A 72,089-nucleotide genomic window follows, 5' to 3' on the forward strand; every position below is an offset into this window, starting at 1 on the left:
ATACGTGTTGCTATTAGAGTCTTGGGTCTGAATTCCACAGGGTAGCAGGCGGAAACTCAGGCCAAGTCTCTGCGTTGCAGTCTGGAGGAGAAGTCCTTCCTCTATGGGAAACCTAAGTCTGCTCTTAAGGCCTTCAACTGATTGGATGAGGCCCACCCACATTAAGGAGGGTAATCTGCTTTACTCAAAGTCCACTGATTTAAATGTTAATCACATCTAAAAAATACCTCCTCAGTAACATCTAGACTCTTTGCTCAAACAACTGGGCCCATAGCCTAGCCAAATTGACACACAAAATTAACCATTGTCAGGCTAAAGAATCAGTCACCATCTCAATCATCTTGGTTGCCACTTGTCACTGTGGCAGAGGGAAAGAGAACATGATGAATCACACTGGCTTTTAACATTCTCTGCCAGAACTGATACATATCACTTTCACTCCCATTTCAGTGCCCATTGCAAGTCACACGGCCATGCCTACTTTTAATGGGGTTGGAGAAGCACAAGCTCACCATTGCCCAGAACAGAACCAAAATATTTATGACTAGCCTTAATGAATACCACAGCCTCATAATCTCATCTTCTTGATTTTCAAAAGAATTCCATTGCCCTTAGTCCTTTTCTTCCTCACTGTACTGGATGAGGCTTCATGCTTTCATGGTATCCAAAAATGCCCTTGGAGGAAGACTGGACAGGCAGTGCCATTAATATAAGCACCTATCATCAAAAAGTCTACAAATAATAAGTGCTGGAGAGCATGTGGAGAAAAGGGAACCCTCCTACACTGTTGGTGGGAATGTAAATTGGTACACCCACTATGGAAAACAGTGCGGAGGTTCCTTAAAAAACTAAAAAATAGAACTACCATATGATCCAGCAATCCCACTCCTGGGCATATATCCAGAAAAGGAAAAAAGTACTAATTTGAAAAGATACATGCACCCCAATGTTCATAGCAGGACTATTTGCAATAGCCAAGACATGGAAGCAACCTAAATGTCCATCAACAGAGGAATGGATAAAGAAGATGTGGTACATATATTCAATGGAATATTACTCAGCCATAAAAAAGACTGAACTAATGCCATTTGCAGCAACATGGATGGACCTAGAGACTGTCATACTGAGTGAAGTAAGCCAGAGAGAAAAAGACAAATATTATATGATATCACTTATATGTGGAATCTAAAAATTAGTACAAATGAACTCATTTACAAAACAGAAGCAGACTCACAGACACAGAAAACAAACTTATGGTTATCAAAGAGGAAAGGGAGGAGGAGGGATAAATTGGGAGTATGGGATTAACAGATGCACACCACTATATGTAAAATAGATAAACAACAGGGATTTACTATATCACACAGGGAACTATATTCAATACCTTGTAATAAACTATAATGGAAAAGAACAGAAAAAAAGAATATAAATATATACATATATATGTATTACTGAATCACTTTGCTGTACACCTGAAACCAACACAATACTGTAAATCAACTATACTTCAACTTTAAAAAAAAAAAGTGAAAAGGTAATCTATAGACAAACATGGAAAAAAATATATATATAAGCACCTCTCATTAGACCTCTTATCACAGGGCTCTCAGCGCCTGAAAGTCTGTTCAGAAAAGGTTGCATGAGGTTTTGAATTGTCCACCATGAGAAGCAGCAATACTTCCTACTCTGCATATCATTCCGGAGTCCTCCAGTGCACTGAGAATTCCATGAGACAGAGGGTCATATTTCTTGACAGAAACAGACAGAAATGGGGCAGATGGAAGAGGCATCTAAGTTATGATTTCTGAAAGGATTTTCAGACATCTTTATCCTGGACTTGGGCCAGATTTCCCTCCTGTGTTGCTCTAGAGGAATTTTCACAGACAATTTATACGAAACAAGGATCTGTCTCTTGGTGCAGTCAGCTCAGAAGTAGCCTCTTTCCCAGCTTCTGCTTCCAAAAAGTAGACTGGTCGATTTATTTCCTCCTGCTGAGGCCGCCAAACCTAATTAGCATCCTTGGTCTCAAGTAATCTATGCTTCTTTTTAAAAAGAAAAAGAAAAAACGTGGGCTTGTTACAAAAGGTATGTAAATGTTGGGCAAATCGGTTTTTTTTCACTTGACCCCCTTATTGGCCTGATAACCCGCGAAGAAGGGTAGACAGAGCTGGTCTGGTGCCCCTGTGGTAACATGGCAATAAAGTCTCTACTTCAGAGGGTGTAGTGAGGGTTGAACGAGCTAATGCTTGTGAAGAGCTTAGAACAGTGCCAGCCACAACTGTCCTCAGCAGACGGCGATGTTCTTCTGGGCAGTTCTACTGCTTTGCTGCAGGTGACCGCGTGCTCAGGGCTGAGCCCCCAGCGGCAGATAATCCAGGGTTTGACTCCTAACTCAGCTACGCCGTGGTCATGGGACCCCAGGCATGTTACTTAACCACTCTCTAGAAAACTCTTCAGTTTCCTCCTTTCCAAAAGAGAAATAAGCAGACACCACATAAGATTATTGTGAGGATGAAAAATTGCTATAAACAAAGCACTTAGCAGAGTAACTGGTCCAACCTATGTGCATAATATGTGCTTTAACCACAACTAATAAGGAAATCAGGAACCCACCCGGAACGTGGTCCCTCTGTTCAGTTCTTTTCAAAACAGTACTAGCCTTTTAGGGGCAATGACTTTCAAACTCTGCCCAAGGAGCCAGGGCTCCCCCAAAGGGGGAAGGGGAAAGTCAGACCATATGGCTTCACTCCTCCAGTAACCAGAAAAGTCCTCCTTTTATCTGTTCCAGAAACTGAGACGCTGCACACAATTTCATTACTGAAAGGGTGCTACTGTGGAAGGATATTTGAAAATCTGTTCTGTGTCACTACTCACCCTCTCATGCTTGGGTCAGATCATTGGAAATGACATAACCAGAAATAACCTTGATTGTTCTTGATTCTTTTATTTATTCATTTATTTATTCATTTGTTTCATTCCTTCATTTGTGCTTTTTTTTTTTTGACCAGGTCCCTGGCCAGGCCCCAGCGTTAAAATCATGAACAAACCGCACAGTCCCTGGGGAGATGCAGGTCACTTTCCAACAGGAGAGACAGACAAGGAAACAGGCCATGATGCCCAGAGTTGGAGCATCATAGGGGAGGCAGGTACATGGCGCTTAAGGAAGAACGTCCAAAGTCTTTGGGCTCAAGACAGACTTCCGGGGGAAGAATGTGTAAATCTGAAGGCTAAAGATGGATGGGAGAAGGAGAGGGGGCAATTTTTCTAGGTAGAAGCCCAGAAGGGAGAAAGAACATGGTAAATGAAAGTTGTCCAGCAACTGTGAAGGTGAACAGGTAGAACAAAGGAGAAACAAAGTATCCCCCCCAAAACAAGCATCAAGGACCCAGGTAAAGCCTTTGCCATCAGGATGGACACTGCACTTACAGCAGATGAGGCTGTAAATTCACTGAATGACTCCAGCCAAGGACCTGGCATCCCAATAGTTTCCCTCGGGGGCAGTTTCCTGAAAGGTTCTCAGTCTCTTTAGCCAAAGGACACTCTTACTGTTTGGATTTAAAGGCACACCCTGGGAACAGGCGAGGACTGGCACCCTGGGAGAACACTGCCTGAGAAAACATGACAGCAGCTGACACAGCTTTCCCCCGCCTCTCACAGACCTTCTCCCACTCGCTCCCCAGAGAATGCAGTCACTGAGCCATTTCGAGGAGGCCTTTGCAAGACTTTGAAAGTCAAGCTCTTCCCCAGGGCACAGGCTGGGGTTGGGAAAGGTGAAATTCTCTGGTTGAATCCAAGCTTCTCCAAGCAGATGAGACAGTGTGAATGTTCTCAGACTGTCAATGAGGCTGTGACTAATTCTCACTTTGTACACCCAGAGTCCAAGCCAAGAGTCAAAAGGTTCACTTTTTCCTGCATCCCAGGGAAAAGCAAATGCAGGCATCCCCTTGGGCCGGAGCCTGGGATTGAAGTCAAGGTGAAGTGTTGTTATCCTAAGAGTGTTGAGGTAATAATTACAATAATAGTAATAACACTTACCAAGCACATACTCTGTGCCAGGCCCTGTTATAAGCACTTTGCATAAATTACCACATCTCAGAAACTCTTTGGAGCCAATAATACTACTACCCCAATTTTACAAAAACAGAAAGATGTCCAAAATGGTTAAGTGTAGCTGGATATAGGAGGTGGAAAACTTCAAAGAGTTTGCAAAAGCTGTAAAACAAAATAAATAATATCCATACATAGTATATTAGCATTTTTACCATAATTGACTGCACAGATCTCAGAATGCTCATCACACAGGGACCTACCCAGAGATGTCTATAGCATATCAGGGCAAACTGACTCAAATGAGCAATGATAAAAGCCTTAGGAGAGTTCAAGAAATACGCTGTGGTTTTCAGAGAGAATGTGTTCAGCTTGAGGGAATTAGGGAAGGTTTTAGGGAAGAGATGACCCCTGACAACTTGGAAGATTGGCAGGACATCGTTCCAGGTTAAGAGAACGGGGAGAGGAAAAGCAAAGGGGGAGGAAGGGTGGAATGTGTCTGAGGAAGAGCGGCTGGAGGAGTGTTCCAGGGGATCCCAAGGCAGACCCTCAGGGTCACAGTAGACTCTGAAGCTCCCCTTCCCACTTCATCTCTAGAGTAACTCAGTTTTTATTTGTTTTACATACTGGGCTTCCATATGCAATTTCATTTGAAGAAACGATTTCAGTTCATTTAAATTTTTCAAACCATAGCACCAAAGGGATATAGAAAGCATAGAGAAGGAAGGGGAGATGGAGCAGGAATGGTGGGTTGGAGGAAGAGCATGGAAAGTTTCCATCGTGAACATCAAATCCACCCCTGTCCATTCTACACCCCCAGCAGACATCACTAGTCGAATTCTTTCCCACTGTTCCCAGAGACTCAGAATCCCTCCATAGCCAGCACCCCAGAAATCAGAAGTGGTATATCATAGAGTTAACCAAAGGAATATGAGCTTTTTTTCTACAGAAAACAGGAGAACCATAGATTTTTGAACCACTGCCCCTAGTTCATTCACTTCTAAACAAGGATATTGTGATGGGGCCATGAATCAGAGGCCAGGCCCCACTTGTAGGCAGACCTCACTTCAAAGAAACATGCATAGATGACTTCCTAGCTTCCCTGATCCTCCTTCCTACAAGGTCCAGATCCCAACAATAAGTTAATCAGCGGAATAAGAAGTGAGAGAGGACTTTCATAGTGTCCAGAAGACCAGCTTGGGAGTGATTCTTTCCATTAGCACACAGCTAATGAAATATTCCTCAGCTTATTACATTGGTACCCAGAAATCTGGGCATCTAGGAGTGGAGTAGAGTAAAAGATGGCAGGTGATGGGGTGAGACTATGGAGGGGAAAAGCAGAATGATGCAAGCAGTAAGAAAGGAGAAGGGATTGCATTAGATATAAACTTTACCTACTCCTTTTGGTGGGAAGAGCAGGATCTAGAGATATAACTTTGCTCTGCTATGTATAGCTGTGTGAACTTGGGCGATTCACTTCACCTCTCTGTCTCCACTGATACCATGGAGGTAATCATTTCATCAAGCATCCCCCCTTCATAGGATTTATAGGGGATGTTTGTCAAGAGCATTCAGATTTTCCTTTGGGTACAGCCTTGAAGGGCCTGCCCATCAAGATGCCTCAATATTTCCCTGGTCAACGAGTGCCCATGAGTTCCAGGCTGGGCCAACCAGACACCCTAACCCTGGAATGAGTATCCTAAGCAGAATAACACAAAATGAAAACACTCAGAGATAAGGCCACGCCAAGAAACTTCCCTTTAGTTTCTGCTTCCTGGTCCCCAGAGCATCTCTGGGACCTATCATGGCATGACCCACCTGCATCTTTCCAAAATAGTTCTCACCATGTTCAGGTGAGCCAAAGTCACCAGGAACTCTGGCTGATACAGAAAATGTCAAATGAGGAGACGATGTGTGAAAAAGTGCCTAGAGAATGTAAAGGATGTATACAATGTCAGGTGGCACTTTCTAGAACATTCCACAGTGTCTACTACCTAATGGTCTCATCAAATGGTCGTTGAACAAGACTGATGAGTGTGCCTTCTGTTCTTGGACATGACTTTCCAGAGGTTCTTGTGGGCTTTCGTGTTCCCCTGGACAGTTACTCACCATTTCCCCTTCACATCATCTTGCAGGTCACAGGGCACTGAGTCACCAGAACATGTTATCACACAATGGTCAAAGCCCTCTCTCTCTTTTCTCTCTCTGCTTTACTTCTTTTATTCCAGACACTTCCTTGGCAGACTCATGTAAAATTAAAAGCCATGGGGAAAAAAAATACTTTCACCCTCAGTTCACCCCAAAAATCTGTGCGATAATGTAAAAAGTGATGTCCAGAGGCCTCCAGGGCTAACCAGCTGTGTGATAAGCCAAGTCATCTGCCCCTCTGGACCATGGTTTTCTCATCTGTCAAATGTGAGTTTTAAATGAGAAAATCTCTAAGGACTCCTCTAGGGCTGACTTTAATGCTCATTAGTCGTATGGGCCCCATCTTTAGTAGGAAGAGTTCTTGAACCCCTTCTCTGCTTGTGCCAGTATATCTATGCCAGTATTTCTAAGAGTTCTTTAAACCCCAAAATACTAAATATGTTTCATTAAGAACATCTATATTATTCTTCCCCAAGGAAAAGATCAGATCTTAAAAGAGATAACACCTCTACAGCAAAAACTGAATCCAATGATTTAATCAGAGGTCACAGAAAAGAAAGAATTTTGTATCAGATTTTATGGCAGAAAACATATAACTGAGAATTTTTGCCAAATGCTTGCCTAATGCTAGCAAGCTGTGCAAAAAGAGAAAAAGTGTTCCACAGCATAGTGTTAAAAAATAATAATAAGGGCTTCCCTGGTGGTGCAGTGGTTGAGAATCTGCCTGGCAATGCAGGGGACACGGGTTCGAGCCCTGGTCTGGGAAGATCCCACATGCCGCGGAGCAACTAGGCCCGTGAGCCCCAATTACTGAGCCTGCGTGTCTGGAGCCTGTGCTCCGCAACAAGAGAGGCCGCGATAATGAGAGGCCCGCGCACCGCGATGAAGAGTGGCCCCCGCTTGCCACAACTAGGGAAAGCCCTCGCACAGAAACGAAGACCCAACACAGCCATAAATAAATAAATAAATAAATAAATAAATAAAATAAACCCAAAGTTTAAAAAATAATAATAATAATAATAATAAAACAAAACTGCCCAACGTTTTATAAATATATCCATCCCTGTAAGATAAGTTGCCAAAATAGATCATTCTATCTGTCTCAACAAGTCAGGTGGCCCTAGTAAGAACCATGTCTCCAGTTCTTGTTGCTGTAGAAAAGGAAGCATCAAACTTTAACTGGTCTCTCACTGAAATATCAAAGTGGGTAAGGCCCCCCGATTTTAGAGAGGCAGAGCAGGGAGCTGGAGAAGACGAAGCATCTTTGATTGACCAGATCTGGATTTCAGGGCTTCCCCTGTGAAACCAAAGCAGCCTTATCACCAGCCTGGCAGCCCTTCAAAATCCATCTTCTCTGCTCCTAAGACAAATCCGTATGTCCTCACCAGCAGAAGCGGCAGGGTTCCCAGGAGCTGAGCAGTCCTCACAAGGGTAGAATTTGCTCCAGAAGCCCTGACTATAAAAGCTGCCATCAGGCAAGGAGAAAGCAGAACCAGAGCCGTGCAGGGCCACTTGCTGGAGCTCTGCCGTTGGCGGAGCAGTGCCCACACCTCTGGAGGGCTGTGGGTGGGATCCCATTACCTTTGGAGGCAGGAGAGGCTTTTTGCTTTGCATTTGGGTCCCTCTAGCGGAGCAGAATGAGTACACCAGCTCTGTCTCCAGAAGGAGGCGTGTGGGGAGATGAAACTACCTGACCAAGTTAAAACTGGCTGCCAAAAACTTGCAGCTGCCTTTCCCACCACCTGCCTGGGGTAGACCACCTCTGCAACCAATCAACATGGAATTTGCACCTCCTGTTCACCCAGCAACGGAGGGTGGGGAAAGTGCGGCAGGAATCAGTCATCATCTCTTTCTCTCAAGGGGTTCATAGTTCATGGGGAGGGGGTGTGGGAAAAGGTTAATAAACATGCAATAATCAGCAAACACTATCTGTCACAGCTAATAACTATCAGACGTGTACAGGAGGTCACGTTGTAATGCCACAGTTCAGAGGGAGATCCTTGAAATCAGACTGCCCGGGATCCTACGCTGATTCCCCTGCTAACTAGCTCAGTGACCTTGGGCTTGTTCATTCAACAAATACATACCGCATACCTAATACATACATATACCAAGCCCTGATCTAAGCACTAGGGATACAGCAAAATAGATCCCCTCCCTGACCAAAAAGAACACTTCCCTGTGGACCTCATATTCTTCATTTACGTAAAAAGGGATGTTCAAGCACCAATCCCACAGTACTGTGAGGTTAAATAAAATAACCTTAGCACTTAGGCCTGGCATGTAATAAAAGCTCAATAATGCTACTTTTGTTATAATTCTAATGACAGACCCTGGAGTCTTTACTTTGCTTCAGGATCTTTCCAGAGTTGTAAGTCAATGGGGCAGCCATCCGGAGCTGGAGTCAAAGCAGCTCAATTTCTAAGTAGCCAGGAACCCCAAATATCTAAGGACCTCCGTTTCCTTATAAGTAAAATGGGTGGTCAGAGGAGATACTTTCAGCTCTCTGAGCATCTCCTCTTCTCCAGGAGTGCTCATCTAATAGGGCAAGTTCTCAGACTTGTACTGGCCCACGTTTAGTGGTTGAGAAGGTCCGTGTGTGTAAATAGATTGTGCATGTATGTCTGTCTGTCCAGCCCACTTATTCCCAAAGTCCTCTCTGTCTGTACTGCTTATGAGTCCCAGTCATGTAGTTCCTCTCGTCACAGAAGCGTGCTGGTCGTGGTTCCTACCCCATAAGCAGGGACATAATGGAGTAAGATCCCAAGTATGGATTTGAACTTGTTCCGAGGTAGGAAGCCCCACATGGCCTGAGCCTAAAAAGTGAGCTCTAACAGAGTTTTGCTGGAGAAGACTACTGGAAAATAGGAGGCACTGTCCCAGCTAATAATTAAGGTCATAACATTTGTATATTTGTCATCTTCAAATCTCATGGGGAAGAGAAGAAACTGAATTGGAGGCGAGATCTGGCATTTCTGAGTCCTCTACTCAAATGTCATTATACATATTTACCCCATCTCTAACCCTAACTAGGGCATTGGTCTCTCTCTATCTTTGTTTTCATGCTATTTTCTTTTTTTGATTGAAGTATAGTTGATTTACAATGTTGTGTTAGTTTCAGGTGTACAGCAAAGTGATTCAGTTATATATATATATCTATTCTTTTTCAGACTCTTTTCCCTTATAGGTTATTACAAAATATTGAGTATAGTTTCCTGTGCTATAGAATAGGGCCTTGTTGGTTATTTTATATATAGTAGTGTGTATATGTTAATTCTCTCTGATATTCTGAGTCCCTTTGAGACTTTATCCTCTAAGACCCAATGTTAAGAGACAGAGGTTAGGACTGTGGAGAGAGAAAGCAGAAGAAAAGGGTGGAGAGTGTGACTGCTTTTCAGGATATTAATTAAATATTGGAGACTGCCATAAATGTGGATAGTTTTCTGAATATGCTTAGTAAAAAACAAAACATGAGTCAAAGAGTAACATGTGACCGCTGTTGAAATCAGAAATCTAAATTCAAGACCCAATAATGCTTTTGTGATTAGATAATAGAGTTACTCATCAAAGTGTCCACTTCTCCTTCCAGGTACACAGGGAGAAAGCCCTTGCCTCCTCCTTTGAAACCAGGTAAGGCTAAGTGACTTCCTTGGCCAATGAAATGTGAGTGGAAGAGATGAGATTCACTACCTGGCAGAAGCATTTAAGAACCAGTGCATGATTCTGTATGTGCTCTCCCCTCTTCTGCAGCAACTATAGAAGCAGATATGTTTGAAAAATCCTGGAATTCTGAGCTATCACATGAAGGACAGCTTCTGCAGTGGGTTTCCCAGACCCATGGTGGACTTTATAAGTAGGAAATAAGTTTTTATTTTATTAAACCACAGAGATGTTTAGGGTTATTTGTTACTAAGCATAACCTAACCTATTCAGACTGATACAGCCTCTTCCTAACTGTATGATTTCAAGTAAGTTGCTTAACTTCTCTAAAGCACAGTCTCCTTGTTTGTAAATGAGGGGTAACAACATTTCTCAGCACTCTTGTGAGGACTGTTAAATGTATCTTCTAGGACTTACTAACTATAAAGCATTACACAAATTAAATACTTCAATTTGATGAATTTTAACTGAGCACTTCACAACAGGACAAGCACTGTTGTCCAGACACCATTTTAGACACTAGACAAACAGATAAATAAGTGAGGTCTCTACCCTACAGGAGTTCACAGTCTTTGTGCAAATCTCTTGTTCTCTGAGTATCAAAGGTGAAAAGATATAGTCTTGGGAAGTTCACAATCTCAGAGTAAAAACAGTCAGACAAGAGGAATCCCTCTCTCTCACCAAAGAATCAAAGGAATAGAAATAATCATTCTGCTTTTTTATTCAAACCTACAAAAGAATGCATAAATGGCCTAACAGCTGTCTACAAAATATGCAACAGGTCCATTTCAATTACTCCTTGAAATCTATTCACAACTTTCACCTTGATCTCATTGCTCCTTTTTCTCAATATGGATCTCTAACTTGGACCTCTCTGGCAGGCTCCTGGCAAGCAGTCCTCACTGCCAGTTTGACACTTCCACCTGGATGTTAGCGAGCACATCTAGTTCAGCTAACCTAACACCAAACTCAGCATTTTCCCCTGAAATGCTAGCTCCTCTTCATCCTCTGTTCCCATGCATCCAGTCTCTGAGATTAGAAACCTCATTGCCATATTTAATGTCTTGCTTGCCCCATCCCAAGTTCAAATAAGTTTCCAAGTCCTAAAAACATCACTTCCAAAATCTTTTGCTGTCAGCATCTTCCTTCCTATGCCTACCACCAGTCACATTCCTATACTGTTACAGAAGTCAAAGAGTCGCACTTTAATCCACATTACACTCTTCTCTAAGTAGAGTTCTGACCTTCTGTTCTAAAACTTTAATAACTTTCATTTCATAACACATTAATTCAAGTTACTCATACAACCTCAAATCCTTCCACAATATATTCCTGAAAATGTTTCAACACATATTTATCAAGCGCCTTGTATTCCAGACCCACCCACTGTCCAAACCCTGAGGATACAGAACAAGTCCAGTTCCTACCCTGAAAGAGCCCGTGGTGTCCATGGAAACATGCCTCTCAGACCTCCCTTGAAAGAACCTACTGCAGAAAGCATAGTTGGCAGCCACCAGCTGCCACCTCCACGAACGCCATGAAACCCATAGGGGTTCCCAGACAGTGACTGAACATGGCTGGGGTACTAGATTTTGAGAGAGCAATAAATAGCTCTGTTTTTTCTACATTTGAATTCAAATTGGAAAATAGGAGTTCCAGTTGGGACTTCAAAATACTCCCTCTCTTACTAAAAAGATGAGAAAATGAGGATTTTTGCAAAAGCCAGATGGACCTGCCGACTGGACTCTGCTCCTTTGGGATCTCCTGAGGACACTGGTGGACAGTTTAGATTTTGCTTTTAGCAGTCTCTGAAATGGTTTAGAACAAAATATAGGTGGACTAAGTGAACTTACCCATTCTGACACAGGCAGCTGTCTTGAATGAAGCAAGCCTTCCCCTAGAAGAACCAAGAGGAACACTGCTCCCTGAGAGCAGCTCATTCCCAAGAGGGAGAAAGATGAATATGAGCCAGACACACCCAGTTTGTTCTTCCCACAGCTCCCAATCAGATAAGTCACTCTCCCTCCTCTGGAGTAGAGAGAGGGTAGAAATCAAGTTGAGTTTCTTTAACACAGAAGAAAACATCAGAAGTGAGGAAGAAATGTTCTTCTGTACCATTCTTTAGCTTCTTGCTCTCAACTCAGTAACCTTCATTGTTAAGTCCACGGTCAACCGCAGTGTGGCCATGGCCCTCATAGGAGGAGATCACCAGAATATGATGCTGAACCTCCAGCATCAATTGCCACTCATACAACCACTAATAAATGGGTGGTTAAAACACTGCTTTCAGAAGGCTCTGAAATGCATCAGAACAGAACCAAAATTCAATCAATGCCAGGATGACTCCAGACCCAAGGCTAAAAATTCACTCCCTGTCCCACTTCCCAAATCATAGTATGTGCAGTCACACTGCCCAATACATCATATCCAAGATTCAATAATGAGATTAAATGACAACATTATAATGCTCCAATAATGAACTGCATACAGACATCATATAATAGAATGATTACAACCTAGAGATGTCCCATTATCAAATTCTTAGAATAAAATACACATTCAAATATTAAATCCTCCTAGACAAGAAAAAGAAATGAAAGGCATCCAAATTGGAAAGGAAGAAGTAAAACTGTCACTGTTTGCAGGTGACATGATACTAAAGACTCTACAAAAAAAAAAAAAAAAAAAACTATTATAACTAATAAATGAATTCAGTAAAGTTGCAGGACACAAAATTAATATACAGAAATACGTTGCATTTATATATACTAACAACAATCTATCAGAAAGAGAATTTAAGAAAACAACCCTATTTACAATTGCATCAAAAGGAATTAAATACTTAGGAATAAATTTAACCAAGGAGGTGAAAGACTTGTACTTGGAAACTACAACATATTGACAAAAGAAATTGAAGACAACACAAATAAACGGAAAGACATATTGAGCTCATATGTTTAGAAGAATTAATATTGTTAAAATGTCCATACTACCCAAAGCAATGCACAGATTCAATGCAATCCCTATCAAAATACCAATGGCATTTTTCACAGAACTAGAACAAATAATTCTAAAATTTGTATGGAACCACAAAAGACCCCAAATAGCCAAAGTAATCTTGAGAAAAAAAAAAACAAAGCTGAAGGTATCATGCGCCCTGATTTCAAATTATACTACAAAGCTATAGTAATCAAAACAGCATGGTACTGGCACAAAAACAGACACATAGATCAGTGGAACAGAGTAGAGAGCCCAGAAATAAACCCACAATTATGTGGTTGATTAATCTACAATAAATGATGCAAGAATATACAATGGAGGGCTTCCCTGGTGCTGCAGTGGTTACGAATCTGCCTGCCAATGCAGGGGACATGGGTTTGAGCCCTGGTCCGGGAAGATCCCACATGCCGCAGAGCAACTAAGCCAGTGCACCATGACTACTGAGCCTGCGCTCTAAAGCCCGCAAGCCACAACTACTGAAGCCCACGTGCCTAGAGCCCATGTTCCGCAACAAGAGAAGCCACCACAATGAGAAGCCTGTGCACCGCAACGAAGAGTAGCCCCGCTCACCACAACTAGAGAAAGCCTGAGCACAGCAACGAAGACCCAACGCCGCCAAAACTAATAAATAAATAAAATAAATAATTTTTTTTTAAAAAAGAATATACAGTGGAGAAAAGACAGCCTCTTCAATGAATGATGTTGGCAAAACTAGACAGCTACATGTAAAAGAATGAAACTGAACCACTTTCTTACACCATATACAAATACACTCAAAACAGATTAAAGACTTAAAGTAATACCTGAAACCATAAAACTCCTAGAAGAAAACATAGGCAGTAAACTCTGACATTAGTCTTAGTAATATTTTTTTTGGATCTGTCATCTCAGGCAAGGGCAACAAAAGCAAAAATCAAATGTGTTAATATCAAACTAAAAACCTTTTGCATAGTGAAGGAAACCATCAACAAAACAAAAAGGCAACCTACTGAATGGGAGAAGAAATTTGCTAGTGATGTATCTGATAAGGGGTTAATATCCGAGATATATAAAGAACTCATTCAACTCAATATCAAAAAAACAAACAACCTTATTAAAAAAATGGGCAGAAGACATGAATAAACATTTTTCCAGAAAAGATATACAGATGGCCAACAGACATATGAAAAGATGCTCAACATCACTAATCATCAGGGAAATGCAAATCAAAACCAAAGGGATATCACCTCACACTTGTCAGAATAGCAATCATCAAAAAGATAACAAATAAGTGTTAGTGAGAATTTGGAGAAAAGAGAACCCTAATGCACTGTTGATGGGAATGTAAATTGGTGCATCCACTATGGAAAACAATATGGAGCCTCCCAAAAAAATTAAAAGTAGAACTACCATGCAATCTAGCAATTTCACTTCTGGGTATTTACCTGAAGTAAACAAAAACACTGATTTGAAAAGATATACACACCCCAATGTTCACCGCAGCATTATTTACAATAGCCAAGATATGGAAGCAACCTAAGTGCCCATCCACAGATGAATGGATAAAGATGTGGTATATATATACATACATACACATACACACAATAGAATATTAATCAGTCATAAAAAAGAATGAAATCTTGCCATTTCCAACAACATGGATGGACCTGGAGGGTAATGTGATAAATGGAATAAGTCAGACAGAGAAAAACAAATGCCATATGATTCCATGATTATACGTGGAATCTAAAAAACAAAACAAATGAACAAACAAAATAAAACAGAAACACACTCAATAGATACAGAGAACAAACTGGTGGTTGCCAGAGGGATGTGGGGTGGGGATGAGTGAAATAGGTGAAGGGGATTAAGAGGTATAAATTTGCAGTTATGAAATAAATAAGTCACGGGGATGTAATAAACAGCATAAGGAATATAGTCAATAATACTGTAATAACTTTGTATAGTGACAAATGTTTACTAGACTTACCATGCTGATTATTTCATAATGTATTTAAATGTTGAATTCCTATGTTGTACACCTGAAACTAACATAATATTGTACATAAACTATACTTCAATTTAGGAAAAATTAAATCCTCCTGAAAGTTAAAATTTAAACATATTCAAATCTAAAGGAATTAATATCGAAAAACAAATTATTTTGTCCTTAGGTGTTAAAGCCTGGTCTCTTTGCTGCCCACTATACTTGTCACATATATTTCCAGCACCTGACACAGTGTCTGTCACCACAAAGACATTCAATAACATTTTGTTTCATAAATTTATGAAATATTAGGGATTCACCACTAAAGAACCAACCTAGCTAACATCCACAGTAAGGTAAGAACAATCAACTGAGGAGTAACCAAATGGCATTTCTGTTTATTCTTCTCTCATTAAATTTAATTATTTTAGGAACTGCTTCTTTGATTATAATTACTAGCAAATGAAGCCAGGCTGCTTAGCATAGCTTCTGGCATAATATTAGTTATGCAGTGTGATTTGGATTGGATTCTAATTTCACAAAACTTATATTCGGTAGAAGCAATGAGCATGATCAAAAACTTTAGCCATCTAGAAAGCTAAAGCTATTTGCTTTTCATTTCTACGGCACTGGGGGCAGGGGAGGGAAACTGACTCTTTTTATATCAATAACCAAGACAATAAAGTCAGACGTTGCTTCCTGTGCCTGGTCCTCTCCTTGGGCCACCCCTTCAGCTCCTGCTCTTTCTGTCTCCCTTGCCCTCTGGGCAGCTTGCTCCTTACGGGCTTCATCCCTCTGCCCTGGCACCTGCCAGAGAAGGAGCAGATGCTCATCTTGGCTAAGCCCACTTGGCCACAGCAGGCATCCTGGTCCCCCTCCACTCCCTGCAGGCTGGGCATGCCCAGGCATTATGTCAGGGAACCCCAGGAGCTAAAGCAAACCCTTCCCTAGTCAGTCATATACAGCCAGCTCTCCAAAGAGTCAGTCATGACATTCTGGAGCCTTCTGGTCTTCTCCACCCAGGAATCCCCACTCACAGGCCAGGCTGCCCTCTCCAGTGCCCTTAGATCCCTGACTCTACACTTGCTCCTCCCTTATCACTATGGGTAAACCCCACCACCTCTTCAACCTAGAGTCAAGACATCTGTCCCCACATCTCTCTAGCTGGGCTGCTTCCTTGAACAGGGCAGTGTAAATTGAGAGCAACAGCAAGTGGGAAGCATATCATCTCAGCAATGGGCATGAGCTCCCTCTGTCTCAGGATCTCCACCCTCTCACCTTGCTCCATCCCCCTCTCTTCCCAAACCACATCCTTCCCTACTTTCTGTAGCAAGCCCCTACCATCCTTTGCCCAATGTTCGCATCTTCTCCTCTATTCCTGGTACTATCTCTGCTTCACCAAATGGCCAAGGTTGACCTGATAACCCCTCCCCTATAATCCCATAATAGTTTGCACTTATGTCTTGAACAGGTTCCTAGAAACAGACATTGAAATGGAAATTCTCATGCAGGAAGTTTGTCATGGGATGCTCTCAGGATCAACACCTGAAGGAATGAAGGAAGCAGGACTGGGCAGAGGCAGAAGCTGAGCTGTTACATAGTCACATAAAAGCTTCAGCCCAACCCTACAGGGGCTCTAGAGCTGAACTGGCCATTCAGAGTTATCCCACCTTGAAACATGGGGGCCAGGTCTCTATACCTTGCATTGCCCAGTTAAGGGCTGCCCCTGGGGATGGTACAAGGGCAGTTAAGGGCTGCTTTCTTCCGCTGAAGGCAATTCCTGGAGAGAGGCTCATCTGAGAGCCACCAGCAGCCAACACTTAGAGGAGGAAGGAAAGAGTCCCAGGGTCCTGGAGGGAGATCGCGGTAACACACCATTGTATCCACTGCGCACTTGCCACATTCTAATGCAGTGTCTTCATTCCTTCTTTCATTCAACAAATATTTATCAAGTGCGCAGGGCCCTGGAGATGCATCAGTGGGCAGCTGTCACTAGACCACGAGTCCATCAAGGGCAGGAACCATCTCTTTCTCTATCTCTAACAGGGCCTGCGCCTGATACATAATAATCATGCAACAAACAATGGCTGAACAAATGACCAATGGTGAGATTGAAAAGGGCCCAGGAAATAACACTTCTTTCCCCATTTAGGTTTAAAATCATTTGAAAGATAGACAAGATTAGACAGAAGCAGGCCAAAATATCACCTTTATTACTAACAGCAGGTGCTCCTGGAGATGTGGATTCCAATTGTGGGAACAAATAAGAAATAGATAGTAAGAAACCCCACAGTTAGGCAGACCTTTCCACCCAGTCCTAGGCAGTATTAGAAAACCACAGGTCTGTCCCCAAGCAGAGAGAAGGTCCATCTTCACTGAGATTCTAAGAAGTGGAAAGTCTGAGCTGAGAACAATACCCAGCCTATTCTCCCCCAACTTATGATCAGAGATCAGCAGCCCTCCTCTGCAAAGGGAAGGAATAGGGAAGGGCCAGAGTATTAGCCTAGTGGTGCCACCTCCATGGGTCAGGCTGCACCAGGATTAGGGAAGACTTTACCCCGAATAAATGTGTACTGATCAGACCAAATACTGAGAACTCTCTAGTCCCTCATTCTAGTTATCATGAAAACAAGTTTCATCCATGACCTTCCCAATAGCCTGAACCAATAAACTCCCTTGCTGATAAGCAAATGCTAGCAGGGTTCACCTGCAACCACAAGTTCTTCTCTAGTATAAGGATAAGAATTTAAAGAGAAAAAATAAATATAGAAATTCACAGTGTAATTAGTTTAGGCTTAAATCCACTGGTAGTAAATGTGGAGTCAATGATTGACCTGACAGGTGCAGTTCCTATGGCAATAACTCTCCTCTAACTTCCTGTACTGGCACTGGGAACCATTTCCTTGCAACCCATATGAATCTCTGGCATGAAACCAGCAGCCAAATGCCAGGGAAAGGCACCTTAGTGGTAATGATAGTATAATACTCTGAACAGGATTACAAGATTGGGAATTGGCAGCGCTCAAATCTGAATTAAGCAGAATGAACTCGGTCTGTGTGGCAGGAAAAACAAAATCAGATTTCTCCCCAGCACTATACTGGCATCCAAAGGTGTATAACTCAATCCCAGAAGAATGAGAAAATTAAGTTTGCACAGGGACTGGGGCGGAGTGCGAAAGTAACATGGTTTCTAAGCAAGGTTCTGAGCCTGAGGAGAATCCCAATTTACAAACTCTTGACAATGACTTCTCTGCTTACAGTTAAGGTTGGCAAAAGTTAAAGCTGGCTTGGTTCAATGTTTGCAGAAAGCAGGTAGTATCACGATTATTTGCTTCAATGGCGAGCTAGAGCTTTCTTGCCCCAGAGATTTGGGAACATTTGCATTCCTGTGCTTTGAATTTCAGCTAGGAGAGGAACTCTTTGGATCTAAACAGCTCCCTTGGTTCAAATTAAAGCAAAGCCAGGACTATGAGACCTACTAGTTCAAAAGCTCCCAGTGGCAGACAGCTTTCTAGAGAATTATAGACAGAGGGAAAAGCTACATCTTTGTACCTTTGGGCAGTGGGCTGAGAGAATGAATATGAGACGCATATTAATAAAGTACAAATTGAGATGAGTCACACATTTCTGTCCTTGCAGTAAAGACCATACTGCTGTCTTCCCTCAGCACATTTGTCCCCCTCTGGAACCTGGTTCTGATCCTAACTCTGTCTTGAATTAACTCCAAGACCTTTGAGAAAATTACTCATTCTCCTCTCTGGGCTTCTCATTTCCATCATTTGTAGAATCATCTGACAATAATAGCTCCAGTCGCTTTCAATTCTAAAATATTACGCCTATGATACGAGAGTGTCTACCGCCGAGCACAACTACTTATTAAATGAGGTCATGAACAGGTGAGGGAAAGAAAGGATGAATCAACAAATACTTTAATAAATGGAAGCTCAGTAACTTCAGAGGAATATCTCTACCCATATAGCCATTCTCAATCAAATTTCTGAAAGAGAATTAAGGTTTAGTGCCATAAGGCATCCACTGTATGTAATAAATTAATTTATCTCTATTCATCTATAATGGTACTAGTTATCTACAGACTTTGGGAGAATTGAAAAAATAGTCATTCAAATCACTACATTCTACAGTCCAGTAGAGAAAGGTTGTATGATTATCGAATAGCCAACAAACTTGTCAAGGAACCAGAGTTTGCCAAAATGCCTAATACTCCCCATTACCAAATCCTACACATGCTGTGAGACCTGGAAAGTGGTCCACCTACCAGCCCTGCAGCATGGTCCATAGAGAAGAACGTGGGCTCAGCACACAGAAATTCCGGGGTTCCAATTCTTGTTCCTCCACCCACAAGTTGTACAACCCCAAGCAAATTACTTTGTGTCTTTGAATTTTGATATTCCCCAATGTCTTAGTTTGGATTCCTCAAAACAGAGACCCTACGACAAGGATTTTGGTGCAACTAATTCACTTGGGAGCTGATCCAAGGAAGCACGGCATAGCATGGGTTTCTCAACTTCAGCACTATTGGCATTTGGGCCACATCGTTCTTTGTTGTGCGGGAAAGTCTTGAGCACTGTAGAATTTTTAGCAGCATCCCTAGCCTCTACCCAACAGATGCCAGTAGCAAACCCCCTGCCTCGAGTTACGATAACCAAAAATGTCTCCAAACCCTGCCAAATGTCCCCTGGGAGACAAAATCACCCCTAGTTAAGAAGCACTGGTATAGTGGCTACTGTGGCATATGGCCAGATCCCCCTTCAGGACTCATTACCCCAGCAGCTGGGGATGTTGGATACTAATTGCTCACAGAGACACCCCCCCTCTAGAAATTGCCCTTTGTCGAAGAGACCTGCCTCACCCCAAGTTAGGCTTCCTCCCCAGGGGACCACATCCAATGACTAGTCAATGCATAGGCAGAAAGACCTGGCTCACTTTTCCCAAGGCAGGATGACCACAAAAGGCGGTGCCAGTTCCAGAGCTTGCTGTGGGATCAGCAAGTCCTCTACTGCAACCGCGTCATGGTTTACCTTCTCCCTACACCCGGTGCTGCTTCCCTCACTTCTTTACAGGTGTTGTTCCCAAGTGCACACCCCAGTAAAACTTCTGCATGCGAGTCTCCATCTCAGAGTCTGCTTCTGGGGAAACTGAACTAAGACTTATTGTCAGGAGGTGTCTTAGGAGGCTTATTTTAAAGTAGAATTTTGGGAACTGTGTTCCCCACTAGCTAGCTGGCAATAAGTACCCCATCATGGTGGTAGGTGGAGTATGAGAGCCTTAGCATGTTGGACTTGCAATTGTTAAAACTGTCACTTGTTCTGAACTGGATGAGATACTTCTAAACGGCAATGCATTGGCTGGTGAACACACAGAGTGTTTGAGAGGCACGGGGCAAGAGAAGTAGTAATCATAAGCACAACGGACTCAATGGCTGCTGCTGGGAGCTATAAATGTATTAGAGAAAGACAACGAAAGGCTGAGATGATTCATCAGCATTGAGAGGTAAGGAGTAAAACTCAGAGGGCCTCCTTGGCCGCAAGTAGAATCTCACCTCCTGCAGCCCAAAGGCAGAAAAAATTGAGCAACAGGGCCAGAACTTAATTATAAGGTAGCAAAGCCCCAGAGAAGGTTGGAATCCCAACTGCAGCAAGTCTGCTCTGTCTAGGATACAGCTCTGACTGGGAAGGAATGGGACCCTGATTATCACGTGGGTAGTGACAGCTGACTCGATGCATTTACAAACCTTGTGCCATCAGATCCTCTTGAACCCTCTAAGCCTGAAGAAGTAGCCCATTCCTCCTTGTCACAGGTTAATGCTCCCAGCTCTTGCTGAAGACAGCTTGAATGCATGGGCTACAATCTTGCAAGACAACATATGCCGTCCCGGGGATCTCACTCCACCTCCTCTCCTGGCCACCAGAACAATAACTGGCATCAAGTCACAACATAATCAGCCCAGGGAAGTGCTGGACCTGCTACAAGAGGCCTACGTGCCAAAGGAGATGCAGGGCCTAGCCAAAACGCACCAACAGGAGCCAGGAAGGTATGTATAGAACTGAAATACTGGGTATTCTGTCCAAGGAGGACAGAATATAAAGTCAAATAAGGAAGAGTTTATTGATACAAGAAAATGATTTAACACCCTGGCAAGAACCATAGGAGATGGTGTGAAGATACACCTTGGATGGCTCTTGAAAGCTTGGGGAAAGTTTTGGCTCATACTAAGTGAGGTAGAAATGCCAGAGCTGCCACAGCAGACAGTGGAGGAAAGAACCAAAGGCTTAGAGAAGCAGGAGTGTTGGAGTGGTTATGCTACCTGAGGTGGGCACACCCTAAGGTGATCCCCATAAGTCACATCCCTGTATAATCTCCTCCCCTTGAGCCAGACAGAACCTGTGACTTGCTTGCTTCTAGCCAATAGTGGATGGCGAAGGTAATGAGATAGTCACACCCGTGATTCCACCTTGTGATATAATACTCTGTCTTAGCATCTTGGAGTGAGAGATTCTTCTGCTGGCTTGAAGAAATAAGCTGCCATGTTGTGAGAGGCCCTTGCAGCAAGGAACTACAGGCCACTTTCAGGAACTGAGAGCAGCCCCCAGCTGACTGCCAGCGAGGAAATCAGGACCTCGGTTCCACAACACAAAGAACTGCATTCTGCTAACAACCGCATGAACTTAGAAGAGGACCCTGAGCCCCAGATAGGAATGCAGCCTGGTCACCACCTTGACTGCAGCCTTGGGAGACCCTGAACAAGGACCCAGTTAAGCCGCGTCTAGATTCCTGACCCACAGAAGCTATGAGATAATAAATGTAGGTGGTTTTAAGCTGCTCAGTTTGTGGTATTGTTACAGGAAATAGATATCGAACACACTACCTAGGGCTGGAAAACCCACCAGCCAATGATGCCCCATAGGAGGCCCCAGAAGATACCTCATTTACTGAAACAATAAGAAGTGTGTCTGTGGAAGGACAAAAACTCTAATTTGAAAAGATACATGTACCCCAATGTTCATAGTAGCACAATTTATTACAATACCCAAGACATGGAAGCAACTAAGTGTCCATCAATAGATGAATGGATAAAGAAGATGTGATATATACATATAATTATGTATATATTACAATATATGCATAATGGAATATTACTCAGCCATAAAAAAGAACAAAATAATGCCATTTGCAGCAACATGGATGGACCTAGAGCTTATCATACTAAGTGAAGTAAGTCAGACAAAGACATATATTTTATGACATCACTTATATGTGGAATCTAAAAAATAATACAACGACTTTATTTACAAAATGGAAACAGACTCACAGACATAGAAAACAAACTTATGGTTACCAAAGGGGAAAGGAGGGAAGGAATAAACTATTATAAGATATTGAATATAGTTCCCTGTGCTATGCAGTAAATCCTTGTTGCTTATCTATTTTACGTATAGTAGTATGTATCTGTTAATCCCATACTCCTAATTCATCCTCCCCACCCAGTTGGTTCTAGAGGTACTTGCAGTAGGAAAAGATGCTATATGAGGTTTATGACAAGCTCAAATAGAAGAATTACAACATGGACTCCTTGTAGTTCTGTAGCAATTTCATGCCATTCATAGCAGAGAACTACATGCCATTCAGAAAAATAATTCATCACGTGCTAATAGAGATGGAGCATATAACCATAGACATCAAATGATGCTGCAGTCAGAGATTCCTATCATGCACTGGGTTCTATCAGACCCACCAAGTCCTAAGGTAAGGCGACCCAGCAACAATCCATTGCAAGGTGGAGGAGATACATCCATAATCGGCCACTATCAAGGTCAAAGAGCACAAAGAAGTTGTACGAGCAGTTGGCCCAAACCCCTACCATCCACCGTTGTTGCGCTGATACCTCTCCCTCAACTCATACCTGTGGTTCCGGTGGAGGCAGGCTATCTTATGACCAGTGATGGAACAGAAAGAAAGACCAAGCTTGTTCTCACATGGGTTGGCTCAGCATGTGCATCCAAGCCAAGATGGACCCAGCTGAATTACAGCCCCATTTAAATGTGGCCCTGGAAGACAGTGGCGAGGGAGAGTCCTCCTGGTGGTCAGAGCTTCAGGTGGTGGTCATCCACTTGTGTGGGTAAAGAGCCCAAGCAATCATATGAGCAGTGGCAAAAGCCTTGCCTAATAGATCAGGGGCCTGGGAAGAAAAAGATTGGAAGGCTGGGGAAAAGAAGGTCAGGAAGAGGCACGTGGATGAACCTATGGGAACGGCATGGAGTGTAAATTTCTTTATATCACATGTCAGTGCCCACCATGGAAGAGGCATGACAGAGCCAAGTAGACAGAATGATGTGGCCAGCTGACCTCTGTAATCAGCCACCCCAGTGCTAGCAGGATGGGGGTTCGAACACAGTGGTCATGGTGGCAGGGCTGGGGAATGCGCGTGGACTCAGCAGTTTGGACTCCCATTCACTGAGGCTTATCTAGGTATGGCTAGTAACGGACTTGCCAGCAGAAGGGACCAATGCTGAGCTCCCCGTGTGACACCACCCCTTCAGGCTCCCAACCAGCCACTTGCGGGCAAGTTGATTCCACCATATCCCTTCCACCGTGGAAGGGGCAGAGATTCACACTGAATGAAATCAACACACATTCCAGGTGCAGGTTTGCCATTACAGCTCTCAGGGTCGTGGCCAACACCAGCATCCAAGGGCTGTCAGAGTCTTAGATTCACTGAAATGAATCCTACAGTACATGGCTTCAGTTCGAGGGACTCGACTTTAAAGCAACAGAGGTGCAGGAATGGGCAGACGGCTGTTGGACCCACCAGGTGTAATTCATATCACACAATCCAGAAACAGCCAGCCTCATAGAGCAACGCGAAGGTGCTTTTTAGAGATAATATCCTGCAATGACGGAGTGCTGTCCTTCAGGATGTGATACACACCCTAAATCAATGACCATTTTATGGTGCTCTGTACCCAACAAATAGAATACACGGGTTCAGGAACCAAAGGATGGAAGTGGGAACAGTCCCATTTACAATCATTCCCAGTGACACACTTGCTGTGAACTTAGATGTAAGTCGGACTTAGAGGAGCAAAGGGTGAACTTCAGTGGATCCTGGGGTGCAGTGTTCAGAAACCCTGTTCAAAACCAAGGTACTCACTCCCCAGCTTCCAGAGAGCTGACTGCTCATAGCTCCAATAACATCCCTCTCTGGGACTTGCCTTCAGCCTACGGGAGTTGCCTAGCCCAAGGTTAAACCCTCTCCAAAGGGGCAGCCCACACTGAAGGACTGTTCATACTTGGGTCCAAAAGCCCAGTTCCCTTGCCTCTGAAAAGCCTTCTCAGCTCCAGAGCTCCCTACAGATTGACTGAATGCTCCTTTGCAACTCCATCAAAGTTGCACTTTTCCCTCAGCCCGGCCCTGCTTTCTCACTTTCTTACAGGTGTTGGAATACATGTATTCTCCAATAAGCCTCCTGCTTACAAATCTCTACCTCAGATTCTGTTTCCAGGGAACGCACGTGGATTCTGTTTCTAGGACACGTGGTGAAGAGGTGGGAGAGAGAAATAGGAAAGGGAAGAATGCCAATGAAGGGTGCATTAATGAGAGAGCAACAGCTGTGGGCAACGGGGCCCAGATCCTCCTGGGTATCCTCTGAAAGCCTCCGTCGACTACACCTCAGAAGAGCCCCAATCAGGGATTTTTTAAAAAAAACAAAAAATGGTGCCTCTCCACCAACTCCCTTCCCTCTTTGTTTCAAGGTTGCTCCTGGGAATTAATTCTCTGACAATTCTGACCTGCCTCCTCACCTCCAACAAATAGTGCCAGCATGCTTCTTCAGCCAGACAACACCCCCAGTCAAAGAAACAAAGATGCCGGAGTTAAGATGCCCTTGCCATGGACAGAAACTGTCCACTAAAGCTTCTGCTGGTCACCTGAGTGGGTGACAGCGTATGGGTGGGGCAGAGACATAATTTGCTAAACTATCAGGTGGTGACAGTACACACTTCAGGGTTATCGGGAAGATTAAATAAGATTTCACATGTCAACAGTTTTAGCACACGGCCTGAAGGAGAGCAAGGATTCCACAAATGGTCACCTCCTACCTCTATACAGTTGATCCTTGAACAACACAGGTTGAATTGCACAGGTCCGCTTATACACAGATTTTTTTTCCAGTACATACATACAGTACTACACGATCCGTGGTTGGCTGAGTCCACAGATGTGGAACACGCAGATATAGGAGGGCCAACTAAGGGACTTGAGAATTATCATATTTTGGTATCTGCTGGTTGGTCCTGGAAGCAAGCCCCCCAGATACTGAGGGACAACCATGTATGTATGTATGTACGTATGTTCATTCCTGCTCCCTTGCTGTTTTTTTTTTCTTCATGTAGGTAAATATGAAGGAAAGGAAAGATTTTTAAATGAAATAGCAATAGGGTATCACAGCCCTTGAAAGGTAAACTTTACGAGCATATACACACAAAATGTTACTGAGGCAGCCTCCTCACAAATATTGAAGAGGCAGTTAACAAGTGGTATCTGCAAGGCAGTCTTTCCTTCTAACTTAGCCAACATAAATAGCACTTGCCCTTGCAACTGAGCAATCAGCTCTTTGCAAGTCTGTATCATAGCAACATCCAGCCCAACTTTCAAGAGTATTGAAGCACCCTTTTGGTGGCTACAGTTGTCCTAGCAGCAAGATGGAACAGAAAGAAAATTCCCCTCTGAGTGATCAGTGTATTGGAACTCAGGGGCCTGAATCTCCCGCACACTTGATGCATGACCCTGACCAATCTCTTGATTCCTCTGAGCCCTGATGCTCTTGCTTATAAACCAAGCACTTGGACTCTATTCATTCGTTCGTTCATTTAACGAATATGTGCTGAGCCCCTGCTCGGCGCCAGACTCAGAGACACCGTGCAGGCGAGCGGAAGGGGCTTAGCCGATCTCCGAGGTCCTTTTCAAATCTCACTGGGGACTTGGAACGGCACATCTGTAGAGATGTGGAAGCATGTCCCCAAATCAGCATTTCCCACATGCCATCCGGGTGCCATCTCATAGCTGAACCCTCCATCCCGTTGCTCATGGCCCTCTAGAACACAGTTGTGTGCGGCCCTCCCCTTGCCCACCAAGAAGAGGTCACTGCGTAAGTGAGTGCGAAGGAAGGCGCCTTGGCCCCGGCTGGCTGAGTCAGCAGGACTGCCCCTGGCTCCCCGTCGGGGCTCCTCAACCCCTTCGCTGATCCCGAGAGCCACGCCCCCTCGGCTTTGCGGGCTGCGACGCTGATGAGCATTTTGCACACTCCGGCGGACTGAACTTTGGGATCTCACTCGTCCCCTCAGCAAAATATCAGGTGGAAGTGGAGCAGACTTGAATGCAAAGGACAATTACATAATTCGCCTAAGTCCCAGCACAGAAATGCCACATGCCTCCGCTACTTCACGTCTTCCCTTTCGTCCTTTTCCCCAGCGAGCCCAGGAAAGTAATCCCACAGCCTAGCAACTAAGCCCACACGTAACCTTTTGGCAACTGAGGATGCTTTCTTCAGGTGCTGGGAGACTGCAAACGTGGCTCCAAAACAAAATTCCTTCTGCTTCTCATTACCATGTTAAGGGGGTTGAGATGGTCAGATATATAGCTATAGCGGTAGATAGATATGCACACTATTATGTCACTATATACTGTATACGCATTATTATATCATTATGTATATAAATTTCATATATAATTTAACATATTCTATATAAATAATATATAAATAATTAATTTCTATAATAACTTAATAATATAATAATTAAATAATATGTAAGAATATATAATACTATATTATTATGAATAATTAAGTAATAATAAATAATTAAGTGTTAATGATAATTAAATATTCATAATAAATAATAAATAGTGGTAATATATGATTAAACAAATAATTAACTATATTTTATATAAATACTAAATACTATGTAAATATATAATTAAGTTGTGCCCCCCCCAAGATGGCCATCGTTTTATTTTCTACACCTGATCTAAACTGATTCACGAGCTTCCTCCCACAGGGGAGCAGGAACTCACCAACTGAAGGATTCTCAGTCCCTTCCGGTGGAAAGCAGCGTCTTTCAAGCTGAGTCACTGGGAGGGAAATGCTCAGCCCGCCAGGCTTTCCTCCCTGCCAGGCGCGGAGCACAGCCCCCATCTCATGGGGACTGCGGAGGAGCAGGCGAGTCGTCCCTGGAAGGCAGCTGAGCTGGTCTGAAGCCCGAGAGCCCAGCACAGATGTCTCCTCGGGTGCAGGGAATCCCTTCCCATCCTTTGAGGCGTGAAGCCGCCACCACCTCCTGAAGTCTGGTCACAGCCCTCTGCCTCCCGCTGGAAAGTCTCCAGATAATTGGTCCCGAAGCCAGGCCTCTGCTGGCCCAGCAGTTATTTATTTGGGGTTCCACATCTCCACCACTGTGTTCGTTTCCTAGGGCTGCCGTAGCAAATTACCACAAACTGGGTGGCCTAAACCGACAGAAATTTATCCTCTCACAGTTCTGGAAGCCAGAAGTCCAAAGTCAAGGTGTCAGCAGAAGCCCACTCCTCCCAAAGCTCTAGGCTCGCAGGGGAGATTCCTTCCCTGCCTCTTCCAGCTTCAGGCAGCTCTGGTCTCCCTGGGCCTGTGATGGCACCACTCCTTTCTCTGCCTCCGTCTTCACATGGCCTTCTTCTCCCTGAACTGTGTCTCAAGCTTCCCCTTCCTCTCCCTTGTAAGGACGCCAATCATTGGACACAGGGCTCACACTCAATCCTCTATGACCTAATCTCTAGATCCTTAGCTCGACTGTGTCTGCAAAGACCCTATTTCTAAATAACGTTCTGTTCACAAATGCAGGAGTTAAGACTTGGACATACCTTTGGGGGCCACAGTTCAACCCCTTATACTTTCCGAGGGCTACCTGGGAACTAGTGACTCCCTTACTCCCCTCGCCCACATTCACAGGCTGCAGAGAACTCGTATCTATTGAGACACCTTCCTCAGCTGTTTCCCACTAACCGCCAGGGGCCATGATAAGGCTGGACTTCTCTGTAAGGTTTGTGGTCCTGCAGGGCACATCCTGGGATGCCTGAGAGTTATTTCTGCTATTGAGGTGCCTAAAAACTTATCTGGAGTCCCTAGCAAATGTTCCAACTGCCTGATTCTCTGCCGCTTTTCTTCCCTACCTTAGGGCCATCTCACCCACCCCTCCCCCCAACCCCGGAGGAACTTAGTGCAAAGTGAAATGAACTAACTGAGAAAACCTGCGTCTGAACTCCAAGTCTGACATTTATTAACTACATGGCCTTAGGCAACCGTTGCTTCCATTCTGAACTCTTCCACACCACACTCCAACAATGAGAGTGACCCCCAAACCTTCAATCCCTTTTCCACCAGAGGAAAAATATGCCGCTACACAATATTCACCTTGATGCAGCTCCCAGGTGCCCTGACACTGCCACCTAAGGGAGAGACAGGCCATCCCCCAGTCATAAGCTACCTAATCACGTCCACCTGCCTGCTTCTCATCCTGACTCTGTGAGCCAAGGACCAAGCACCTGTCCCATGGCCCCAGCTAAACACTGGACCATATTCTTACCTGATTATCTGTCCTCTTCCACGAGACATTCAGGATCAGTTCCATCATCTCAGTATCTTCTCACACCTGTCAGAATGACTATCATTAAAAAGAACACAAATAGCAAATGTTGGCTAGGCTGTGGAGAAAGGGGAACCCTCATACAGTGTTGGTGGAAATGTAAGTTGGTGCAGCCACTATGCAAGATAGTATGGAAGTTTCTCAAAAAACTAAAAATAGAACTACCATATGACCCAGCAATTCCACTCCTGAGAATATATCCAAAAATAAAATAAAATAAAAACACTAATTCATAACAATACATGCACCCCAATATTCATAGCAGCACTATTGGCAATAGCCAAAACATGGAAACAACCTAAGTGTCCATCAACAGATGAATGGATAAAGAAGATGTGATACACACACACACACACACACACACACACACACACACATACACACACACACACACAATGGAGTACTATTCAGCCATAAAAAAGAATGAAATTTTGCAATTTGCAGCAACATGGATGGAGGACATTATGCTAAGAAAGACAGAGAAAAACAAATACAGTAGAATATCACTCATATGTGGAATCTAAAAAATATAACGAACTAGTGAAAATAACAACAAAAAAAGAAGCAAACTCACAAATAGAGAACAAACTTGTGGTTACCAGTGGGGAGGGAGGGGGAACATAGGGGTGGGGGAGAGGGAGGTACAAACTATTGGGTGTAAGATAGGCTACAAAGATGTATTGTACAACATGGGGAATATAGCCAAAATTTTGTAATAACTGCAAGTGGAGTGTAACCTTTTAAAATTGTATAAAAAATAAATTTTTTAAAAGGCAAAAAGACTTTAATATGGCAAAAAAAATAATCTAAGTCATCTCAGACACCATGGGAAGTCCGAGCATCATGTGACACTTCTATTCACACTGCCTGTACATCTCCTAATCAAAACCATCTCCCACCCTTTCTCTCCCCCTCGAAACCTTTCCACAGAGCCCTCTGGAACTCAGGCTTTCCCCACCAAACTCCCCTTCATCCTCAACCTCTTCTCTGTACATTCCTGTCACCTTCTTCTACTAACTAAAATGTAGCCTGTTCTTGGGGACACTGAGTCTTCCACAGCCCTCCTAAACAGAGACAATTTTTTTTCTCATAATCCTTAAGCCTCAGGATGTGAGGGTGGAGCAGGTATCCTCTTGGCTCCCCATTGTTTCTTCCAAGCAATTTCTCCTTCTTGCTCCATTAAAAACTAAATAATAACAAAAACAAAAAACAGAAAAGAATAATCCGGGCCTATTCTTTATTAGTTATTAAATATTTGAAATACTGCCCTAGACTGGGAGAACACAATTATAAGAGGCAAGAATCACAACCACCTTTAGAAAATATTTGGAAGTGTTTCACATTTATAGAAAGCACCTCCCAGCCTTGCTTTCCTGGCCTTACCAACCTGGCTCACTTTGGATGTATCAGTTCCTGAGGCCAAGGCACAGAAGTGACACCTGGTCTACCCACACCTCCATGCAAATCTCACACACAACCAGAAACAGTTGTCAGCAGGCATGCCCCACAGGCCAAACAAAAATGCACACAGTAACAGGCGCACATTTCCTTTTCCTTTCCATGTCTCACCTCTTTTTCACTTTATTTCATCGTTTTTGCTGTCGGGTTTATTACTTTGGAATGCCCCTTGGAGGATTATTCGGGAGTAAAATTACCACATTTAACTCAATGCATTGCTCTCAGAAGCAGGTTTTATTTCCTGTACTTGAACCTGGACAGTAAACAAGATGCTTCTCTTTCTCCCAGCCCTCCATTCCTGCCTCCCCTTGTGTCTCCGTGGTTAAGAGGGCTAACATATTTATAACATTCCCCATCATTTATGAAGACTTGGCCTAGAGCTTGCCTCGAGAGAAACAGAGAGATTTCTACACACACTTTATTCCACACATTCACAGAGGAAAAGACAGTGAACTAGTTATGCTCAGGTGGTTTTCTTCAAGTTTTTAGGGGGTTGTTCTCCCAGGCTGGGTGATTCAAAGAATAAGGTACAAGTTCTTTGATTCCATAACATTTTCAACAACTCCATTCTGTACAAGAGAACTTTCCCTGCAGTGTAGCAAACCAAGGGAAGCACTGGACTTTGAATCACAAGGATACATGTGCTCCTCTCCACCCATTCCAATAAGATTTTCACCCCCAGGTCACCAATGGCTTGTCAAGGTCACCAGTGCCTGCATCTGGCCAAATCCAAAAATGGATTTTAGTTCTCATCTTACTCAGTATCTCAGCAGCAAGTGACACAGTCAAGCCTTCTCTTCATGAAACACTTTTTCCCTTGGTTTCTGGGCCACACATTTTGTTTCCCTTCTACCAATCTGTCTCTTCCCTCTCTCCTTTGCTGGGTTCTCTTCTTCCTGACCTTTGCGTGTTGGGATACCCCACAACTCAATCCCAGCCTTTTTGTCTCCTCTATGTGATCTCATCCAGTCCCAAGGCTTCAAAGGCAGCCTATATACTGATGACTCCCAAATTTTATTTTCAGACCCAACATGTTTCTTATTAGGAATCTCAAACCCAACATGTCCAAAATGGCATTCCTAATTTCTCCCCTTAAACCTATCCCTCTTTCAGTCTTCTCCAAGTCAGCAAATGGTACCACCATTCCCCAAGGTGTTCAGATGAAAACCCTGGCATCTTTCTTAACTCTTCATTCATTCCTACTTAGTTTCCTACATTTACTCATCAGCAAATCCTCCCACCTCTATTCCAAATCTGACCTCTTTTTACCGCCTTGACTGCTACCACTCTAGCTAACTTCATTTTTGCCTTGATTATTGCAAGAGCCTCCTGTGGTATATTGCACCATGGTTTCCGAGTATTCACTGCTCCTCTTGGTGGAGGATTATACTTCCCCACCCCCACTGATGCCAGGGTTAGTCACATGACTTCATTCAGTCAAGGAACTGTGAAGGAAGTGACGCCTGTCGCTTTCAGGCAGAAGAGTTCAGAATCTGCATGTGAGTCTCCATGATCCTTTTGGTTTCTGCTATGAGACCAATAATGTTCCAGATACAGCCACTCCATCCACCCATATTCTAGAGTGGAGACGATGTGGAGGAGAGCTGCCAAACATGAAGCATTGTTACTGTGGCATCACTCGGCCCATCCTGCCTAATACACTTACCAACTTGACTCCCTACTTCCATGTCACTGCCCTCCCCCACCACTTAGCCAGTAAACTCTCCACATAGTAGACAGAGGGACATTTTGAAAGGGTAAATCAGATCACGTCATATCCCCACTCAAAATCCTCCAAAGGCTTCCCACTTAACTGAGACTAAAATCTAGCCTCCTCATTGTGTTCTATAAGCCCCTTCTGTTGAGTCCCTGCCCATCACTCTGACAGCATCTCTTGCCCATCTTCCTCTTGCTCACTTCTGTCTCTCCACACTGGCTGTGATGGTTGATTTTACGTGTCAACTTGACTGTTTCACAGGATGCCCAGATATTTGGCTAAATGTTAATTCTGGGTGTATCTCTGAAGGTGTTTTCAGATTAGCATTTAAAACAGTTGACTGGGTAAAGTAGATTTTCCTTCCCAATGTGCGTGTGCCTCATCCAATTGATTCAAGACTGAATGGAACAAAGAAAAGGTGGGAGAAGGGAGAATTGTCCTTCTCTCCCCGACTGATTGAACTGGGACGTGGATCACCTGCTCTCGGACTGGGATTTACACCATTTGCTCTCTTGAGTCTCAGGCCTTTGGACTCAGACTGAATTACACATAGGCTTTCCTGGGTCTCCAGCTTACAGACAGCAGACTGTGGGACATCTCAGCCTCCAAAATCAAAATACTGGTTCTATTTCTCTGGAGAACCTTGACTAATACATTTTCATTGTTGCTATTACTTGAATATGCCAAAAATCTATCCACTCCAAGAAAAGTCACAGACATGCTGACAGCAGAATTTCCTTGAAGAATCAAACCAACCAAACCACCTTACACCTTACAAATCACCTTAGTGAAGTCCACAGCTAACAAATTCCACCCTCACACACAGACCTTCTAGTTAGCTTTTAAGTGTCCCATTTTAAAATGTGAGCATTGGGCTTCCCTGGTGGCGCAGTGGTTGAGAATCTGCCTGCTAATGCAGGGGACACGGGTTCGAGCCCTGATCTGGGAGGATCCCACATGCCGTGGAGCAACTGGGCCCGTGAACCACAACTGCTGAGCCTGCGCGTCTGGAGCCTGTGCTCCGCAACAAGAGAGGCCGCGATAATGAGAGGCCCGCGCACCGCGATGAAGAGTGGCCCCCACTTGCCGCAGCTAGGGAAAGCCCTAGCACAGAAACGAAAGACCCAACATAGCAATCAATCAATCAAAACAATCAATAAAATAAATCTTTAAAAAAAAAAAAAAAATGTGAGCATTAGCCAATGATCACCAGACCTCCAAGGAAATTCTTTAACTTTAAAAATAGAGGCCAAAATATTAAGGGGAAAAAAAAACTTGTAGAAGACTATACAGGAAGATTAAAAACTTAAAAGGAAACTATTGCTAACATTCTCAGAGAAGTAGGTAAAGTTATTGTATTTATTAAATAAAAATAATATTCTATCAAAAAGAAAACAATTATAGACCAAAAGAGAGTTCTTAGAAATTCAAACTAAATGTTGGCCAAAATGAGAATTTTCATAGAAAGGTTAGAAGATAAAGTTAGGGAAATCTCCTAGAAAGCAGAGTAAAAAGTCGAAGAGATGGAGGATAGGATAGAAAAGAAACTTTAAAAGTCAGTCTAGAAGTCCATCATCTGAATACATAAAGTTTCAGAAAAAGAGAACATGGAAAATGGAAGAGAGGAAAACACCAGAAGTAATTTAAGAAATTCCCCAATACTGAAGGGCATGAGTTTCTAGACTGAAAAGGCATGTTAAATACCCAGTGCAATAGATAAAAACAAGCCCATACTAAAATTTATCATCATAAATTTTCAAAATAATGGGGACAAAAAAAATCTTAAGTTTCCAAAAAAGTGAAAAAGGTTACTCAAAAAATCAGGATAATCTCAATAACCACACTAGAAGCAAAAAGATACTGGAGCAATGACTTCAGAGTTCTGTAGAAAAATCATTTCCAGCCTAGAATCCCCTACCCATCAAAGTTATCAATTAAATGTCGGGGTGGAATACAAACATTTCAGACATGATAGGTCTCAAAACATTTACCTCTCATAACACCCTTTCTCAAGAAGCTGTTAGAGAGGTTGTTCATCCTAAATTAGGAAGGAAACCAAGAGAGAAGACACAGGTCTGGGAAATATGAGCATCAGTCCAAGAAAGAGGCAAGAGAATCTCAGGGATGAAGATGAAGGGAGATCCAAGAAGGACAGCTGTGCACTCAGCCTAGAAAGAAAATAGTCCAGATTGGAACAGCTCAGAAGGGCACAGGAGAGAAAGCCAAAAAGATGGCCCTGTTGCAATATCCGATGTGAGTGAATATATTGAAGGGAGATTTAAACAACTGAGGGGAGAGTTTGGGATGAATTCGTGATATAAAGCAAAACAAAGGCAGAAAAAACAACATAAATATTAACTCCAGGAAAACCTAAAGGTCATACAAGAAAATTAAAATAATCGTATTTCAACTGTGAAGAGTCTGTAAAGAGACAGGATAATATACACACTAAATATGGAATATTAACCTAAGCAAAATTATGAAATAACAATAGTGAGATAATGGGAGATTAGGGGGCTCAGGAATTTTGCATGATGGAACGAGATAGGGGGTGACAGAGAGCTAAAATAGTGAGAGGCTAATAAATAATGCCTAAACCTAGAAGAAGAAAAGAAAAGATCACTATAAGCATATTAAAGAGATAAGGAGGTAATCAAATAATCAGCTAAAAGGGTTGGACATGTTGATTCTAGAAAGCAGGAAAATAATGCAGCAAGGCGGGGGCTGCTTTTTTTAATGTGCCTTGTGAAATTATTTGACCCCTCTTATGGACTGAATGTTTGTGTCTCTCCAAAATGGGTATGTTGAACTTTAATCTTCAAGGTCATGGTACTTGGAGGTGGGGCCTTTGAAAAGTAATTTGGTTTAGATCAGGTCATGAGGGTGAACCCCCAATTTCCTTTAAAAAGGAAGAAGAAAGACTAGACCTCTCTCTCTCTCTCTCTCTCTCTCTCTCTCTCTCTCTCTCTCTCGCTCTCTCTCGCTCTCTCTCCCCCTCTTCACCATGGGAGAACACAGCAAGAAGCCAAGCCAGAAAGGAGCCATCATCAGGAAGCTTTCAAATCTGCCGGCGCCTTGATCTTGGACTTCCTGGCCTCCAGAACTATGAGAAATAAAATGTCTGTTGTTAAGCCACCCAGCCTGTAGTATTTTGTTACGGCAGCCCAAACAGATTAAGACGGCACCTAAAATTATGTGTATAAAACTTTGATGGAAATGAAAAGCAAATTTAGAAATGATCATGCATCAACAATAAATTCAAAGGATGATTTTAATTTGGCTTCCCTCATTGTGTGCACACAGAGACACATAGCACCATTTGGGCAATACATTTTGCAAAACATCTAAATGCATGAAAATATTTCAAGGAAGCGTTAATCATGGCCTGGGCCAATCTGTCTTTTGTAAATAGTTCTAAGGGAAGTATACTAATTAGAGCTAGGATAGGCAAATGATACAGCAAGCCATCAATCAACAGCCTTTGCTGCTCATCTATTGAATATATAGCAACAGATAGTCAACCTTCTGTGGGATAAACAACCAAAAGTGTAAGATATAGTTTCTGGCACTAAAGGTCTTAAGAAAGACATGGGGCAGAAATTTCTGTAACGTTAAACAACCAATTTATAAATAATATTTCATCAAAAAGTAAAAAGATGTCACAAGATAACACAGGACTTTTACTAAATAAATACCACAAACTGCAGAAGTGTTATTGTTTAGAAGAAAGAAAAATCATGATGCAGAGAAGGGATCTCAGAGGAAAGAGTTGAGAATTAGGTCTTGAAAGATGGGTTGCACTCGAATGGATGGGGAAACGAAGGAATTCAAAATGTGGATCCAGGAAAGCAGGATGTGGTCTTGGCATCATGAAGAAATTTCCGAGTCTGGAGCCAAGGCATTTGAATGAGAGTCTGCTAACGAAAGTACAGAGGCAAAGTTTTAGCCTCTGGCTGGAGGAAAACCACTTATTCAGAAAAAAATAATTCCGTCACCCACAGTGAGGCCAAGAATCCAATCAGGTGTTCTGCTAAGATGTGTATCCATCTTTTTATGTGATTTAAAAAAAAACCCAGGAATGGTTTCTGATCAATGTTACAGACCCAAATTCCATGTTAACAGCAATTACCTCTTAGCAAAATCATTAATTAAGGTACTGCCTTGATTTTATTGTGAATAATAAAAATATGTTTGCAGACTTCTGTACTTTGATAAAAGCATCTGGGTGTGATTTATTGGCGGAGACTTTTCTCCAAGGAAATATACATATGTAAGCCTTACATTTTGATAAAGTTCAAACACATTACCTCTTCAATGGCTGAAATAAAGTGACTTCAATTCAGACAAATAAATAGGAGAGACATGTAAATTAGCAAAAAATCAATGTTCTGACATTTACGTAGCACTTAGATCCCACAATGAAAAATATGTAGATCACTGGAAGTCAGAAGGCTTTTCCTTACTTAGCTATCATCAGACAAACCTACATACACAGTAGTCACTCAAAAAGAAACTTCTGATTGTATTTGTAAGTAATTAAGGGAGATCTGGGGGCAGATAGAAGAAGGCGGAAGTTACGTCATGAGGGAAGGCTGGGACCAGTTGACATCCAGTTCCAGAAGAGCAGGTAGCTGTATCCACCAGTACCCAGAAGAGGGCAGGCAAGAACCACTAAGGGGGACTCTTCCACAGAAGGTCACCCAGTTGGCACCAGTCAGGAGAAAGCATCCTCTTCACCTGCACAAAGAAGGCCAGAATCAGCCCAGGACTGAATGGTGAAGGAGATGGAAGAGGGAAGAAGCACTGGTGGGTCACCTGCACCAAAGGCCACTGAGACAGATGAAGCACCAGGCCAAGAAGAATCACGGACAAGCCAGAGGATGGAAAATAAAGACACAAAGCAGCCAGGAGTCAAAAGGATCTAGGCTCAGGAAGGCAGCAGCTCTGATCATGCCACTCCCCTGCTCAAAATCCTTCAATAGCTCCCTATTTCCATAGCACAACCCAAGCTCCTTAGCCTGACATTCAAGGCCCTACAACAACCCAGCCATAATCCACCTTGAGAATCTTAGGCTTTACTGTTGTTTTTAATCACACACCCAAGATTCCAACCAAACCAAAGGTGACTTCTCTCCTCTCTGTCTTTGTTCCTGCTGTCCCTTCATTCATTCATCTACGCACAAACACAGTGTGGCCTCTACATGCTAGTAATAGGAAGGAGGTATACAGGATCAATAAGATGAAATGCCCACCTTTGAGGAGCTACCAGGAGGAGACAGACAGCAAGACACAGTGACATGTGCTATACTGAGGGTAAGCAAGGGAGTTAATGGGGTGGAAAGAGAAGTGGCTAATCAGGCTATCAGAGAAGGCTTCCTGGAGGTGGTGACAATCCCCCTGAAATGACTTTTTCTCTCCTCCCCACATGTTTAAACTTTTAGCATCCACTGGAGAGTCATCTATTGTTTTCATCTGCCTGACTACCTTTCTCCCCCTCCTGGAAAAAGTATTCCCTCCTCCTTTGGAAACTGCTCCCTACTCCCCCTTCCTGGTGGGTGTAGGTGACACAGGCCTGGCCAATCATATTACCTCTTCCCTTTGTCCATGGTAACTGGTTCAAAGAGCATCCTCCAAACCAATCAGATCTCTTCTCTGGAGTTTTTTGGCCTCCCGTTGGAGTCAGAGGCCTAGCTCCCTCTTTCCCTAGATTGGAAGCTATTAGCATGATTCTAAAGCTGCTGGTGCCAAGTCCCTTGCCCCCTTTGAGGATTCTGAGAGGATAAACGGGAGAGAAAGAGGCAGAGAAATGTGACACGATGCAAATCCCAGAACGCAGTTACGCTGACTCACGGCCAGGCCTATATTTAACTGCATGTAACAAGAGCCCAGCTCTGGGACTTAACCAAAGAGGAGCTTATTTTTCTCAGGTAACAAGTGGTCAAAAGGCCAGAAGGCAAGATCTGAAATCCTGGCTCCGTGACGATAGCAAAGACCAACATCCTCCCACCCTCTTGCCCCACCATTCTCATCACCTCTCCTTCTCACCTCTTATGCTGCCTCTCTGGGTATCATATCCACATACCAGACAAGAAGGACGAAAAGCATATGCCAGCTAAGTGTGTCCTCTTTTGTCAGGACTCTCACAAGTCCCATTCTGTATACTTCTGCTTACATTTCAATGTTAAAAAAGGGTCTTGTGCCCCCTCCCCCAACACCTAGCTGCAAGGGAGTCTGGAGAGCTGTTTTTAGTTGGGCACAATGAGAAGATAAAAGGGATGCATATTGGGAAGGCAATGGGCAGTGTCTGCCACAACTCCTAATTTGCCTTGTTGACCTATATAAGTCCACACATCCTCCTTTTTTGCTTAAGTCAGTTTGAGGTAGATGTTTGCAACTTTCAAGAAAAAAAGCCATGACCGATATACCTGCCAAATGCCACCACCAACACCCAGTCCAACTCCATCAGAATAATCCTGCCTTCAATTCCTGGTTATAATGGGTGTTTTTCCCACTGCAGCCTGAGGTAGGGCAATCACAGGGACTGAGTTAATCCCACAGGCAGCCCAGGCAGACAGGTGGCCCCTGCCAGCATGACTGCTGGAATCTAGCTACTAAAGAACATCTGTCAGATGAATGGATAAAGAAGATGCGGCACATATATACAATGGAATATTACTCAGCCATAAAAAGAAACGAAATTGAGTTGTTTGTAGTGAGGTGGATGGACCTAGAGTCTGTCATACAGAGTGAAGCAAGTCAGAAAGAGAAAAACAAATACCATATGCTAACACATATATATGGAATCTAAAAGAAAAAAAATGGTCATGAAGAAACTAGGGGCAAGAATGGGAATAAAGACACAGACCTACTAGAGAATGGACTTGAGGACACGGGGAGGGGGAAGGGTAAGATGGGACAAAGTGAGAGAGTGGCATGGACATATATACACTACCAAATGTAAAATAGATAGCTAGTGGGAAGCAACCGCATAGCACAGGGAGATCAGCTCGGTGCTGTGTGACCACCTTGAGGGGTGGGATAGGGAGGGTGGGAGGGAGGGAGATGCAAGAGGGAGGAGATATGGGAACATATGTATATGTATAACTGATTCACTTTGTTATAAAGCAGAAACTAACACACCATTGTAAAGCAATTATACTCCAATAAAGATGTTAAAAATAAAATAAAATAAAAAATAAAAAGAAACGAAATTGAGTTATTTGTAGTGAGGTGGATGGACCTAGAGTCTGTCATACAGAGTGAAGTAAGTCAGAAAGAGAAAAACAAATACAGTATGTTAACACATAGATATGGAATCTAAAAACAAACCAAAAAAAAATGGTTCTGAAGAACCTAGAGGCAGGACAGGAATAAGGACGCAGATGTAGAGAATGGACTTGAGGACATGGGGAGGGGGAAGGGTAAGCTGAGATGAAGTGAGAGAGTGGCATGGACATATGTACACTACCAAATGTAAAATAGATAGCTAGTGGGAAGCAGCCGCATAGCACAGGGAGATCAGCTCGGTGCTTTGTGACCACCTAGAGGGGTGGGATAGGGAGGGTGGGAGGGAGACGCAAGAGGGAGGAGATATGGGGATATATGTATATGTATAGCTGATTCACTTTGTTATAAAGCAGAAACTAACACACCATTGTAAAGCAATTATACTCCAATAAAGAGGTTAAAAAAAAAAAAAAAGAAGAACAGCTGTCTTTAAAGCCATCAGCACCATGAACTTCTACCTAGTTACTGTTATTGATCCCATCCGCTGAATCCGGCAATGCTACCCAGGGCTTGTTGCTGGCAGGAAAGAAGGGAGGGCAACAGCCATCCCTATTTGCCACTGAAACACGTAAATGTGGTATGGTACATCTACATGATGGGACGCTGTACAGCATAAAAGAGAATGGGGAAATTCTGTATGTGCTGATATGAAACACCTTCCAAAAGGCATTAGTAAGGGGGTAAAAGCAAAGTGCAAAACGGTATATATAGGAGATCATCATTTGTGTTAAAAGGAAGAAAAAATAATATACCTGTAAATATTTGTACCTGCCTAAAATATCTCAGGAAGAATATACATTTTGCAAGAAACTGGTGCTACTAGCTGCCTCCAGCGTGAAGAACAGAGAACCTAGCGGATGGAAGGGAGGCGTTTTGCACACCCTTTAAACCTTTTAAATTCTGGATCTTGTGAAACCTATTTGGACCTATTTAGATCTTATGAACCTATCTGAAAAAGAATAAAAATACACTTCTTGAGGTAAACGCATTTGTGGTTTGTGGTGGTTTTCTGCCTGGGGTTTTTTTGGTTTTTGTTTTGTTTTTCAAGGCAGAACAACAGGAAGGAAGAAATTGGCTGCCAAGGCTGGGAAGAAAAAAAGAAAGAAACAGAGAAAATTAGCATCCATTTAACATTACCATAGAAATAATGTCTTGATTAATGGCTGTTTCTCTCATATTATTTTCAAAGCATTTACAGACACCAGTTCTCTCTCTCTCTTTCTCTCTCTCTCTCTCTCTCTCTCTCTCTCTCTCTCTTTTACAAGGTGTGGAAAAATGGATCCAGTTCCTTTCACCTCAGAGGTGATGCACGGCTTGAAATCTAAGTCTCCCAGGCTGGCGGGCTCCTCCATCCTGGTATCAGGCCACTGCGCCTTTACCCAGGCTGTTGCCTGTGCCCGGAATTCCCTTTCTTCTCCTCCTTAAGCCCAGAAGCCACTCCAGCATGCCCTCTCTATTGAAAATAGCTGTTCCTTCTTTTAAACCAGGGGTTCACAAAACTTTCCTTTTAAGAGCTGAATACTGCAGTAAATATTTTAGGCTTTGAGGGTCGTCTGGTCTCTCTCCTGCAAATACTCAACTCTGCCATTAGGGGGTGAAAGCAGCCATAGACAACACAAACAAATGAGCAAGCCTTGCTCCCATCCAATTTTATTTACCAGAACAGGTGGTGGGCTGGATTTAGCCTTCAGGGCAGGTTGGTACTTTGCTGACCCCCTCCTTTGGACCCCAAGGAAACTCTCCATCAAATTTGCCATCTGCTAGCATCATGCTCTGCATTTCATTATCCATTAGGGGTTTACCCTTCTATCTTCCCCTAGATGCAAACTCCTTGAGGATAAGGACTGCCTTTTACATTTTTCCAAAGAAGACATACAGACGCCAACAGACACATGACAACTTGTTCAACATCACTAATCATCAGGGAACTGCAAATCAAAACTACAGTGAGATACCTCTCCCCTGTCAGAATGGCAGTTATCAAAAAGGCAAGAAATAAAAAGTGTTGGCAAGGATGTAGAGAAAAGGGGACCCTCATACGCTAATGGTGGGAATGTAAATTGGTGCAGCTGCTATGGAAAACAGTATGGAAATTCCTTAAAAAATTAAGAATAGAACTACCATATGATCCAGTTATTCCACTTCTGGGTATATATCCAAAGAACACAAAAACATTAATTCAAAGAGGTATATGCATACCTGTGTTCACCATGGTATTATTTATAATAACCAAGATATGGAAGCAACTAATTGCCCATCAACAGATAAATGAATAAGGAAGATGTGGTATATTTTATACACACACACACACACACACACACACACACACACACACACACACAATGGAATATTACTCAGCCATAGAAAAGGTGAAATCTTCCCATTTGCAGCAACATGGATGGACCTTGAGGGTATTAGGCTTAGTGAAATAAGTCAGACAGAGAAAAACATATACTGTATGATTTCACTCATATGTAGAATATAAAAAACTAAAAACAACAACAACAAAATAAATGAACAAACCAAATTAAATGAAAACAAACATGTAAATACAGAGAACAGAGTAGTAGTTACCAGATTGGGGGGTGGGGGTGGGAATGGGTAAAGGAGATCAACTGTATGGTGAGAGATGAAAGCAAAATTTTTGGTGGTAAACACACTGTAGTGTACACAGAAGTAGAAATATAATGTTGTACACATGAAACCTATTTAACATTATAAATCAATGTTACCTCAACAGAAAATAAAAATAAATTTTAAAAGACTGTCTTTTAGTCGCTTTTAATCCTCACCCACTAGCCTGAATATCCACTGAATTGATCCAAAGTCACGCAACCCTTCTGCTAAGGAGAGAACCCAGCTCAAAGCTTCCTTTTCTGGGGGCAAGTCTGTCACAGCCAACTCCAGCCCCTACACCCCATGTGCCCTTCACCTGAAAAATAGTGTCCCTGTCTGCCCAGGTTCTCTGCTTCCAGACCTCCCAGAGTAACTCAATTAGTGTACTTTCTCTAAAGGTTTGGTAGAGTGTCTGGATTAAATTTTTAGAACTATCAAATTCAAAAGCAATCTTGCTGAACCTGGCTACCACACCTCCATCTATGGCCCTCTGACCCCGCCCCTCACACGCTGCCCAGGTGGTTCATGATTTAATAATACTGCTTTTGTTGCTGTTAGTTTTCTGGTCCACCTTCATCAGTTGCTAAGTAACATTTATTGAGCAGCTACTATAAGCCACATGCTTTGAGCATTTTAAAAAGACATTCAAGGGTAAGATGAGACTTGTGCTTTCCATTGTATAACCTTTGGTACAGTTGGAATTATTTTTACATTTTTGCCTTCAGTTTATAAATATGTTAGAAGAGACCGCTGAAGGGATTTGATATGTCATTTTTGAAAATGTATATTTCACATGTGAGGTCTTTCTGCGTATGACACTTGTAGATCAATAATTGTTGTCTGACTAAGTCTAGAGAAAAACAAATCGTTTTTGTGCTGAGTTTGGAAACTACAGAGCTTTATTAAAATAATCTTACCCTCACTTTCTAAGATTTCTTTCTGCACTAACATTACTATGCTTCCAAAGTCAAGGGCCTCTGGGTTCTGAGACTTGGAAACCCAGAGGATGAAGCCTTTCCTTGGCCCCTGCCCACCGTGCGCCACCAGACTCCTATCACTGCCTCCTGCACACAAAGGGCGAGTCTAGAAAAAACCTTGTTGATTGAGTGCTGTAACTCCCTGGACACTCCACCCAGCAGCAGGACTGCTGTTCCTCTGGCTCCCAGTAGGGGGAGAGGCTGTTCCCTCCGTCAGCTCCAGGGACCTCCCCAGCCTCCAGCTATTCCCCAGGGTCTGTGGACCCAGGAGACTCTCCCCAGAGTTTCAATCCTCTTTGTTCCCTCAGCGGTGGCAGCACTGTCCAAACTTCCCAATGCTGCTGAAATTGCAGCAAAACGAAGACTGTATTGGGAGCTGGCACCCAATAGCATGTTCCCCATCGTGACTGCCACCTGCCTTCAGCCCCTGAAGTCCTGAGGAAAATAAATGAAATGCATATTTGGACACGTAGAAATGATGAGTGGAGCTGCCATGACCCCTAAGAGCCCTTGGGCTTTCTTCTCAGACTCAGTCACCAGTTCCCTAAGCTCCCACCCCGCTTTCTAGAGCCTGCGCCTGACTACAGAGCCCTTGAGAAGTGACTAGTGTGATGAGTAGTTGAACGTTTTATTTTATTTAGAGACAAATACTTAATTCAGTTATTGGAAAACTTCATGTTTGGAACAGTGAGGGCAGATGAATCTATTTTTTCAACTGTAAATTTTATAAAATCAAAATACATATCAAGTACTTTCGATGAAAACGTAGAGTCCAGATGAGAGGCACTGTAGGTGTAAAATACATAATAGATTTTGAGCGCTTTTACTACAAAAAAAAAGCAAAAATATCACATTCATAATGGTTTATATTGATTACATGTGAAAATATTTGGGATATCTTGGATTAAATAAACTATATTATTAAAGTTAATTTTACCTGTTTCTTTTTCCGGTTTTCACTTTACAGTTGACCCTTGAACAACCCGGGATGAACTGCGTGGGTCCATTTACATGCGTATTTTTAAACACTACAGAGCTACACAGTCTGCGGTTGGTTAAATCCACAGAGGTGGAACCACAGAGACAGAGATACCATGGATACAGAGGGCCAACCATAAATTATACTCGAATTTTCCACTGCTCAGAGGGTTGAGGCCCCTAGTCCCCCATGATGTTCAAGGGTCAACTGTATTTTTCTAGCAGACGGCACTTTTCTAGACCCTCTTCCAATTTCCCTTTGCATTGGAAACTGGCCAGAAACTCCAGCCGCCCCTGGCAGCGTGGCACTCCTGGCGTTAACAGGGTGGAATCCTCAGAAGAAAGCGCTCAGCCTGGTGAAAGAGGACAGAAGGAGCAACACCAGGTAGAACTGGGTCTGACCTCCCATGGTAAAGCCAGCCCCATGCCAGTACCCTCCCCATCCCTACCCCAGGAACGGGATCCCTACAGGCCCACAGTGGACCCTCTCCTGGAGACCCAGGGATTATAAACACTTGGTCCCGGCCCTTTAGGAACACATGGCTTTGTGTGGAGGGTTTCCACAGTCAAGGATAGGAGCAGTGGTACATGCAGGGGCATCTAACTCAGCCCGGGGGGAGCAGGGAACTCGCCCCAGATGAGGTGGCACTGGGGCGACGTTGGAGGAGATTCAGACCTCTCCCCAGCTGGCCTATGTAGTGGCTCTGCTAAACCAGATGTATGAACTTGGGCATGACTGCCCCTCTCCAAGGCTTCGTTTCCATCTTGTAAAATAAGGCGGCTCGAACAGACTCTGCTTAAAAATGCAGTTATTTCAATACAACTGTTCTTTTCTCTACATAGCATTGGCAGAGAAGCGGGGCTCCAATCAGGCCCAAGGCCAGGCCTTTGCTTTTCTCCAAGAGCTAACTCAGGAGTTCATTTCCATGCCCAGCGCCCAAGCCCAGGTCTGCTTGAAACGCAGGCCAAACGCTCATACAAAGATACACGGAAGGGAGGCTGACCGGGACGAGAGAGCCAGCCCCCCATCAGCAGGACCAGCACTGGGAGTTCAGCTTTCTGTGGCCGCTCTCCTTGCCTCTGGGGAGCACTGCCTTCCAGGAGGCTCTGAGTTGGAAACATACAAGATGGATTTGGGCACAGATCCCCAACACAAATGCCAGCAGGATTGGAATATCCTGCAAAGCGCTTTCCAGGCTTCTGGTGCCTGAGAAAGACCTGAGAAGCCAGAAGGAGGGGTGGGGAGAGCCTGGTAGTCGAAACCCAGAAACCCAGCTCTAATCCTGACTCAGCCAACAACGAACTCAGTGCCTTGGAAATAACAATAACAACAACAACAATAATAATAATTTGTGTGTGTTTCCCTCCAGGTGCCAGAGCAAAACAGGCGTGTAGATCAAATGGGAGTGAGAGATGACAAGTGTACCTCCAGCTACAGAGATCGGGAATGACTTCCTAGCAGGGTGGCATTTGGGGGAACAAGGAAGCCCGGATCCTGGGAGGAGAGGCTGAAACTGAGGCGCATCTCCTCTTTCTGTTCTGTTTAGTTTATACGTTCTTCCTGCCGGGAACTTTCTGCAGCAGTGAGCTAACTCTTCTCTATTCTGAGATATAAAGTTAGTTCCAAACTTTAATGCTTGATTATTTACACTTCCTGTTACTACATTTATCACTCTCAAGAACGTGTGCGATGGTTTACGACTATGATGCTTTGGTCCCTTCAACACGACAGGGAATTTGTTTGATACTTTCTTTTGTTCCCTGCTAGCCCGCCATATGATCTCTGGATTGGAAGGAACCCTGAAGATTATTCTAGCCAGACCCCCGTCCTCTTTTCTCCCCCAGACACCTCTGCAAGACTGGTGTGCATGCCGTCTGCCTCTTTATTGTGTGCAAAACAGGATGTTAAAAACGGGTTCTTTCTGTTTCGATATCGGCTGATACCCCAAGACAATAAGAGCCAGCTGCTTCCTGTTTCAAAGTGAGGGTAAGACCATCAAGACTTGGGGAGAACGTAGTCAGGTTTTAAGAGCCCAACCCATCCACCTCTGGAAACTTGAAGAAGTTGGAGAGGCAGAGAGAGGGGTTGTTGTCAGATGAGGATTTGGGGAGAGAGTTGTCAAGTCTAGACGTCCATGCTCCTCACTGGGGAGGGGCTCCGTCATCTCACTGAAAGTCGAGGCAAAGGGCCTGCAGTGACCTCTTGGAAGGCTGGATGCATGTTCCTAGAACATGAGGGACTTGGTAGACTGCTGTCTGACTCACCCTGAGAAATCTAAAGGGCCGTGGCCGGCTAGCTGCTCTGAGGGCAGAGTGAGCAGAGGTTGTGATGGTTGCCTGCTCTCCCCAAGTTGTCATGGCCAAGGATGTGGGGAAGTTTCCTGTGAACCAGAGCTGGCCCCTCAGGAGGTGTGCCGCCGGATGCTGGGAGATGAAGAAGTCATGTAGGAACCAACAGAAGACACACAACTCCCAGTCAAGCAAACTGCAGGTGCCCACCAGGAACAGAGCAGGACTGGTTGCAAAGAACCCAGGAAGGAACATTCGAGATCAATCAGCTGTCAGACCCCAAGGGCTAGAACAACACCAATCTAGTAAGTCTTTTCCAGCCCCTTTCCTCCTCTCTCCCCCTTCCCAATTCTGGAGGAAGCAGAGGAAGCTCAGGGGAGATGGGAGGATAACAGAAGCGCCAAGTGAAGAAAAAGAGACACAACAGCCCACAGCCCTTCCCACTCCGGGGGCCAGCTGAGCTGGGGGAGGGAAATTGTCATTGAACATTGAGGGGTTGAATCTTTACACTGGAGTGGACCTATTAATTACTAAATAGAGCCTGGGTTTTTGTGAAAGAAGTAACTGGATGACTGTTTCACAGATAAGAGTGACAAAGTGAAAAGGAGTCCAATTTTATCAAAGAGCAAGATAATAACTACAGAAAAGATTGACAGGACAGTGGGAGACTAAGGATACAATTCATTTCCACTGCATCCTAGGAGTCCCTACTAGTTCACTATGATAGTGACACGCACACACATTTTCAGAAATCAGGATCATACTCTGTATGGCATTCCAATCTTTTTCTCTCAAAGAATAATATATTGTGAAGTTTTTCCCCTGGAAGAAAATATTCATCTACAAGTTGAACATTCCACCATATGGACACGCCGTCATTTATTTATCCAATATCTATCCAATGTTTGCTCTTGCAAATCACTCTAAAATCAAATATACTATGCATAAATCTTTGTGTACGTATTTGATTCCTTGCTAAGGATAAATTCCAAGAGTGGAATTGCTAGATTGATGGGTAGAAATTTTCAAGATTTTTTCTCTTGCTCATCAAAGAGGCATGGGGTCTAGAAACATATTTTTAGGAAGTGAATTGAGTTGTCCAGACCAGCCCTGCACTGGCTGAGAATTTCCTACAAGCTAAATAGCATCTCTCATGGGAGGGAAGCTACTATTGAGGAGGTTCTTCCTATGCACAGGTATGTAAGGGGAGTGAGCATCACACCTGAACAAGCCCACTATAAAACATAGAGAGAGTGAGAGAGAGAAACTCTTCACATAACTCTTGTAGAGTGCCTACATTTCTGAGTCCCTCGCAGGATTGATTTCTTGGGGAGGCAGTATGAAGTATGGTCAAGAGTACTGATTCTGGAGTTAGACAGGTCAGCCTTGCCTCTTCCACATTCTAAATGTGTTCTTGAAGCAAGTGTTATTTCACCTCTCTATCCTGTTTCCTCATTTGTGAACTCTCTGTTATGGCTGTACTGTGTCCCCCAAAATTCATATGTTGAAGTCTAAACCCTCAGTGCCTTAGAATGTGACTGTATGTGGAGCATTAGTTTTTGAAGAGGTAATGAAGTTAAAATCAGGTCATTAGTGTGGGCCCTCATCCCATATGACCACAGTCCTTATAAGAAGAGAAGCTTAGGATACAGGCACAGGAAGAGGGAGGACCATCTGAGCAGACGCCATCTCCAATCCAAGGGGAGAGGTCTTAGAAGAAACCATCCTTGCTGACACCACGATCTCAGACTTCCAGCCTCCAGAAGGGTAAGAAAATAAATTTCTGTTGTGTAAGCCACTCTAGTCTGTGGTATTTTGTGATGGCAGCCCTAGCTAACTAATACCCTTTCCAAATTAGATTAATTCCTGAAGGTGCTTAACAAAATGTCTGGAGTTCAGTAATTGCTTGATAAATGGTGTCATTTGTTGTCATCTTCTGTGCTTATCTTTAACAGAAAAACTGAAGCCAGGTCAGCTAAATCAGTGGTTCTCAGCTGGGAGTGATTTTTGCCACCCAAGAGATATTTGGCAGTGTCTGGAGATATCGTTGGTTGTCACAAATTAGGGGGAAGGGTGCCACCAGAATCTAGTGATTAGGGATGCTTCTAAACTATGCACAGAACAGCCCACACACACAGAACAAAATATCAATATTGCAGAGGTTGAGAAGCCCTGAGCTAAACCAACACTGGCATTCACCTGAGAGCCAGCGCTTACATCCCAATGAGCCCCACATCCCTGTTTTGTGAAATGCCACTTTTGTGAGGCATTTCCCTCCCACTATCTCCAAGGCCAGCTGGTATACCAACAGGTAGGCTTGGCCATGCCCCCTGTCTAGCACTCACAGTGTGAAATGATAGACAGGAATCTAATTACCAGGTGTATTAGTAGGCTTTTACTACAATAATGCTGCCTAATGAACAATTACAAATCTGTGAGGCAAACAAAATAAGCATTTACTTGTTTCTCATGGCTTTGAGGGATGGCTGGGATAGTTAGCTTCAAGCTGTGGGTCAAGCTCAGGTCTGCCCCATGCATTTTATTCTGGAGCCTGGGCTGAAGGAACACCAAGAAATGGGCATGTTCTTCCCATGATGGAGATCCCAGTGGGACAAGTAGAAACAATGATGTCTTCTAAGGCTCAGAAGTGACACATGGCCACTTCAGCCCACATTCCATGGCCCAAAACCCATTTGTGGCTCTCTGTTAGCTAGAGGATAAAGTCTAAATGCCTTAGACTGCCTTCAGTCCGGTTTTGGAACCAAATAGACTATAACAGATAAACATCTGTTTAAGACTTTAGCAGAACACAAAAGGGCCTCATTGTCCATCTCTGCCATCTCTTCAGCTCTACTGTGGCTGGACCTGCAGTTCCCAAATGGGTCCTTCATACTATTTCACACCAACAGGACTCTGCAGATGCTGCCACCCTGAAATGTCTTTTCCCCCTCTGCTCTTGAAGAATTCCTCTCATTCTCTAAGTCCTAGTTCATGTGTCTCCTTTTCTGCAAAGCTCCCCAACCCAACCAGAGCTAAATTTTTGCTTTAGTTATCACTGTAAAGAGAAAATGATCTGTAAGATCACTTCTCATATGCCATTGCCCTTATCTCTGAACAATTAAGGAGCACTCTGAGGACAAAAACAGAGTCCTATTCATGCTCAGGTCCCCAGTACCTAAGTACTAATATTTGTTGAATTATTGAGTCAGTAAATGAATGAATGATTCAGTAAACAAATGACTGAATTTTGTGTTCCATTTCAGGTATGTAACTACTTCTCCTTAGTTTACTCAGACAACTAGTTGCCTCCCAAAAGCCATTCTCCCTTTCTTCCTTATGTACTAAAGCCTAAATTTTAAACTGAGAACATTATCATTCATTTCTTAACCTTCTTTGCAGCAAGGTGTGTCCATGAAATTAAGTTCTAGACAATAATATATAAGCAGAAATGTTGTATGGAACATTCTGAGTGGCATCTTAACAGAGACAGGACAGACCTCTTCCATTCCTCCTTCCCACTGCCTAGAATCCAGATATAATGGCAGAAGCTTTAGCAGCCATCTTGGACCATGAGGATGGTAGGTGCACATGACAGAGCAGAAAGATAGAAAGCTTGTAGGTCTTTAATTCATGGAGCTTCCTTAGCAGCCCCACACTACTTACCTCCAAAATTACATTACATGAGACAATAAACCCTTGTATGTTTTAGCCACTGTATTTGAGCCTCTTTTTTACAAACAAACAATTCTAAAGTGTACTTCAAGTTCTCCCTGAGTCCTCACTAGGTGAACACATCTTCCTCTCAGTGTGTTATACATTCACTTTCCTATCAGTGGTTTTGGCATTCCCTACAGAGTCTCTTAAGGACTGGAGGGGACCCCAAATAGCCAAATAATCTTGAGAAAGAAGAATGGAGCTGGAGGAATCATGCTCCCTGACTTCAGATTATAATACAAAGCTACAGTAGTCAAAACAGTATGGTACTGGCACAAAAAAACAGACAGATAGAGCAATGGGACAGGATAGAAAACACAAAAATAGGGGGAACCTTCAAGATGGTGGAGGATTAAGCCATGGAGATCACCTTCCTCCCCACAAATACATCAAAAATACATCTACATGTGGAACAACTCCTACGGAACACCTACTGAATATTGGCAGAAGACCTCAGACTTCCCAAAAGGGAACAGACACCTTCAGGTGACCTACATACAGAGGCAGGGCCAAATCTAAAGCTGAACCCCAGGAGCTGTGCGAATAAAGAAGAGAAAGGGAAATCTCTCCCAGCAGCCTCAAGAGCAGAGGATTAAATCTCCACAATCAACTTGATGTAGCCTGTATCTGTGGAATACCTGAATAGACAATGAATCATCCCAAAATTGAGGTGGTGGACTTTGGGAGCAACTGTAGACTTGGGGTTTGCTTTCTGCTTCTAATTTGTTTCTGGTTTTATGTTTACCTTAGTTTAGTACTTAGAGCTTATTATCATTGGTAGATTTGTTTATTGATTTGGTTGCTCTCTTCCTTTTTTTTAATATATATATATATTTTTTTCCTTTTTCTCTTTTTGTGAGTGTGTATGTGTTTGCATCTTTGTGTGATTTTGTCTGTAAACCTTTGCCCTTACCATTTGTCCTAGGGTACTGTCTGTATGTTTGTCTTCTGGGGTTTTGGGGGTGGTTTTTGTTTTTTGTTTTTAGTATAGTTTTTCGCTCTTGTTATCATTGGTGGATTTGTTCATTGGTTTCATTGCTCTCTTCTTTCTATCTTTTTTTATTACTTTTTTATTTTTAATAAAATATCTTTTAATTTTTAATTTTAATAACTTTTTTATTTTATTATTTCTTTTTTTTTTTTCTCCCTTTTCCTCTGAGCCATGTGGCTGACAGGGTCTTGGTGCTCCGGCCAGGTATTAGGCCTGAAGCTCTTTGGTTGGAGAGCCAAGTTCAGGACATTGGTCCACCAGAGACCTCCTGGCCACACGTAATATCAAACGGCGCAAGCTCTCCCAGAGATCTCCATCTCAACACTAAGACCCAGCTCCACTCAACAACCAACAAGCTACAGTGCTGGACAACCCATGTCAAACAACTAGCAGGACAGGAACAGAACCCCACCCATTAGCAGAGAGGCTGCCTAAAGTCATAATAAGTTCACAGATACCCCAAAACACACCACTGGATGTGGTACTCCCCACCAGAAAGACAAGATCCAGCCTCATCCACCAGAACACAGGCACCAGTCCCCTCCACCAGGAAGCCTACACAACCCACTGAACCAATCTTACCCACTGGGGGCAGACACCAAAAACAATGGGAACTACGAACCTGCAGTCTGTGAAAAGGAGACCTCAAAGGCAGTAAGTTAAGCACAATGAGAAGACAGAGAAATACACAGAAGATGAAGGAGCAAAGTAAAACCCACCAGACCAAACAAATGAAGAGGAAATAGGTAGTCTACCTGAAAAAGAATTCAGAGTAATAATAGTAAAGATGATCCAAAATCTTGGAAATAGAATGGAGAAAATACCAGAAATGTTTAATAAGGACCTAGAAGAACTAAAGAGCAAACAAGCAATGATGAACAACAAAATAAATGAAATTTAAAATTCCCTAGAAGGAATCAATAGCAGAATAACTGAGGCAGAAGAACAATAAGTGACCTGGAGGATAAAATATTGGAAATAACTACCACAGAGCAGAATAAAGAAAAAAGAATGAAAAGAATTGAGGACAGTCTCAGAGGCCACTGCAACAACATTAAATGCAACAATATTTGAATTATAGGGGTCCCAGAAGAAGAAGACAAAAAGAAAGGGACTGAGAAAATATTTGAAGAGATTATAGTTGAAAACTTCCCTAACATGGGAAAGAAAATAAGTCAATCAAGTCCAGGAAGCTCAGACACTCCCATACAGGATAAATCCAAGGAGAAGCATGCCAAGACACATATTAATCAAACTATCAACAATTAAATACAAAGAAGAAATATTAAAAGCAGCAAGGGAAGAGCAACAAATAACATACAGGGGAATCAGCTTAAGGTTAACAGATGATTTCTCAGCAGAAACTCTACAAGCCAGAAGGGTGTGGCAGGACATATTTAAAGTGATGAAAGGGAAAAACTTACAACCAAGATTACTCTACCCAGCAAGGATCCCATTCAGATTCGACAGAGAAATTAAGACCTTTACAGACAAGCAAAAGCTAAGAGAATTCAGCACCACCAAACCAGCTTTACAACAAATGCTAAAGGAATTTCTCTAGACAGGAAACACAAGAGAAGGAAAAGACCTAAAATAACAGACCCAAAACAATTAAGAAAATGGTAATAGGAACATACATGTCGATAATTACCTTGAAGGTAAATGGATTAAATGCTCCAACCAAAAGACATAGACTGACTGGATAGATACAAAAACAAGACTCGTATATATGCTGTCTGCAAGAGACCCACTTCAGACCTAGGGACACATACAGACTGAAAGTGAGGGGATGGCAAAAGATATTACATGCAAATGGAAATTATAAAAAAGCTGAGTAGCAATTCTCGTATCAGACAAAATAAGCTTTAAAATAAAGACTATTACAAGAGACAAAGAAGGACACTACATAATGATCAAGGGATCAATCCAAGAAGAAGATATAACAATTGTAAATATTTATGCGCCCAACATAGGAGCACCTCAATACATAAGGCAAATGTTAACAGCCATAAAAGGGGAAATCAACAGTAACACAATCATCGTAGTGGACTTTAACACCCCACTTTTACCAATGGACAGATCATCCAAAATGAAAATAAAAAGGAAACACAAGCTTTAAATGATACATTAAACAAGATGGACTTAATTGATATTTATAGGACATTCCACCCAAAAACAACAGAATACACTTTCTTCTTACTTGCTCATGGAACATTCTCCAGGATAGATCATATCCTGGGTCACAAATCAAGCCTTGATAAATTTAAGAAAATTGAAATCGTATCAAGTATCTTTTCCAACCACAATGCTATGAGACTAGATATCAATTACAGGAAAAAAATCTGTAAAAAATACAAATGCATGGAGGCTAAACAATACACTACTAAATAACAAAGACATCGCTGAAGAAATCAAAGAGGAAATCAAAAAATACCTAGAAACAAATGACAATGAAAACACGATGACCCAAAACTTACGGGATGCAGCAAAAGAAGTTCTAAGAGGGAAGTTTGTAGCAATACAATCCTACCTCAAGAAACAAGAAATATCTCAAATAAACAACCTAACCTTACACCTAAAGCAATTAGAGAAAGAAGAACAGAAAAACCCCAAAGTTAGCAGAAGGAAAGAAATCATAAAGATCAGATCAGAAATAAATGAAAAAGAAATGAAGGAAATGATAACAAAGATCAATAAAACTAAAAGCTCGTTCTTTGAGAAGATAAACAAAATTGATAAACCATTAGCCAGACTCATCAAGAAAAAAAGGGAGAAAACTCAAATCAATAGAATTAGAAATGAAAAAGGAGACGTAATAACTGACAGTGCAGAAATACAAAGGATCATGAGAGATTACTACAAGCAACTATCGGCCAATAAAATAGACAACCTGGAAGAAATGGACAAATTCTTAGAAAAGCACAACCTTCTGAGACTGAACCAGGAAGAAATAGAGAATATAAACAGATCAATCACAAGCACTGAAATTGCAACTGTGATTAAAAATCTTCCAACAAACAAAAGCCCGGGACCAGTGGCTTCACAGGCAAATTCTATCAAACATTTAGAGAAGAGCTATCACCTATCCTTCTCAAACTCTTCCAAAATAGAGCAGAGGGGGGAACACTCCCAAACTCATTCTACGAGGCCACCATCACCCTGATACCAAAACCAGACAAAGATGTCACAAAGAAAGAAAATTACAGGCCAATATCACTGATGAACATAGATGCAAAAATCCTCAACAAAATACTAGCAAACAGAATCCAACAGCACATTAAAAGGATCATACACCATGATCAAGTGGGGTTTATCCCAGGAATGCAAGGATTCTTCAATATATGTAAATCAATCAATGTGATAAACCATAGTAACAAATTGAGGGATAAAAACCATATGATCATCTCAATAGATGCAGAAAAAGCTTTTGACAAAATTCAACACCGATTTATGATAAAAACCCTCCAGACAGTAGGCATAGAGGGAACTTACCTCAACATAATAAAGGCCAGTCCCTACTGCAGAGCTACTGCTAGAAAAGCGACTTAAAGGGCCCACACGCCACAGCCCCTTCAGCCCACCATGCTGCTGCCCGTGCTGCTGCTGCTCTGCCTTCTTGGCCTGGCCACCGCTGAACCCGCCATTTACTTCAAGGAGCAGTTGACGGAGACGGGTGGACTGAGCGCTGGATCAAATCCAAACACAAACCAGATTTTGGCAAATTCGTTCTCAGTTCTGGCAAGTTCTACGGTGACCAGGAGAAAGATAAAGGGCTGCAGACAAGCCAGGGTGCCAGGTTTTACACTCTGTCGGCCAGATTCGAGCCCTTCAGCAATAAGGGTCATACACCGGTGGTACAGTTCACCATGAAACGCGAATGGAACATCGAACATGGGGGCAGCTACGTGAAGCTATTTCCAGATGGTCTGGACCAGAGAGATATGCGTGGAGACTCCGAATACAACATCATGTTTGGCCCGGACACCTGTGGCCCTGGCACCAAGAAGGTTCAGGTCATCTTCAACTACAAGGGCAAGAACGTGCTGATCAACAAGGATATCCGTCGCAAAAATGATGAATTCACACACCTTTACATGCTGATTGTGTGGCCTGATAATACCTATGAGGCAAAGGTTGACAACAACCAGATGGAGTCAGGCTCCTTGGAGGACGATTGGGATTTCTTGCCCCCCAAGAAGATAAAGGATCCTGATGCTGCAAAGCCTGAAGACTCGGACGAGTGAGCCAAGACTGATGACCCTACAGACTCCAAGCCTGAGGACTGGGACAAGCCTGAGCACATTCCTGACCCCGATGCTAAGAAGCCCGAGGACTGGGATGAAGAGACGGATGGAGAATGGGAACCAACAGTGATTCAGAACCCAGAGCACAAGGGTGAGTGGAAGCCCCGGCAGACTGACAACCCAGATTACAAGGGCATTTGGATCCACCCAGAGATCGACAACCCTGAGTATTCCCCTGATAGCAACATCTACGCCTATGAAAACTTTGCTGTACTGGGCTTGGATCTCTGGCAGGTCAAGTCTGGCACCATCTTTGACAACTTCCTCATCACCAACAATGAAGCGTATGCTGAGGAGTTTGGCAGTGAGACATGGGGTGTTACGAAGGCAGCAGAAAAACAAATGAAGGACAAGCAAGACGAAGAGCAGAGGCTAAAGGAGGAGGAGGAGAAGAAGCGCAAGGAAGATGAGGAGGATGAGGATGACGATGAGGAGGACGAGGCTGAGAAAGTGGAGGAGGAGGAGGAAGATGCTGCCGCTGGCCAGGCCAAGGATGAGCTGCAGGGGCCACAGCACCGCCTCCAGGGCTGGACTGAGGCCTGAGTGCTCCAGCCACAGAGCCAGCCATGTGTCATGCAAAATAATGTCTCTATGAGACTAGAGAACTTTCATTTTTTTCCAGGTGGGTTCCAATTTGGGGTGGATTTTGTTTTGTTTCCCGCCCTACCTTTTTTTTGTTTGTTTGTTCTTTTTAACTGATGTTTTCTCTCTGATTCCCCTTCAGTCCTCACCCTTGGCCTTCACCTTTCTTGATTTGACATCTTTGCTTTCTGCTGTCCCCTTATCTCCCCAGATCCCTTAGTTCCCCTCCAACTTGGGGACTCGGCATGGGGTGTAGTGTGGAGGAGATGCCCCAGGCCCCAGGTTCCATCTGCTCTCCTTCCTGGATCCCACAGGGGGGTAGGAGAAGAGGGTGACATCACCAGTCCCCCAGCACTGAGAAAGAATGGGGCTCCTAAGGCCTGAGCTCTGACTTCCCTCTCTCCTTTCTCCCCTGCCCCCAGGACTGGGCCACTTCCGAGTGGGGCAGCAGGTTCTAGCTAGGCTCGTACTGAGAATGTAAGAACTACAAACGAAATTTCTATTAAATTAAGTTTTGTGTCTTCAAAAAATAAAATAAAAATAAAAACATAATAAAGGCCATATATGACAAACCCACAGGCAACATCGTTCTCATTGGTGAAAAACTGAAACCATTTCCACTAAGATCAGGAACAAGACAAGATTGCCCACTCTCACCACTATTATTCAACATAGTATTGGAAGTTTTAGCCACAGCAATCAGAGAAGAAAAAGAAATAAAAGGAATCCAAATCGGAAAAGAAGTAAAACTGTCACTGTTTGCAGATGACACGATACTATACATAGAGAATCCTAAAGATGTTACCAGAAAACTACTAGAGCTAATCAATGAATTTGGTAAAGTAGCAGGATACAAAATTATGCACAGAAATCTCTTGCATTCCTATACACTAATGATGACAAATCTGAAAGAGAAATTAAGGAAACACTCCCATTTATCATTGCAACAAAAAGAATAAAATACCTAGGTATAAAACTACCTAAGGAGACAAAAGACCTGTATGTAGAAAACTATAAGACACTGATGAAAGAAATTAAAGATGATAAAAACAGATGGAGAGCTATACCATGTTCTTGGATTGGAAGAATCAACACTGTGAAAATGACTATACTACCCAAAGCAATCTACAGATTCCATGCAATCCCTATCAAACTACCAATGGCATTTTTCACAGAACTAGAACAAAAAATTTCACAATTTGTATGGAAACACAAAAGACCCCGAATAACCAAAGCAATCTTGAGAAAGAAAAACAGACCTGGAGGAATCAGGCGCCTGGACTTCAGACTATACTACAAAGCTACAGTAATCAAGACAGTATGGTACTGGCACAAAAACAGCAATATAGATCAATGGGACAGGAGAGAAAGCCCAGAGATAAACCCACACACATATGGTCATCTTATCTTTGATAAAGGAGGTAAGAATATACAGTGGAGAGAAGACAGCCTCTTCAATAAGTGGGCTGGGAAAACTGGACAGCTACATGTAAAAAGAATGAAATTAGAACACTCCCTAACACCATACACAAAAATAAACTCAAAATGGGTTAAAGACCTAAATGTAAGGCCAGACACTATAAAACTCTTAGAGGAAAACATAGGCAGAACACTCTATGACATAAATCACAGCAAGATCCTTTTTGACCCACCTCCCAGAGAAATGGAAATAAAAACAAAAATAAACAAATGGACCTAATGAAACTTAAAAGCTTTTGCACAGCAAAGGAAACCATAAACAAGATGAAAAGACAACACTCAGAATGGGAGAAAATATTTGCAAATGAAGCAACTGACAAAGGATTAATCTCCAAAATTTACAAACAGCTCATGCAGCTCAATAACAAAAAAACAAACAACCCAATCCAAAAATGGGCAGAGACCTAATAGACATTTCTCCAAAGAAGTTATACAGATTGCCAACAAACACATGAAAGAATGCTCAACATCATTAATCATTAGAGAAATGCAAATCAAAACTACAATGAGATACCATCTCACACCGGTCAGAATGGCCATCATCAAAAAATCTACAAACAATAATTGCTGGAGAGGGTGTGGAGAAAAGGGAACACTCTTGCACTGTTGGTGGGAATGTAAGTTGATACAGCCACTATGGAGAACAGTATGGAGGTTCCTTAAAAAACTAAAAATAGAACTACCATATGACCCAGCAATCCCACTACTGAGCATATACCCTGAGAAACCATAATTCAAAAAGAGTCATGTACCAAAATGTTCATTGCAGCTCTATTTACAATAGCCAGGACATGGAAGCAACCTAAGTGGCACATATATACAATGGAATATTACTCAGCCATAAAAAGAAACGAAATTGAGTTTTTTGTAGTGAGGTGGATGGAGTTAGAGTCTGTCATACAGAGTGAAGTAAGTCAGAAAGAGAAAAACAAATACAGTATGCTAACACATATATATGGAATCTAAGGAAAAAAAAAAAAAGGTCATGAAGAACCTAGTGGCAATACGGGAATAAAGACACAGACCTAATAGAGAATGGACTTGAGGGTATGGGGAGGGGGAAGGGCAAGCTGTGACAAAGTGAGAGAGTGGCATGGACATACATACACTACTAAACGTAAAATAGATAGCTAGTGGGAAGCAGCCGCATAGCACAGGGAGATCAGCTCGGTGCTTTGTGACCACCTAGAGGGGTGGGATAGGGAGGGTGGGAGGGAGGGAGATGCAAGAGGGAAGAGATATGGGAAGATATGTATATGTATAACTGATTCACTTTGTTATAAAGCAGAAACTAACATACCATTGTAAAGCAATTATACTTCAATAAAGATGTTAAAAAAAAAAGATGTGGCACATATATATAATGGAATATTACTCAGCCATAAAAAGAAATGTAATTGAGTTATTTATAGTGAGGTAGATGGATCTAGAGTCTGTCACACAGAGTGAAGTAAGTCAGAAAGTGGAAAACAAATATGGTATGCTAACACATATATATGGAATCTATAAAAAAAAAATGGTTCTGAAGTACCTAGGAGCAAGACAGGAATAAAGACGCAGATGTAGAGAATGGACTTGAGGACATGGGGAGGGGGAAGGGTAAGCTGGGACGAAGTGAGAGAGTGGCATGGACATATATACACTGCCAAATGTAAAACAGATAGCTAGTGGGAAGCATCCGCATAGCACAGGGAGATCAGCTCGCTGCTTTGTGACCACCTAGAGGGGTGGGATAGGCAGGGTGGGAGGGAGACACAAGAGGGAGGAGATATGGGAATATATGTATATGTATAGCTGATTCACTTTGTTATATAGCGGAAACTAACACACCACTGTAAAACAATTATACCTAATAAAGATGTTTAAAAAATAAATTAAAAAATGAAAGCACAAAAATAAACCCATACAATTAGGGTCAATTAATCTACACCAAAGGAGGCAAGAATATACAATGGAGAAAAGACAGTCTCCCCAATAAGTGGTGCTGGGAAAACTGGACAGCTACATGTAAAAGAATGAAATTAGAACATTCTCTAACACCATATACAAAAATAAACTCAAAATGGATTCAAGACCTAAATGTAAGACCAGATTCTATAAAACTCCTAGAGGAAAATATAGGCAGAACACTCTGATATAAATCACAGCAATATTTTTTTGGACCCATTTCCTAGGGTAATGGAAATAAAAAACAAAAATAAGCAAATGGACCTAATTAAACTTAAAAGGTTTTGCACAGCAAAGGAAACGATAAACAAGAAGAAAAGACAACCTATGGAATGAGAGAAAATATTTGCAAGCAATGCTACCAACAAGGGATTAATTTCCACAATATACAAACAGCTCATACAGCTTAATATCAAAAACCAAACAACCCAATCAAAAAATGGGTAGAAGACCTAAATAGACATTTCCCCAAAGAAGACATACAGATGGCCAATAGGCACATGAAAAAATGTTCAATATTGCTAATTATTAGAGAAATACAAACCAAAACTATGATGAGGTATCACCTCACACCAGTCAGAATGGCTATCGTTAATAAGTCTACAAATAATAAATGCTGGAGAGGGTGTGGAGAAAAAGGAACCTTCCTACACTGTTGGTGGGAATATAAATTGGTGCAGCCACTATGGAGAACAGCATGGAGGTTCCTTAAAAAACAAAAAAATAGAGTTACCATATGATCCTGCAATCCCACTCCTGGGCAAATATCTGGAGAAAACTCTAATTCAAAAAGATAGATGCACCCCAATGTTCATTGCAACACTACTCACAATAGCCAAGACATGGACGTAACCTGAATGTCCATCAACAGAAGAATGGATAAAGAAGATGTATATATACAATGGAATACTACTCAGCCATAATAAAGAATGAAATAATGCCATTTGCAGCAACATGGATGGACCTAGAGATTATCATATTAAGTGAAGTAAGTCAGACAGAGAAAGACAAATATCATATGGTATCACTTATAGGTGGAATCTTTAAAAAATGATATAAATGAACTTATTTACAAAACAGAAATAGACTCAGAGACATAGGAGACAAACTTATGGCTGCCAAAGGGGGTAGCAGAGGGTGGGGGGGAGGGGAGATAAATTAGAAGTTTGGGATTAACACATACACTCTACTATATAGTAAATAGGTAAACAAGGACCTACTGCATAGTACACGAAACTATACTCAATATCTTGTAATAACCTATAAAGGCAAAGAATCTGAAAAATATATATATGTGTGTGTGTGTGTATATATATATATGAATCACTTTGCCATACACTCAAAACTAACACAACATTGTAAATTAACTATACTTCAACTAAAAAACAAAAAGCAAAAAAAAACAGGGCTGGAGGGGAAAAAAAGCCTCTCACAGCCAGCTCAGTCTTTGCATTACTACTGCCAGCCTCTCTTTCTACTGAAAACTCAGGGGAAAAAAATATAGTTTTAACACTAAAAAAAGTGCCAGGAAATTTTTATAAGTTCAGTTACCAACCCCCCCTGGCAAGAGGTAAATTCTGTCACCTTTCTTCTGGGCAATATTAATATTTTACATTTTGAAACCAAAGTCCTTGAGCACAGCTGTTATCCTACACTGTTTTTCTAAACACCTCTCCAGTGCGCATGGAGGACACCCCTTTAACCTTCACCCCCTCCCGGCCATCCTTTGTGCACTTCTGCCTACTTGATATATACCAGTCTGCTCTGGCTGCCATACAACTGTAGGGCTTCAGAGCTTAACATGAAATTCTCCCACGTTATCAAGCCCCACTCCCTCCACCAGACTCCATGCATCAAGTCCTTTAATCACTTACTCTAATTCCCCTTATCTACACCTGCCTCACACTAATCCAGTATCTCTGTGGAACAATTAGGCTTCCAAATAGAGGCTATTTCTTCCACTGCCCATTCTTCCGGTAGCCAATGGACTGACAGAGTCATAAAATAGGGCAGAGATCACAGAGTTCATCCAGAACACTGGTTTTCAGAGTATTTTTTTTTTAACCTGAACTTTTTGTTCCTCTAAAATTTTCGGGGAAGCCAAATATGCAAAGCAGATAAAGGTAGAGCCACTCGAAATGGGAGTGAGTTTGGAGGGAACCCAGAGATCTGCCTAATCTTGCTCCCCACACCTCAGCAGTTTTAAGGGACCCCTCAGAAAGCCAAGGCTCAAAGGCTCCACATGTGCTCTTCCTTCTTCCTTCTGCCAGAAGGCTACCTCCCCCAGGTGTTTGCATGGATCATGCCCTCACTCCAATCAAGTTCCTAAACAAATGCCACTGGTCCTGAGGGGCCTTTCCTGGTCACTTATCTGAAGTACCGCCCCCTACAAGTCTTCTTTCAGGCTGCCTTAGTCTCGTGTTAGTGCAGGTCCTCCAGGAAAAAGATGCCAAGATGGGATAAGAAATGCACAATTTTATCAGCGGAAACATGAGAAAGTAAAAGGAGGCACAGTTAAGTCCCCTATACACGAACGAGTTTCGTTCCGAGAGCGCGTCCGTAAGTCCAATTTGTTCGTAAGTCCAACAAAGTTAGCCTAGGTACCCAACTAACACAATCGGCTATATGGTACTGTACTGTAGTAGGTTTGTAATACTTTTCACACAAATAATACATAAAAAACAAACACACACAAAAAATAAAACATGTTTAATCTTACAGTACAGTACCTTGAAAAGTACAGTAGTACAGTACAACAGCTGGCATACAGGGGCTGGCATTGAGTGAACAGGCAAGAAGAGTTACTGACTGGAGGAGGGAGAGGAGGTGGGAGATGGTAGAGCTGAAGGATCGTCAGCAATGGGAGACGGAGGGCAAGCTGCAATCTCACTCACGCCTGACATTGATGGAACACATGATCGCATCTTTGAAAGTTCGCAGCTTGAAGGTTCATATGTAGGGGACTTACTGTAACTGGGATGGGCTGGAAGAGCTGCAATGAAGGTCTGCTCCTGAGTGAAGGAGAGAGGGAAGGAAGGGAGGAAGGGAGGGAGGAAGGAAGGAAAGAAGGGAGGGAGGGAAGGAGGGAGGGAGGGAAGGAGGGAGGGAGGGGAGGGGGGAGGGTCTTAGACTACAATACACTTCTAAGAAAATTTCCACAAGACCGTCAGAGAGTACTCAAGCTAAAGCTCCCCATCAACGAGCCCTGCATCCATCTTAATGTCCCTGCCATGCTCGATTATTGGCAGAGAGCAGACCCTGTGAAGCAGGGTCCCAGGCAGCACAGCAATGGATTTCAGAACGTGGCTGCTGGAGCTCTTAGTCACTCACACACCCTGCAGAAGGAGATCTGAGAGGCCCAGTCTCATGGCCACTGCAATTTTTCTTCATAGCACTTTCACTTTCTGACATTGTATTTAGTGTTTATTTGGCTATTGTTGTAATCTCTGTGACACCAGGGACATGCTCGCCTTGTTCACCACTGTATCCTCAGCTCCTAGAAAAATTCCTGGTAGAAAGTGCTCAACAAATATTTGTTGAATGGATGGATGTGTGGGTGGGTCAATAGATGGATGGATAGACAGATGACATGGGCTGCAAAGGAGCTATAACATGAAGGGAATAGTATAAAGATCTCAAAGTCCTGTTGTTAATGAAAGAGGAAACAAAAAGTATCTTTCCACTCTGAGTTACATGGGGTATGGGAGAAAAAACAGACTGAAATCGAGGGGGCTTCAAGAATATTGTTTCCTTGGAGAAGAGACACGATTCAGGGAAAACTGAGGGGAACTCAGCCAAGAGTTTGAGGATATAGGGGAGTTTGTTGGCCACGGGTTGTAATTCATCAAAGCTGAAGACTTAAATTTTCTGAAACCAAATGGTAAAAAACTGGTGACCATGAAAAAAAATGGAAATATAATCTAACCTCCTCTCCTTAGAAAATACACACACCCACACATACTCAGACATGGCTTCTCGTGTGTCAGGGTCATCAATGATCTAGGAATAATGTCATCACCATAGCAGCCTCCACGCTCACCCCCACTCAAATTCTCCACCTTAACAACACTGTTATATAAGGCACTTTCCTGGCTGCAGAAGTTGCAGACTCTGAGGCTCTGGATTACATGAAGATCTGACTCCACTATCTAAAATTCAGAGCCAAGAAGATCTGAAGCAATTAGGACTTAAGTTAGCATGGATGTGGAAATGAGAAAAGGGAAATGGCTTCGCTGTGAGTCAACGTTGAAATCTAAAGTGGCATTTCTCCCTTACAAGTAAGAACAAAACAGCCCAAAGAATGTCTGCTCTTAGTTTACAGGGGTTTCCAAAATACATGGGCTCCCTCTGATATGATGCGTTCAAATGATTTTATAACAAACCATAAAATTAAATGTATGTACTTAGAGAACTGGGGCTGCCAAATGGATTCTCCAAAGTAACTGTGCCTTTTTGATTTGCTGCGCCATTTTTAGCCAAAGCTAGTGTAATGCTCTAAACATTTTAATAAAAATGGAATCTCACGAGCCTCCAAGTAGCTAAGGGCAACCTCCAACTTTTAGTGACAGAGTTTAGGCAGTAGCTAAGGATCAAGAGAAGTCCAAGGCGTTTGATGGATTTGATTATGAAAGCGGCTTTCACTTCTGTCTCACTGAGCCCTGGGGACAGAGTCAGAAAAGGGGCCTTAGGGACAACAGCAGGACATGAGAGAAGCCCAGCATGGAGGAGGGGGATGTAAGCACCCAGCTCCTCTTCCCTTCTCCAACCAATGCAACTTTCATCTGATATACGTGTTAGGCTTTGCAGTAAACTTCCATAAGGTCTGAATAAACAATTTGACTAGTACTAGTCAATTCCACTGAGATGACATTATACTTGTACCAGATCCTTCATTCCCTTAAATCCCCAGGGGATTACCCATATATGATTCACTGACATTTCCACTCCCCAACACTCAGGGGCTATCTCCTAAATGGGACAGACATTGTCTGGCACATACTGTTTACTGAAGTTCCTAGTGGGAAAATTATGGAAAAATAAATACTTTGATGAACATCACACATGGATGGACCTAGAGATTATCATACTAAGCAAAGTAAGTCAGAAAGAGAAAGACAAATACTGTATAATACCACTTATATTTGGAATCTAACGTATGACACAAATGAACATATCTACGAAACAGTAACAGACTCACAGACATAGAGAACAGACTTGTAGTTGCCAAGGTCAGTGGGGGGGGGATACTGGAGGAGGGAAGGATTGGGAGTTTAGGATTAGCAGATGCAAACTATTATACACAGGATATATAAACAACAAGGTCCTAAAGTATAACACAGGGAACTATATTCAATATCCTGTGATAAATCATAATGGAAAAGAATATGAAAAAGAATATATATATGTATAACTGAGTCACCCAACATTGTAAATCAACTATACTTCAATAAAAAAATTTTTTTAATTTACTGAGTTCCTACTCTGTGTTAGACATCAGTGATAAAAATATGAGTGTGATATATGTATAACTGATTCACTTTGTTATAAAGCAGAAACTAACACACCACTGTAAAGCAATAATACTCCAATAAAGATGTTAAAAAATATATATGAGTGTGAGATCATACTTCTCCACAAATAACTTACAGAATAATAGAAAAGAAAAGCACAATGGCAATGTGAACATAATATGTTGACTCAATTAGAATGTTTTCACCTGCAAGTGACAGAATAGCCCCTAAAATGTGACTTAGGCAACAGGTTGTTATTACTATATCTCACATACCAAAAAGTCTGAAAGATAAGTTCCCAAGTTGGTTCAGCAGCTCAAGGACTGCAGGGATCTGCTTCACCCTCTCCTAGACTCTCTTGGCTTTATCCTCATAGCCACAAGATGGCTGTTGCAGCTCCAAACATTACTCCTCATAGAACTATATTAAATGGAAGAAATGAAAAGGAAGGGCGTTTTCTGCATCACTTCTTTGTTGCCATGGAGGTAAATTTTTCCCAAGAGTCCATTAGTTGATTTCCCATCCAACCCCTCTGAGCAGGACTGGATCACATCCCAGACCTTAGCTGCAAGGCAGGCTGGGAAAGAGTATCAGGTTTTTTCAGCCTTTGTTGAGAGAGGCAAATTCTGCCAGCAAGTAAACAGGAGAAGCAATGGTTGTGAGTAAGCCATCAACAAGGTCTGGCACACATATCGGATGCAGTGACAGAGAAGAATATGGCCAGCTGTAAAAGCATGGAGGAAGGACAACTGTCTTGTCAAGAGGAGGATCCCTGGAGCTGATAACACTTGAGATGAATATTGAAGAACAAGTCGGATTTAGCAAGATGAAGATGATGATAGAAGGAGGCGGTGGAATGAGCATCCAGGTAAAGGAACAGCATAAGCAAAAGCATGGGTCAGTGAAAAAAATGTTGGCACCAGTTTAGTATTACCAGAGCATCTTATGGCGGGAAATGTGTCTTGGGAATTGTCAGCGGCTTGACTGAAAACGCTTCCTGGACTGTGTGCAGGAGCTTGAACTTGCAACATAGGCCAGACATTGCAAACTTAGAGCCCAGAGGCCAAACCCAACCTTCAGATGTGCTGCGTTTGACAGGCACACAGTGTTTGCATTCTGAATACACTGATAAATGCCCTGGCTGGAGGCAGGGCACTTACCTCCAGATGAACCTCTTTCTACTGTATTCCACCTGGCCTGCTTCCCTTATTTACATCATTTGCCTGTTCCCTCAAGACTTTTGAGTTTGCCTCCCCTGAGTAGGCTCTGGGGAGCCATTAAAAGATATTAAACAGGGGAATAGCACTGCCAGTTGTACATCTTATATTAATCCCTCTGGCAGCAGAGTGGAGAAGTTGTAGATGTGAGGACCACACTGGAAATAGGAAGATGGTGGAAGGTATATTTTTCAAAATTCTTGGTTGCAAGTGTCAGAAACACAACTCAAACCTGCTTTTAAAAATGGATATATTCGTTCATATAACTTTAGAATCCAGGATTAATTTAAGCTTCAGATATGGCTAGATCCAGGAGCAACATGATGACAACATGTTTCTCCATGCTGCTTTCCCATGTTTTGACTTTATTCTCAGACTAGCTCTCTGCTCCTAGAGAAAATAGTCATTGGCAGCTCCAAACTGATGTGATTTTTAAAGCCAATTGTCTCCAAGAAAGGAGAATTTGGCTTCCTGATAATTCTAACAAAACTCCCAGGGAAGACTTTGATTGGCCTGGCTGGATCATGTGACCATTTGTGAGCTAAAACACAGGGCCTAGGTAAGGAAGCAAGCAAGACAAACAGTGGCCAGAAGATGGAACTGCATAGGACCCCACCTACCACGTAAACAAGGGAAGAGAAACCTTGCAAACAAAGAGTAGTCAGAGAATTAGGAGTAGAATCAGAATCAAATGATGTCACAACTATCATTTTCACCCTGAATGGGCAGCTCTTTCAAATGCAACTAAAGTATTATGTATTTCATTAATATAAAGAACTGCAGTGTCTTCACTAGGTTGGTAAAATGTTGGACATTGATGAAAATACTTTGGTGGGGTTGTGGGGACTGGGGGCGGGGGGATGGGAGTGGTCAGCAACGGGTTTGAGGAAGTGCATAGAAAAAGAGAAGGAAACAAAATTATAAATGACCGAAGGAATTTGGCTAAAAGGAGACGTAGAAATAGAGAGGTTATAGACAAAGATACAGGATCAAGGTAAGGTATTTTAGGCCATAAAGGACTTGAGCTAGCAGGTGGGATGGAAATCTGAAGATAAAGAAAGAAAAGGGAGTTACTTTTTAAAAAGAAAGATTGAATTAAATAACATAATTATTAGGAGTATGAAGTCAGGATATATGGCAGCTGAAAACTCCTGAGGAGTGTCTAAATCCTCCTGTTTTTGATGTTCTTCACCTTCATGATGACTGAAGAAATAGAAGTCCTGCCAGCATCTGCTGGCATTCATTCATTCATTTGTTCATTCAACAAGTGTTTATGGACGTTGGCCAGGAACCAATCCAGCTGATCCAGCCAGTGAACAAAACTGACACAACCCCTGCTCTCATGGGTATTAAATGACTCTGATACGTGAGTCCTGGCTCTACCACCTTCCTGGGGATCTGAGCTATGCATTCGACTTCCAGCTCTTTCTGGGACCACAGGCTGGTGTACCTAGACACTGGGCACCATCTCTGACAGCTGCAAGTTCGGTTCCCTGAATTACTCTAAACTTCACAGCTTGCAAGCTGCTTCCCCATTACCTGAGCAAAGAGAGAATACAATCATTTCTATCTCATCCTCTCACCATCTTTTTCTCTTCCTTATAGAATCGAGAGGGGGTCAGGGAAAAACAAAATTTCCCCTACCCTAAGCTGCCAGTAGAATTCCCAAAATAAGATAAACTTCTCTAGATGATTCACTTAAGAAACACTGCATACTTCTTCTGTGCCCTTGAAAAAAACAATTAAGAGGAGCTATTATTTTGGGATAATAATAGGTGGAGATCAGAGAGGGACATTCAACCTGGCAGAAGCACAGAGCAGGAACACTTGAGTATATGGACTCTGGAATAAGACCACCAGGGTTCCAGTTCTGGGGTTCCCACTTATCAGCTTTGATACCTTGAGCAGGTTACCCTGCCTGAGGAGCAGTTCCATAATAATAATGATAATAATAAAGCAGCTACAACAATAAGCTGTATAAATGAGATACGGTCATTCATTAAAGTAACTTAAAGTGACCATGTGGGCTGAGAGCTGGGGTCAGGTGCATCCCTCAAGAAAGTTGGGCATTGCAGCCAAAGTGAAAAGAGAATAAAGTCTGTAGGAGAAAACATCCAACGTTCACTTGATGACCCTGTGAAATAGTGTTTACCTAATAGTTCACCCTCCTTCAGACCCACTTGGCCTGGACATGGTGTGGCAGGAAGGATAAAATTTCTCTGTCCACTTCAGAAACTGAGGTTGGTACAATTCGTACTTAATTCTTCACGTCTGGGGCCAATGGGCTTATGTCAGATGTTTAAAGAAAATCTATCTTCCTCTTAAAAACATAAACTCAGTGCAACCATTAGGTCAAAGTTTCAGCTAAAGATTGGGTTCCTGAAAAATGTCGAGGAAAGTGTCTTAGCGTTTATGACAGGACAGCTGTTGCCTCTTTTTCCAAGAAGGAATTAAAGGATCTTATTACCCTAAATGAGAACGACTAAAGCATGATGATTTTCCTTTTAATCTTTTTCTCCCCAGTGGAAATTTACATAAGATGGAGCTGTAATCCATTCCTTTCATGCCGGCAGCCCGTCAGAAAATCTCCCCTCTTGTGGTCTCCATGGCAGCAGCCCTCAATCTGAGCCCAGGCAGGATTTGCCTCATGGAGTGGATTTGACTTTTATGTGGTGAAAGCAATCATTGTAGACAAGGGTACTAGATGCTTCCAACTTGAGATTATTTCTGGTTTGGAATTCCATGTGTGTTTTGGCTCTCTTTATTGGTTAAATTCACCCAATGAATTCACATCTGCTTGTTGCTTTATGTTGTGATGAAATGGCCCGAGAGGTCTCCCAGCATTTTGAATGCTGGCTTTCACTCTCTACTGATGATGGTGCATTTTCCAGTTTTCTAAGAAGGGGGTGATGCTACAGATCACTTTCCGGATCACTGGGGACTTGCCTTCAAGTTGTTCTCTCAGCAGTGGACCACTCTTTCTCAGCTCATCCTTTTGTGATGTCCTGAAAAACACTGACCTGTGGCCACTGAATAGAGTTAAGCCCATGGTGAGTGAGCTATTGTAAAGCTGAGTGAGCACAGCCTAACAGGAATTAGACCCGTGATCTGCGCTCGTGAGTCATAACCAATGGAGTGGCCCTGTTCAGCACTCTCAAGTAGAAGTCAGGCTTTGCTAAATGGGAATTTAAAACCTCCACTTGTTTGGTCCTGTGAAAGACACTGTTTAGAGAATGAAAAGACAAGCTGCAGACTAGGAGAAAATATTTGCAAGTCACATATCTGACAAATGCCTTGTATCAAAACTACATAAAGGCCTCTCAAAACCCAACAGGAAAAAAGCAAACAAACAATCCAGTTAGAAAATGGTCAAAAGACACGAACAGATATTTCACCAAAGTGAAGGTACAGATGGCAAATAAGCAAAAGAAAAGTTATTGAATATCAGTAGCCATGAGGAAAATGCAAATTAAAAACACGATATATCCCTACATCTAAAGGTAATGAATCCCATGTGTTTGCCATCATTGTTTGTGAAATCACTCACACTTAACATTTGTAGCTCTTTTAGCCTTTTGAGAATTCATGGGCACCCCTCTTATTTGGGACTATTGGAATTTGATGAACAAGTTTACGTATAGGCATCTTTTTCTATGCCCTTCATCAATTCATAGCATTTGCTCATTTCTTTAAAGCTTTGGTCTTTCACACTTGAGTCCATCTCCTCTGAGCTCTGTGCTCAAATGTAGGTCTCTCTTAATAATTTAGTTTGCCTCTTCCGATGTGTTCTCTACATGTCGTTTCTTGAGTAGTGGAATGACAAAAATTACACACATTCCTGCAAGCGCTGACCCACCTAGGTTTTGTACAAGATAGACAGAAACAAACATTTAGAATTTAGGACCAATAAAAGGCTCTTTCATCTGCTAACAAGTTTTTGAGGTGCACATTTTTCTTCTAGACTTCTTTCTTGCCTTGTACTTTTTTACCAGTTGAAATCTGCATAAAATGAACATCAAGGGCAGCCTCTATCAAAGGAACTAAGAAGCTGTGCCCAAGAACATCAGACAATGGGGAGAAATGTTTCCCAGCTGCCATAGCAGGCTGAGACAGTGAACGTGGAAAGGTGAAGGTGGCAGACACTTACATAATGACATCAACATATTTTATCTGCTGGCTGTTGGCTGTCTCCATTTCTTCTTTCACAATCTCCTCAAACTGTGAGGCCCAGGGTGACCCCTGGGTATGTCGACCCCAGGGACAACTCTGAAAGTAATGACAACTTCAGTTTCCTTTCTAATGCTCCTCTGAATAATGAGCAGGATTTTTCTTGTCCTGCTAAGAAACACACCATGCAAATTTTTTTTAGCAAACCATCTACAGTGACTATTATATCCCTTTTCTGATTGGCATCATTTTATGGTTTGATTTGTTTGGTTTCGTCCCCTTTGAATGCGTCTTTATACAATTGCCTATCAAGCACTTTCTCTCTTTTGCTTAGTTATTGAGTTCACTCACTCATTTGACGTCATTTCTCATTTGCTTATTATGGGCAAGTTCCAGGGTTATGCCCTGGGGACACACCGCAAGCATTAACTATGACAGTGCCTGCAATCAAAAAGAAACAGCTTGCATTCTTTAAGCAGGGCACATGACCCAGCCCAAGCCAATCAGGACATCCCATCTCCAGGCTACAGTGATTGGTTCACAGGGGGCACACATTCAAAGACTGTCCATCAGAGCCCACAAAGGCCCTGGTGTGAAAGCTCCACGAACTCCAGCAGCTCTTCCGTCCCTTTCTCTCTGTACCCCCAGCATATAGAAGAGTGTCTGGTGCATAGTGAGCCCTCAATAAATACGTTTTGAATTATTTCATTCGATGGCTTTGGTTTGAACTATTGAGAAATGGACTACATCTTTCCTCCTGTACCAGAAACCTAGAGGATTCAGCGGCTGCAGCTGCCAACTTGCCGTGACACTTGGAGAGCCTGAGACTGAGTCAAGAGGATGCTAGCAGCCCCGGAAGGAGAGACACTGATTACATCTTGCGAGCCCTGAATGTAGCCTGGCCTGAAGCCAGAGCTGCCCTTGGGCTTCCTAGTTACATGAGCCAATAAGTTTTTGTTTTGCTTAGTCCTTGTTGGGTTGGGTTTATGTCGCTGTTTACTGACCAAGTCCTAACTGAAAAAATTAAAAGAAGGATCATGCCCCACCCCGCCTTAAATCAGAGCATTTCAGCCCCTTGAAAAGGGAAATATGGAGCACAGGCACAGGGGACCTGTGGTTAAGGGGGCTGCTTTCCGTGATGATGTGCTCTTGACTGGAAGAAACAGGAACCTCCGACAGTGGGGTCTCCACGAGCCCCGCCTCCCCACTGTTGAGCTGTGACGAGGTCCTGTGGGCCAGTAGAAAGGACTGTTCATGTGAGGTCAAAAGGTAGGATCCTGGACTTAGCTTTTCTGTTTAACAGTTCTGTGGCCTGGAATAAGTCAATTAACCTCTCTGGACCTTAGTTTCATCCAATTCGAAATTAATAACTTGGTCTAAGTGATCCAGTTCTAAAATGTGACTGCCTGTGTTTCTGTTGACACGGAAGCCATGGCTGCTGCAGCGGCTGTTATAGTTGCCCCTCCTAATGACAGTGGGGGAGGGATGATGAGAGCAGACACAGAGAGAGCAGTGGAGATGGTGATAATGCTTATGATAATGGAGGTGGCCCAGGGAGGTTGGTGAAGTTGCTAATGGTAATAATGGTGGCAGGGGTTTGGAGTCACCGCAGTGGTGGTCATAGCACATTAAAATTGTCTCTTTTCCTATCTCCTCCAACCATCATCACCACCATCAACTGACCTTACAACTGCTTCCAGAATAAGAAGTCTTAGAACTTGAAGAAGCCTCAAGCTTGAAGGCAAGCAGAGCGTTGTCTTTACGCACAGATCAAACCACTGAAGCTCAACGTATCTGAGTAATTTTCCCAGATCCATCTGAGACAGGCTGGGAGCTGGGAGCCTTTGCTGGGACCTGGGACCCTTTGCTGCAGTGCTGCCGTGCTTGCACATGGACACACCTCTCCTTGAGCACCAAAATACAAAGAAACTATATGGGACTAAAAATAACTGTGTGCATGCTGGGGCAAATTCTAGACCCAAAAGATTCAAAGAGACCAAAATACCCAACGGCCACTTTTGAAGAGCCTGGAGCAAAAACAGGGCGTCGGGAGCAAAAGCAGGGTACTGCGCATGCCCCCTGCATAAAAGGCCACCAGAGGGGTGGGCAAATGACCTAAGCCACCCCTCTGGCCTGACCCCTGGACACACCCGTACCCTCGCCCCATATAAGGAACAAGCTTGCCCCCCCATCAGGGAATGAGCAAGCAAGGGAGGGAAACTGTTGTTTGTTCTCGCTCCCCGCTGCTGCTGCAGGGGCCCAAGTAAAGCGCTGCCTGAATTTCTTGTCTGGCCTCTTGTCAATTTCTATTGACTGGGGAAGGCCAAGAACCCTGGTCGGTAACAC

The 72,089-nt window shown here is 42.8% G+C and overlaps 1 long non-coding RNA gene and 1 pseudogene across 2 annotated transcripts; one reads left to right on the forward strand and one right to left on the reverse strand.

The window, feature by feature from the left end:
- Positions 1-32,874: 32,874 nt before the first annotated feature.
- On the reverse strand, positions 32,875-40,960 carry LOC309646702. Its single transcript, XR_014255542.1, has 3 exons — positions 37,275-40,960; positions 34,689-36,422; positions 32,875-34,650 (listed from the first exon to the last, which is right to left on the reverse strand). It is a non-coding gene; the product is annotated as an uncharacterized lncRNA (long non-coding RNA).
- A 13,023-nt stretch (positions 40,961-53,983) lies between these two features.
- On the forward strand, positions 53,984-56,725 carry LOC309646723 (calreticulin pseudogene; annotated as a pseudogene). Its single transcript has one exon. The product of its transcript is annotated as a calreticulin pseudogene (transcript).
- Positions 56,726-72,089: the final 15,364 nt, after the last annotated feature.

The sequence above is a fragment of the Balaenoptera physalus genome (assembly GCF_965194825.1).
Source record: "Balaenoptera physalus genome assembly, chromosome: 17".
NCBI classification, from domain to species: domain Eukaryota; kingdom Metazoa; phylum Chordata; class Mammalia; order Artiodactyla; family Balaenopteridae; genus Balaenoptera; species Balaenoptera physalus.